General features: G+C 42.2%; 1 protein-coding gene across 1 annotated transcript; it reads left to right on the top strand.

Annotated features, from left to right (window-relative positions):
- The first annotated feature begins 24,557 nt into the window (after nt 1-24,557).
- LOC120065618 (synaptoporin-like) lies at nt 24,558-63,010 on the top strand. The gene is made up of 6 exons (XM_039016674.1): nt 24,558-24,575; nt 24,777-24,842; nt 60,363-60,490; nt 61,775-61,973; nt 62,180-62,371; nt 62,753-63,010. The coding sequence occupies exons 1-6, from the start codon at nt 24,558-24,560 to the stop codon at nt 63,008-63,010; spliced, it is 861 nt and encodes a 286-aa protein (XP_038872602.1).
- The last annotated feature ends 9,079 nt before the right edge of the window (nt 63,011-72,089 follow it).

Here is a 72,089-nt window from a genome sequence, read left to right as displayed (position 1 = left end):
CCTCAACCCTCATGTGAAGAAGCAAGACCTTGCCTGCGATCCAAACACTTAAGACACACCCTCGCCCACCTACCCTCGCCTTATGCCCTTGGGGGAATGCCCGTCGCCATCTTGGAGGGCGGTCCAAATGATTAGCCAAGCAAGGGAAGTTTGCAACTTAAGCCCCCCAGCCCTAATTTTGTCGGCTTTGGGAGTGTACAATTATGTTCATTTCGGGGCCTGAAACTCCCCATAATTCAATTCGCGACGACTGTACATCCACTAAGAAAAGTCAGCGAAAACTTAAACAACATCAATGGAGAAGTCAACATACAAGTGTAAGTAAAAACGAATGTAAATAAGTTAGAAATTGTGCTACTAATGCACATGACGGCACAAACATGCCTCGTAAAATGTAAATATGTTTTGTTTGGTTATCTTTTCGAAGTTGTAGAAATAAAACATTTTCCTTCTTCAGAAGTTCCAGCTAGGCAGGCTAACGTTAGTTAGCTAATTAATTTGCTAGCTATCATACAGTAGGCGTATATTAATAATTATATATTTAATATAAGTAGACATGCACTCATAATTGACTGTAGTGCATATAAAGCACCCACAAGCTACTGGTGGCTGAAATCATCGCGTGAGTGATGAATTTCCGGCCAAGGGTGGTCCATTTAAAAATCATTCCTTCCTCCCTCGCCCCTTGCCCTGCAAGTGTATACTCGCCAGACGAAGTGATACATCATCAGAAGTGTCCACTTAATTTGAGGACTGAGGGGATAGGGTGTGTCTTTTAAGTGTTTGGACCACAGCCCTTGTTATAGACTGCAGATTTTATTGACAGAAATTTGATTTTGAGGTCAGAAAGTATTTTTTTTAACCAAATTTGTTTTTGCGATGGCATCACCTACTTTGTCGTTAGATTCATCAAACTTATATCAGGTTTATAACCAATGTGTGTAGATATATTTGATTTAAATAGGGCAATGCTAAAGTTTGAACATGTAGCTAAAATTGAAGATAGCTAATGGCTGCAAAGGTCAGGGTTAGTTGTAACAAGCCTATGGAGGTCTGGGTGCTGGGAATAAAAATGATGGGCCCACTAAGCCTCTACCCCACGACTACCATACCACTGTCACAACTGTGTCTCTGATTGAGCGAACATGTCCAACATTCACTCACTCACACACACACACACACACATGCAAAAGAAACATGTGTGCAAAAACATGCAAAAGAAACTTCCTGTTGAATCTGCAGACGTGTTGCTGTGCGTTTTGCTGCCAACTTTACTTTACTTTGCTAGCTGACAACTTTACATTTTTTTGTTTTGTTTTGTTTTTTAATTACCGTTTATATTTTTAGTTTTTCCATCGCAACTTTTTTCCCTCATTCAACTTTTTCACTCCGGACGCTTTATCTGGACATGGTTCGTCAACACCTTCAACAGCCGAAGCTAAGTAGTAACATTAACATGATGTCTTCTAATTGCAGTCGCTGTACTCATAATATACAGGAGAACGATCGCCTTACGGCGAGAATAGCTGTGCTACAAGCCCAGCTTCAGACGCAATCGTTAGGCAAGGGTAATTTCAGTGTAGGAAAGGAAGAAACAGCGTCTGTGCCACCAGTAAGTACAGATAGTAACGTTAGTATAAACCCCCCCGCACAGTCCCCGCAGCCGGACAACTTTCTCATGGCTTCTGGAGGGAAATGCTGTTGGAATGCTCAACCGGTGTCGCTCATTCAGCCGACAGAAACTTTCAACCGGTTCTCCCCATTATGTAGCGAGTCGGAGTCTGAGTCTGAGTCTTCTCTTGTCTCTACTCCTCCCGTTACGGGGTCTGAGACGCCGAAGGCTCCCACCATTAGCTCTGACAAATTGAAAACCCTAGTCATTGGCGACTCCATTACCCGCAGTATTAGACTTAAAACGAATCACCCAGCGATCATACACTGTTTACCAGGGGGCAGGGCTACCGACGTTAAGGCTAATCTAAAGATGGTGCTGGCTAAAGCTAAATCTGGCGAGTGTAGAGAGTATAGAGATATTGTTATCCACGTCGGCACCAACGATGTTAGAATGAAACAGTCAGAGGTCACCAAGTGCAACATAGCTTCAGCGTGTAAATCAGCTAGAAAGATGTGTCGGCATCGAGTAATTGTCTCTGGCCCCCTCCCAGTTAGGGGGAGTGACGAGCTCTACAGCAGAGTCTCAGCACTCAATCGCTGGTTGAAAACTGTTTTCTGCCCCTCCCAAAAGATAGAATTTGTAGATAATTGGCCCTCTTTCTGGGACTCACCCACAAACAGGACCAAGCCTGACCTGCTGAGGAGTGACGGACTCCATCCTAGCTGGAGGGGTGCTCTCATCTTATCTACCAACATAGATAGGGCTCTAACTCCTCTAGCCCCACAATGAAATAGGGTGCAGGCCAGGCAGCAGGCTGTTAGCCAACCTGCCAGCTTAGTGGAGTCTGCCAATAGCACAGTCAGTGTAGTCAGCTCAGCCATACCCATTGAGACTGTGTCTGTGCCTCGACCTAGGTTGGGCAAAACTAAACATGGCGGTGTTCGCCTTAGCAATCTTATTAGGATAAAGACCTCCTCCATTCCTGCCATTATTGAAAGAGATCGTGATACCTCACATCTCAAAATAGGGTTACTTAATGTTAGATCCCTCACTTCAAAGGCAGTCATAGTCAATGAACTAATCACTGATCATAATCTTGATGTGATTGGCCTGACTGAAACATGGCTTAAGCCTGATGAATTTACTGTGTTAAATGAGGCCTCACCTCCTGGTTACACTAGTGACCATATCCCCCGTGCATCCCGCAAAGGCGGAGGTGTTGCTAACATTTACGATAGCAAATTTCAATTTACAAAAAAAAAAATGGCGTTTTCGTCTTTTGAGCTTCTAGTCATGAAATCTATGCAGCCTACTCAATCACTTTTTATAGCTACTGTTTACAGGCCTCCTGGGCCATATACAGCATTCCTCTCTGAGTTTCCTGAATTCCTATCAGACCTTGTAGTCATAGCAGATCATATTCTAATTTTTGGTGATTTTAATATTCACATGGAGAAGTCCACAGACCCACTCCAAAAGTCTTTCGGAGCCATCATCGACTCAGTGGGTTTTGTCCAACATGTCTCTGGACCTACTCACTGCCACAGTCATACTCTGGACCTAGTTTTGTCCCATGGAATAAATGTTGTAGATCTTAATGTTTTTCCACATAATCCTGGACTATCGGACCACCATTTTATTACGTTTGCAATCGCAACAAATAATCTGCTCAGACCGCAACCAAGAAGCATCAAAAGTCGTGCTATAAATTCTCAGACAACACAAAAATTCCTTGATGCCCTTCCAGACTCCTTCTGCCTACCCAAGGACGTCAGAGGACAAAAATCAGTTAACCACTTAACTGAGGAACTCAATTTAACCTTGCGCAATACCCTAGATGCAGTTGCACCCCTAAAAACGAAAAACATTTGTCATAAGAAACTAGCTCCCTGGTATACAGAAAATACCCGAGCTTTGAAGCAAGCTTCCAGGAAATTGGAACGGAAATGGCGCCACACCAAACTGGAAGTCTTCCGACTAGCTTGGAAAGACAGTACCGTGCAGTACCGAAGAGCCCTCACTGCTGCTCGATCATCCTACTTTTCCAACTTAATCGAGGAAAATAAGAACAATCCAAAATTTATTTTTGATACTGTTGCAAAGCTAACTAAAAAGCAGCATTCCCCAAGAGAGGATGGCTTTCACTTCAGCAGTAATAAATTCATGAACTTCTTTGAGGAAAAGATCATGACCATTAGAAAGCAAATTACGGACTCCTCTTTGAATCTGCGTATTCCTCCAGGGCTTAGCTGTCCTGGATCTGCACAGCTCTGCGAGGGCCTGGGATCGGGAGAGACACTTAAGTGTTTTAGTACTATATCTCTTGACACAATGATGAAAATAATCATGGCCTCTAAACCTTCAAGCTGCATACTGGATCCTATTCCTACTAAACTGCTGAAGGAGCTGCTTCCTGTGCTTGGCCCTCCTATGTTGAACATAATAAACAGCTCTCTATCCACTGGATGTGTACCAAACTCACTAAAAGTGGCAGTGATAAAGCCTCTCTTGAAAAAGCCAAACCTTGACCCGGAAAATATAAAAAACTATCGGCCTATATCGAATCTTCCATTCCTCTCAAAAATTTTAGAAAAAGCTGTTGCGCAGCAACTCACTGCCTTTCTGAAGACAAACAATGTGTACGAAATGCTTCAGTCTGGTTTTAGACCCCATCATAGCACTGAGACTGCACTTGTGAAGGTGGTAAATTACCTTTTAATGGCGTCAGACCGAGGCTCTGCATCTGTCCTCGTGCTACTAGACCTTAGTGCTGCCTTTGACACCATCGATCACCACATTCTTTTGGAGAGACTGGAAACCCAAATTGGTCTACACGGACAAGTTCTGGCCTGGTTTAGATCTTACCTGTCGGAAAGATATCAGTTTGTCTCTGTGAATGGTCTGTCCTCTGACAAATCAACTGTACATTTCGGTGTTCCTCAAGGTTCCGTTTTAGGACCACTATTGTTTTCACTATATATTTTACCTCTTGGGGATGTTATTCGAAAACATAATGTTAACTTTCACTGCTATGCGGATGACACACAGCTGTACATTTCAATGAAACATGGTGAAGCCCCAAAATTGCCCTCGCTAGAAGCCTGTGTTTCAGACATAAGGAAGTGGATGGCTGAAAACTTTCTACTTTTAAACTCGGACAAAACAGAGATGCTTGTTCTAGGTCCCAAGAAACAAAGAGATCTTCTGTTAAATCCTACAATTCATCTTGATGGTTGTAAAGTCGTCTCAAATAAAACTGTGAAGGACCTCGGCGTTACTCTTGACCCTGATCTCTCTTTTGACGAACATATCAAGACTATTTCAAGGACAGCTTTTTTCCATCTACGTAACATTGCAAAAATCAGACATTTTCTGTCCAAAAATGATGCAGAAAAATTAATCCATGCATTTGTTACTTCTAGGTTAGACTACTGCAATGCTCTACTTTCCGGCTACCCGGATAAAGCACTAAATAAACTTCAGTTAGTGCTAAATACGGCTGCTAGAATCCTGACTAGAACCAAGAAATTTGATCATATTACTCCAGTGCTAGCTTCCCTACACTGGCTTCCTGTTAAGGCAAGGGCTGATTTCAAGGTTTTACTGTTAACCTATAAAGCGTTACATGGGCTTGCTCCTACCTATCTTTCCGAGTTGGTCCTGCCGTACATACCAATACGTACGCTACGGTCACAAGACGCAGGCCTCCTAATTGTCCCTAGAATTTCTAAGCAAACAGCGGGAGGCAGGGCTTTCTCCTATAGATCTCCATTTTTATGGAACAGTCTGCCTACCCATGTGAGAGACGCAGACTCGGTCTCAACCTTTAAGTCTTTACTGAAGACTTATCTCTTCAGTAGGTCATATGATTGAGTGTAGTCTGGCCCAGGAGTGTGAAGGTGAACGGAAAGGCTCTGGAGCAACGAACCGCCCTTGCTGTCTCTGCCAGGCCGGTTCCCCTCTCTCCACTGGGATTCTCTGCCTCTAACCCTGTTACAGGGGCTGAGTCACTGGCTTGCTGGTGCTCTTTCATGCCGTCCCTAGGAGGGGTGCGTCACTTGAGTGGGTTGAGTTACTGACGTGATCTTCCTGTCTGGGTTGGCGCCCCCCCTTGGTTTGTGCTGTGGTGGAGATCTTTGTGGGCTATACTCGGCCTTGTCTCAGGATTGTAAGTTGGTGGTTGAGGATATCCCTCTAGTGGTGCGGGGGCTGTGCTTTGGCAAAGTGGGTGGGGTTATATCCTTCCTGTTTGGCCCTGTCCGGGGGTTTCTTCGGATGGGGCCACAGTGTCTCCTGACCGCTCCTGTCTCAGCCTCCAGTATTTATGCTGCAGTAGTTTATGTGTCGGGGGGCTAGGGTCAGTTGGTTATACCTGGAGTACTTCTCCTGTCTTATCCAGTGTCCTGTGTGAATTTAAGTATGCTCTCTCTAATTCTCTCGTTCTCTCTTTCTCTCTGAGAACCTGAGCCCTAGGACCATACGTCAGGACTACCGGGCATGATGACACCTTGCTGTCCCCAGTCCGCCTGGCCTTGCTGCTATTCCAGTTTCAACTGTTCTGCCTGCGGTTACGGAACCCCTACCTGTCCCAGACCTGCTGTTTTCAACTCTTAATGATCGGCTATGAAAAGCCAACTGAGATTTATTCCTGATTATTATTTGACCATGCTTGTCATTTATGAACATTTTGAAAATCTTGGCTCTCTCTAATTTTCTCCTTCTCTCTTTCTTTCTCTCGGAGGACCTGAGCCCTAGGACCATACGTCGGGACTACCGGCCGTGGTGACTCCTTGCTGTCCCCAGTCCGCCTGGCCTTGCTGCTATTCCAGTTTCAACTGTTCTGCCTGCGGTTATGGAACCCCTACCTGTCCCAGACCTGCTGTTTTCAACTCTTAATGATCGGCTATGAAAAGCCAACTGAGATTTATTCCTGATTATTATTTGACCATGCTTGTCATTTATGAACATTTTGAAAATCTTGGCTCTCTCTAATTTTCTCCTTCTCTCTTTCTTTCTCTCGGAGGACCTGGGCCCTAGGACCATGCGTCGGGACTGCCGCCCGTGGTGACTCCTTGCTGTCCCCAGTCCGCCTGGCCTTGCTGCTATTCCAGTTTCAGCTGTTCTGCCTGCGGTTATGGAACCGCCACCTGTCCCAGACCTGTTGTTTTTCAACTCTTAATGATCAGCTATGAAAAGCCAACTGAAAATTATTCATGATTATTATTTGACCATGCTTGTCACTTATGAACATTTTTGAACATCTTGGCATAGTTTTGTTATAATCTCCACCCGGCACAGCCAGAAGAGGACTGGCCACCCCTCATAGCCTGGTTCCTCTCTAGGTTTCTTCCTAGGTTTTGGCCTTTCTAGGGAGTTTTTCCTAGCCACCGTGCTTCTACACCTGCATTACTAGCTGTTTGGGGTTTTAGGCTGGGTTTCTGTACAGCACTTCGAGATATTAGCTGATGTACGAAGGGCTATATAAAATAAAATTGATTGATTGATTGATGTGTTTTTGGCAGGGGCGCAACTTTGGTTTTAGAAGTGGGGGGATATAATAATAACAAAATAACAAAAATCAGCTTTAATTCTTTAATTAGACAGATAGATTATGGCTTCCATCAATGTAATTGACTGCATAATTTCCAATCCCCCATATATATTTTTTGTAAATATATATATATTTTTCAAAATATATTTTCCTTTATTATTTTCCCCTAACCCTACCATCCCTCCCCTAATTGGAGTAAACTAATGGACAACAACATTTAGGCTTCTACTTCCAGCTTATACATACTATATACATTTTACGGACACAGTATATTTTACAATATTTCTATTTTGTTTGTTTTTCATCCCATCCTTCAGCTACCCTCAACCCCTCCCATCTATCTCTGAACACCATCCAGTTTTGATTTTCCATATATTTTTCAAATGTGCTGTGATGTATCACAAAAGTTCTGAACCTTTCTATACTCATAGATTTCTACATATGGTTAATTAAAAATACACATTTTTGCTAAGAGTATTATTTTTAAATCACCCAGCAGTGCTATTTGCAGAGGGGGACATACAGTAGCTTGGTAGGGGGTCTGGGGGCCCTCCCATGTTTGGGGGGCATCTAAAACCACATTTCCTGCATTTATACACAATCTAATATGACCCATGGCCCTTCTAGCCATCTCTATTTAGAACAACAAAAAGTAAGCAAAAATGCCCACAGTCATCAAGCTAGGTGAGAGATTATTAAATATGTTTCAGTGTTTGATAAGACTGAACTAGATCCATGATAATAGCACCTTTAACCAATAGCCTAACAAATGAACAACTCTTACAAATAAAGTACAAGACAACTTTTTATTTTCTTTAAGTAATCCTCTATATCAAATTTCAGCCAGACCGCCCAGCCAAGCCAAGCCGAGCCGCCTACACGCCCAACCCCCACCAGTCTAGTCAATAACTCAACTCTCTTCCCAACACAACATCCTTCCCATCTTTTTTATTATATCTCAAGGGAAAGGTTTGGAAAACAGAAGTTGAATGAAAACACACATACAGTGGCTTCGGAAAGTATTCAGACCCCCTTTACTTTTTCCACATTTTGTTGTGTTATGAGCCTTATTGTTAAAATAGATTTTTTTTAAACATATTCCTCAGCAATCTACACACAACACCCATCAATGACAAAGTGAAAGCAGGTTTTTAGAAATGTTATTATTTTATTAATACCTTATTCAGTAAGTATTCAGACCCTATGCTATGTGACACGAAATTGAGTCTAAGGTGCATCCTGTTTCCATTGAAACTTGATTGGAGTCCACCGATGGAAAATTAAATTGATTGGACATGAAAGGGAAAGGCACACACCTGTATACATAAGGTCGTATAGTTTACAGTGCATGTCAGAGCAAAAACCAAGTCATGAGGTCGAATGAATTGTCCATAGAGCTCCGAGACAGGATTGTGTCGAGGCAGAGATCTGGGGAAGGGTACCAAAACATTTCTGCAGCATTGAAGGTCCCAAAGAACACAGTGGTATCCATCATTCTTAAATGGAAGAAGTTTGGAAACACCAAGACTCTTCCTAGAGCTGGCTGCCCGGCCAAACTGAGCAGTCGAGGGAGAAGGGCCTTGGTCAGGGAGGTGACCAAGAACCCGATGGTCACTCTGACAGAGCTCTAGAGTTAATCTTTGGAGATGGGAGAACCTTCCAGAAGGACAACCATCTCTGCAGCACTCTACCAATCAGGCCTTTATGGTAGAGTTGCCAGACGGAAGCCACTCCTCAGTAATAGCCACATGACAGCCCGCTAGGAGTTTGCCAAAAGGCACCTAAAGACTCTCAGACAATGACAAACAAGATTCTCTGGTCTGATGAAACCAAAATGTAACTCTTTGGCCTGAATGCCAAGCGTCGCCTCTGGAGGAAACCTGGCACCATACCTACGGTGAAGCATCGTGGTTGCAGTATCATGCTGTGGGGATGTTTTTCAGCAGCAGGGACTGGGAGACTAATCAGGATTGAGGCAAGGATGAACAGATCAAAGTACAGAGAGAACTTTGATGAAAATCTGCTCCAAAGCGCTCAGGACCTCAGACTGGGGGCGAATGTTCACCTTCTAATAGGACAACGACCCTATGCACAAAGTCAAGCTAACATAGTAGTGGCTTCGGGACAAGTCTCTGAATGTCCTTGAGTGGCTCAGCCAAAGCCTGGACTTGAACCCGATCGAAGATCCCTGGAGAGACCTAAAAATAGCTGTGCAGCAACGCTCCCCATCCAACCTGACAGAGCTTGAGAGGATCTGCAGAGAAGAATGGGAGAAAGTCCCCAAATACATGTGTGCCAAGCTTGTAGCGTCATACCGTAGAAGACTCAAAGCTGTAATTGCTGCCAAAGGTGCTTCAAGAAAGTACTGATTAAATGGTCTGAATACTTAAGTAAATGTGATATTTTTCTAATACATTTGCTAAAATGTAAAAAAGAAAAAAAAAACTGTTTTTGCTTTGTCATTCTTGGGTACTAGATGCAGATTGGTGAGGAAAAAAATATTTAATCAATTTTAGAATAAGGCTGTAACGTAACAAAATTTGGAAAAAGTCAAGGGGTCTGAATACTTTCCGAATGCACTGTACACCTACACATTAACATACAGAAACAGTACACCCTCCATACAATTCATCTCATAGGCCTAATAGTACTGTAAAGCTATTTTTAATGCACACAATATAGTTGGGTCACCACGTCCTGCCCCTAGGGGTCCACGGCCCTGTAGCGCCCCAACCCAACACACCCCACTCAGCTTTAGAATCTTAGTGAAACATTAATTATTGGTTTCAGGTTTGTTAGGCCAAGGCCAGAGTGACAACAGTACAGCAGGGCCAGGACTGAGCAGCCCAGCAGCTAGGGATTGCCTAAATCTCCCCTGACGTGGCCATGTTTTCAATATAGACTCCTTTTGTCGTACAGTATTCCATATAAGGCATCCAGACCTTATAAAAGCTGCACAATATACCCTTAATCTTAAAACAAATCTAACCAACCTTCCAATTAATGGTAATGGATGTATTAGCCTCTAGCTAGGTTACATAGTTTCTTCTGATAACAGTCTCCAGTATCAACATTTCCAAGCAAATAAAAACAGGGAGAAGGGAGAATCTGTAGACATGCTGAGATAAAAGAACATACTGTTTGCCAGAATTCAGCCAGCCTTCACAAGACCACAACATCTGCAAATATGTCCCCTTTTCTGCTTTACACCTCCAGAAAAATAATACAATTTCTGAGTGCATGATATTCAGTTTCACTGGTAGATAGTACATTCTATGGTGATTTATGTCTGAAATTATATGAACATAGGTTAGGCTACTATGGTTAGCGAGCGTTGCGCCTTTTCATTTCCAATAAGTATGGATTACCCATTTATTTGTCTCTGCCTGCAAATCGTCTTCCTAAAACTTAGAAAGTGTTGCTGTCATCATTCTTGCTGCCTCCAGTTCAGTAGCCAGGCCTGCGAGATCAGGTGCGTGTGTGGTCTCAATTAAATAGAGTTGGCTAGAGCCTATGTATACATGGGCGGAGAAGCACTGAACAGTTATCTTTCCAAGGAAATGTACTTCCTAAATAGGCCTATTATTAGGCTATAGTCTACTACATTGCCTAGAAATAGGCTTAAATATTGATCACCCATATTTCTCAGTCTGAAAATCTTCCCACTCCTAAAATGTAGGCTATAAAAATAGCTCAAGAGAAAATGTAAGTCTCTCCAACTCTGCTCTCTTCAAACTAGCCCAGTAATACAATGTAAGGGCCATGTGAGAGTCTTTGGTAATTCAACCTATTTCTTTAAAAGAAAATGCGCGTTTGATATTACCTATAGGGCGCAAAGTTGCTGGGACCAGGGCTTGCAAGTGAGCTGTGTCACATATGCCTAAAATAATAGACATACTGACTAATACAACTCACATTGCACTGAAAAAAGTCAGAATATCAATCTTCAATCATTTGATTCAGGTCTAGTTTGATTGAGGAAAAAAGGCCAGCTTTCTCTCTAACGGTACATCAATTGGCGAAAGTTTGCCAAGTTAATTTACTTCTGAAACGTGACAAAACAAAGGCTACAAAACGTGTCCATACAAACAACTGCTGTTAGATAGCGATATGAGGTGGTTATTATTACCATCTGACAGATAACTAGAGGCTAGAGCTGAATTGGCTGTGGTAGCTACTCACTATCAAATCAAATCAAATTTATTTATATAGCCCTTCTTACATCAGCTGATATCTCAAAGTGCTGTACAGAAACCCAGCCTAAACCCAGCCTAAAACCCCAAACAGCAAGCAATGCAGGTGTAGAAGCACGCTGGCTAGGAAAAACTCCCTAGAAAGGCCAAAACCTAGGAAGAAGCCTAGAGAGGAACCAGGCTATGAGGGGTGGCCAGTCCTCTTCTGGCTGTGCCGGGTGGAGATTATAACAGAACATGGCCAAGATGTTCAAATGTTCAAATGTTCATAAATGACCAGCATGGTCAAATAATAATAATCACAGTAGTTGTCGAGGGTGCAGCAAGTCAGCAACTCACTAGCGTAGCTTATCCATTTACCTCAGTCAAGAAGGGATGAAACATTAGCTAAAGTTACATGTCAGTTAGAATAATAGCTCAGCACTGCGAATAAACACTAGTTTCGTTTTATTTCTGTTAAGTTAACAGCGGTTACCTTTCCAGCTACATCAGTCAACTAAAGAGTAGCCAGTTTCTGTTCCTATTACAACTCGGTGAAAGAGCGCAATGCTGAACACACTGAACTATGCTCAACTGTCCTGTGCTGGTCTAGCCAGCCTTCCAGAAGCTTTGCCTTCACACAGCCTGTCAGTCCGCTCTGTGGTGTCCGCATAGGATAAACACTCCAAACAGCCTACCTAACCGCTCGGAGGCGTCCGCATGGTCCTAAAGCACACTGTTTCCTTGTTTTGGATCACATTCCAACAGGGGGGACAAAAATTGAATTTCAGAATGTGGGGGGATATGTCGCCACCATCCCCAGTGAAAGTTGCGCCCTGGTTTTTGGAACATTTCACATGACATTTCAGACCGTGAAAACAAGTTCTTGGAACACTTGACATTTCACACGTGACATTTCACATTTGAATGTATGTGTTTTTAGATCACTTCACGTGGCATTTATGAAAAAAACAAGTGTGTCTATGATACACACACAGTGCTTTCATCTTACATATTTGACTACATTGTATGTTTATTTATAAGGTAATTATTATTCAATGTGTCTTTATCTGGGATTTGAACTCACAACCTCTTGGTTCACAGCATTATGATATTTCTGCTACGCTGCCACACTTGTATTCCTGCACTTTGGACGTCAAAGTAAATCTCAGCTTGGTTAAATTCATATTGATTCAGGAGTAACACTTAAACAGAATAATATGCCCCACAAACATTAGACAACTATACAAACCCCTTCAATTGTTCTTTACCGTTCGGCCATCAGATTTGCCACCAATGCTCCTTATAGGACACACCGCACTCTATACTCCTCTGTAAACTGGTCATCTCTGTATACCCTTCACAAGACCCACTGGTTGATGCTTATTTATAAAACCCTCTTAGGCCTCACTCCCACCTATCTGAGATATCTAGTGCAGCCCTCATCCTCCACATACAACACCCGTTCTGCCAGTCACATTCTGTTAAAGGTCCCCAAAGCACACACATCCCTGGGTCGCTCCTCTTTTCAGTTCGCTGCAGCTAGCGACTGGAACGAGCTGCAACAAACACTCAAACTGGACAGTTTTATCTCAATCTCTTCATTCAAAGACTCAATCATGGACACTCTTACTGACAGTTGTGGCTGCTTTGCGTGATATATTGTTGTCTCTACCTTCTTGCCCTTTGTGTTGTCGTCTGTGCCCAATAATGTTTGTACCATGTTTTGTGCTGCTACCATGTTGTGTTGCTACCATGTTGTTGTCATGTTGTGTTGCTACCATGCTGTGTTGTCATGTGTTGCTGCCTTGCTATGTTGTTGTTTGAGGTCTCTCTTTATGTAGTGTTGTCTCTCTTGTTGTGATGTGTATTTAATGTTTTTTATTTTTAATCCCAGGCCCCCGTCCCCGCAGGAGGCCTTTTGCCTGTTGGTAGGCCGTCTTTGTAAATAGGAATTTGTTCTTACCTGACTTGAGTTTGAGTTTGAGTTTATTTTTACAGGGACAGTGCACATTAATCAACGTTTCAGTAAAAGTGCCGGTTTTAGCCAGCCGGCTAATTTTCAACCGCAGTCCCTGGGCAGGTTATTAAAAACAATTACAATATAGACAATAGCAACATAGAACAAGACATAGCAACATAGGACAAGCAAGACGTAGCATACAGACAGAGCAACATAGAACAAAAAGCAGCAAGACAAAATTCATAAAAGCGACAAAGTGTTTCCACACCTCACCATACAGACAACAGACATGGAAAGCGGCAACACACAGCTAGGGACCATGTTCACAAATCTGATTGACCTTTAGCCATGTCTTCAAGCATTTTGTGAAAGTGTGATATGTGGTGCAGTTATGTGTGTCTGATGGCAGTGTATTCCAGACATGGGAAGCTCTCACAGAAAAAGCGGATTTACTAAAGGTGCTTTTCCTTAGGGGAACTACACAGTCACCTCTCATGGCAGACCTTGTGGATCTGCTGCCATATGTTTGGGTTTTCTGTTTAACAAAAATACTGAGTGGAGGGGGAGCCAAGCCATTTAGGATCTTGAATACAAGACATGCATCGGTGTATTGCACAAGATTTTCCCAACTCAGGAGCTCATGCTTTCTGAGGATGTGACAGTGATGATGGCTATTGGGCTTCCTATCAAGCACTTTGAGAGCCTGTTTGTAGACAGACTGAATATGTCTTACTGTTGTACAGCAAGCTTGGGCCCAACTAGTCAAGCAGTATGTTAAGTGGGGGAGTATCATAGATTTGAAGTACAGTTTTGCTACCTCTGTAGTCAAACAATTTCGTATAAATCGGAAATTAGCTAGGTTGAATTTGGTTATTTGAATTACCTTTTTCACATGCTTTTTAAAAGAGAGGTTGGAATCAAGTATGATGCCAAGGTACTTAAAATCAGATACCACCTGGAGCTTCTCCCCTGACACATAGACATCTGGCTCAGTAGCATCTGTTGCCCTCTTTGTGAAGAACATGCAAACAGTTTTTTTCACATTGAGATGCAAACACGAGTCACTGAGCCACTTTGTAACCTGGACCATTACAGTAGTGAGTTCTTGTGCAGCTTGTTGTTTGCTCTTTGCATGCACATATATCACTGTATCATCTGCATACATTTGAACTTCAGACCCAGTACAGACAGAAGGCAGATCATTAATGTACAGGCTGAACAGGAGGGGCCCCAGTATTGACCCTTGGGGCACGCCCACATCATAGCTAAGAGTGGGCGACAGCTCATTGCTCACTCTGACACACTGAGTTCTGCCTTCAAGGTATGATTTCATCCATCTCAAGGCATCGGGGGAAAAGTTGAACTTGGACAATTTTGTGATGAGAATCTCATGGTTAACAGTATCAAAAGCCTTCCTTAGGTCCAGAAACACAGCCCCAACAACGCCCCCTTTGTCCATCTTGGACTTCACATTTTCCAGAAGAAAGCAGTTGGCCGTTTCTGTGGAGTGTTTCGCTCTGAAGCCAAACTGCATGGAATGTAATGTGAAGGGGCTGTTGTTGAGGTGGGCAATCAGTTGTTCTGCTACACACTTTTCAACAACCTTTGACACCACAGGTAGTATACTAATGGGCCTGTAGTTACTCACGTCAGCAGGGTCGCCTGATTTAAAGATGGCCGTTATTATGGCCGACTTCCATACCCTTGGAAACACCCCGAGACCAATAGATGTGTTGGTGACCTTAGTAATGGGGCCAATGAGTGACTCTTTGTAGTTTTTAAGAAAGGTAGAGTCCATCCCAAACACATCTTTGGCTTTAGAGTTCTTTAGTGAGCTAATCACCTTTTCCACCTTTGACTCAGAAACCTCCCTTATGATGAAGACAGGTTGAGCATCATTTACTAGCACTGAGCCCAAGAAACCAGTGGAGGGGTTCTGTGTCAGTACCCTGACAGAGTCAATAAAGTAGGAATTGAAGGCTATTGCTATTTCGACTGCATCCTGTGTTAGATTGTTATTCACCATGATTTCTAGTCTTTTTGCAGTGTTACTATGGTCTTTCCCTGTTAACTTTTTTAGATTCTCCCAGATCAGTTTAGAATTTCCCTTTGCTTCACCAATTATGTTAATAAAAAAGTTTTCCTTGGCCTGTCTGATTTCTTTCATCACCTTATTTCTCAACATGGTAAACCTACGTCTGTCATGCTCTAATTTGGATCTTAGGGCTATTTTTAGATAATAATCTCGTTCTTTCATCAATTTCCAGATTTCTCCATTTAGCCAAGGAAGAGTGCTCTTTTGGCCAGGTTTGGATTTGATTTTCTTTAGGAAACCATTTAATGTAGTCTGGATTGTGGATAGAAAAACTTGACTATCAGCTTCCACGTCTGCATAGGACAAGAGATCATTCCAGTTAATTCCCTTAATTGCGTTTTCAAAATAGCTTAATTCACTCTTAGGTATTCTTAGTTGATCAGGCTCTCTAACAATAGAAAGGTTAAACCTGCTCTTAGACAGCTATCTGGCTATAAGTGTCAGATTATGATCAGATAGCCCAGTAACCATATTGAATGATTTAGTCACTCTCTCTGGTTTATTACTGAACACCAAATCAATCTGTGTTTTAGAGCAACAAGTCACCCTGGTTGGCCCTTTAACTAGCTGTGTAAGGTCAAAGGTATTAGTGATCCGTTTGAGGGTTTTCCTACAACACTTGTCTTCATAATTAATGTTAAAATCTCCCATTAAGATGACCTCTTTCCCAAAATCACATTCCCTAAGCATGTTATTAAACTGATCAAAAAACACACTTTTGGTGGAAGGTGGCCTATACATTCCAATGAGGGTAAAAGACATTTGGGGAGACAGTGTAATGTTCAGGCCAATACATTCTAGTTCATTATCACATGACCACTCAATTTGTTTACATCGGATATGTTCTTTAATGTAAATCATCACACCCCCTCCTCTTCCTTCAGTCCTGTCTCTCCTGAAAACATTGTAGCCAGGCACAATCAAAGCAGCAGATGGAGAGTTTTTATGGAGCCATGTCTCTGAGAGGCAGAGAAAGTCAAGGTTGGAGTCTGTGAGTAGATGTTGAATTTGATCACTTTTTGGAATGACACTACGAATGTTCAAGTGCCCCCCTAGTAGTCCCTTGGGCTTAGCTCGTGGGTCCCAGATGACTCGAGAGTGATTGACACATTGAAAAAAGTTACATTTTCTGTGTTTTCTGACGGCTGGGTTTAGGCCGTTTTGTTTCGTTTTGATTAGGGGCAGTTCGGTAGCGCAATTAACAATCCCTCCTGCCTGCACTGGATGCGGGGAACTAATTAAAACAGCTTGCGTACCAGAAGCAGAGTCAGGGATCGCATATAGCGACTTTGGTATGTTTGAAGAGTCAAAATCTATCCTGGAGCCGGGTGAGTCGAGAGAAACCATAGGACCATAGCACTCACCCACTTCCACAGCGGCGACGATCAGTGGACGAGGCCATCCACCGCTTTCCACTCCGGTGCGTATCGCTGGCTCGGTGATGTTGGGCCCAGGATTGAGTTGCACATCCCCGGAGAGCAGGAGGGTAGTGAACAGGTAGTTTAACAGTTTCCGATAAATGTTGGACTTGTGTTTGTTGCGCCTAAGCGGTTCAGTAGAATAAGGAGCGAGGTAGACTTGGCCATTATTCAGAACATTATGGTATGCTGTGTACTGTCCGCTCCCGTGGAACGGTGAACCAATGTGTTTGGTGTTAATATTCTCCGGTAGTAGACTGATTGTGTCATCCCAGCAAGGACGCACTGAGATTATCAGTAGAGCAGCTACATAACTGACAATCATGGCAGAGTACTGGAGATAAAACACATAATTGCGCTTTAACTCTTTGCATGAGTTACTTAGCTGGGGTCGGCGTACACCTGATGGTTTAGATAAAATTACAGCATTCGAATGAGAAGCGGCACCTGCCGCACCACCCTGTCTTCCTTCCGCCATTTTTCCGGTTGTATGAGACGCACTGAGTTGAGAGTGCTGTTGTGTTGCGGGAGACATCGGTGCCTAGTTAAATAAAGGTTAAATAAATAAAATATAATCAAACTTTGCTGAAGTGAGTAAATTAAATCAATGATGAGAGAATGGTCAGATGAACTAATAACTAATAATTAAAACAGCAGTGCAGATGGCATTATTTTTCTAAGTGCATAGATGTATTATAGACAATTAATGTGTAGGGCAAGATCAGAAAGATCAGCATACCTCAAATCCATAGGTTGTGAGTTCAAATCCCAGGTGGGGTTATATTTTAGATGAACAGCGTTCCACTTACTTTAAAACCACCATATCATTACTTTACTTATAATAGTTTGGGACCATCTGGGACCATTACGTAACGTCCTGACGACTGGTAAAACAAATGTCTTGAGAACATCCACATGCTTAATTTTGTTTTGAGCCAACTTCGCCATGGGCTTTGAATGGGGCAGCCAGGTTCCAAAACAAATCCAATCCCTTTTTACCCGGGGAAAACTTCTCCCGCTGGGGCAACCCTTGTCAGATAATCAAATCGCATCAGTATCTCATGTGAAGTGTTCCAAAAAAACATTTGCATATGATATCATATGTGAAATTTCACTTGCACATGATTTCAAGTGAAATTTCACAAATGCGATGTGTTCTAAAAACATGTGAAATGTCACGTTCAGTTTCATGGTATCACATGTTGAAATGTTGTTCTCACATGTGCTCACATATTGTAACGTGTAGTTTCCTTTAATCACGTTCCTTCACATTGACACATGTTATCACATTAACTTCACATAAAATTACATGTGATCACACAAGAGCACGTGTTCACATGTGGAATTCATTCACTTTTTCCATAAGGGACACCACAAACATTCAATTGTTTAGTCCAGATGTTGTTATTTAGTTGTCAGATGTTGTTTAGTTGAGAAGGGCCAGTTAATGGAACATAAAATAATAAACATTTTATGATTTGTATTATTATTTTATTATTTCTGCTGTGCAAAATGTTAAACATGGCAACAGTTGTTCTCAATAAAGGCTTTCAATATTCTGTTGCATGTCATGATTTATGCATTTTTTCAAACTGTTACATTGTACCCCAAGCCCTGTTACAACTGACCTGAGAGGTGAGGTAAATTGTAACATTTCACTCCTTGTATTTGAGACAGCCTACAGCTGTGTATATCCCCAGCTCACTGGCGTGGGAATCTCTGAGGGACCAGAATATTTTATACAATGTTGCAAGTTCCCTAGTGCAAGCTTAGGGCTGGACCCACAAGCTTAGGGCTGGACCCACAAGCTTAGGGCTGGACCCACAAGCTTAGGGCTGGACCCAAGTTATAGTTGACACAATGTTTCAAGTTCGTTTCAGACAGGCCAATGTGATTTATAGGATATTTATTTAAATCATGATATTTTCTACCTGCTGGCTGCAGTTTTATTTGTTGGCTTTATGTAGGCTATTTTTACATAGTTGGCAATGGTAATAGAAGTTGCTTTTTAATGTTGTATCATTTTCATTTAGATTTGGATAGAATTTGATTAACTGCATGACAATGATTTTGAGATATGAAGATGTTTGTAATTAATTGAAAATGTGCATATGAAAACCATAACTGGCATACAGATCGGTAGAAATGCAAGATAAATTGGCATTTTACGAGAGAAAGGTTGTCAACTCCTCGTGTAACCTGTTACCAGCTACTTCAGGAGAGTAATGGCAGAATCTGCGAAAGCCAGCAGGAGAGGGAGGAGAATGATTGGGTCAGGTTGTTTTTTTTCTTCTGGTTATCTAAATCTCTGGCTCCCTCTTGAGTCATTTGTGTCATATTTCATCAAACAGTAAGCTTAAAGCATCAGACAAGCTCAATGCATATAGTTGATTTGATTAAAACACATAAGGTGTGTCTATACAGTGATCCCTCGCCACTTCGCGGTTCACTTATCGCGGATTCGCTATTTCGCGGATTTTCATAATGCATTTTTTTTTTTTTTTTGGTGCATTGTGCTCTGCATTCTGATTCGCTAAAAACTCAAGAAGAGGACACGAGAGATGAGGAGGAAGGACTAACGCTTGGTCGCTTAGCAACCATGGTGCGAATGGCCACTGAACTTAAGCGAGTAGCTGAGGAATGGGACCCTTTGATGAGCCGTTCATTACAGTTCTCCAACGTAATCGATGGTGGCATGTCGGTGTACAAGGATCTTTTTGCAAAGAAGAAAAAAGAGCGACAACAGCTGCCTATCACTATGTTCTTCTCCCGAACAAACACACCTGCACCGCGGGCTTCAGAAGAAGAGAACACTGCAGAGCGCAGTCAGGATGCAGCGGCCCAGTCTGAAGAGCAGTGAAACGGCCTACACGTGAGTCACTGTATTTGTATACATGTAATAGTTGCTAATTGTAAAAAAAAAAAAAGTTTTCTATTTCGCGGATTTCACTTATCGCGGGTCATTTTCGGAACGTAACCCCCGCGATAAACGAGGGATTACTGTATATCGAAAAATACACATTTAAACATTTCGACCAATCCATTGGTCTGAAGAACAGACGCCTTTTGGTCAACCTAGATTTGTTTTAGTCGGGGACAGGACCAGAGGTTTTTCTCAAAATGCATACTACCCTGCTCCGAGCACACAAATTGGAGCACGGGAAGGTTGAAGTATTTGTCCAAATCAAGGTATGTGAAACGGAGCACAGAGGGCACTTCTTGAATGCGTACTCTGTTTGTACATATTTTAAAGCATGCATCGATGCAAGCTTGAACGGAAAGTATGCAAAGAAATATGACTCAACCACATAAAAAATGATGCAACATTTCTTGAAATCAATGGCAGCCATTATTCTAGTTGAAGTGAGAGAAAATACACTCTGACTTCGGAATGAAATGTTGCCTATTCACATCTCATATGTTGACTGACGACAATATTTTATCTTGATACGTTAATAAATACAGGCTGTGTTAATTTTGGCATGTTTACCTGCCTACGTACAGTAGATCACATGCTCATAATAAGTCAATAGGGCTAACTGTCTAGCTACTAGTACTGTTAGCTAGCCAGATAGCCACAAATAATTGTTAGCCAGCTACCGATGAAGAATCTATCTTGCATAATATTAATTTTAGGTAATTTTTGGCTGTTAAACTATCTGGTTAGCTACATTATTATGGTTCACATATAGCTAGCTGATAGCTGATAGTTATGAATTAAAACGGTTGCTTTTTTGCAATTGTCCTGGCTTGAAGAAGGTTCAGTGAATGGGGAGGTGAAGAGTGAGGTAATACAGTAGGGGGAGGAGAATGGTTGTATGCACATTGAGAAACACCACTAGTCTCATCTTAGAGCTTGTGGCTTTCTGTCCGCCGCCCTTCACCGCTATGGAAGAAGCGTGTCTCCACCGTTTGTGTCCAGTACGCACGTTGCACATTTACTTGGATAGAATGAGAGTTTTACACAAGGGCAACCAACTCTTCGCTGCTTGGGCACCTCCCTGCAAGGCGAGGCCCCTCTCTCGTCAACGACTTTCCAGCTGGATAGTGGAGAATACTAAATTACTAATACTGGCAAGGGTTTACAGGCTGCGGAAGGCCTGAGGGCTCACTCCACCAGAGGTATGACTGCCTCTTGGGCACTATTCACAGGCATCTCTTTACTAGAGATTTGTGATGCGACATGTCGGGCCGCCTCTCATAACTTCATGAGGTTTTACCGACTGGATGTCACTGCACCTTTGTTGGCACATACTGTCCTCAGTGTCTGAGCCACTGAGGGGTTACACTGTTGGGACTACCCTGGCTTCAGAGAACATGTCAGCGATACGGGCCATATCACCTTATGTGATACATCGAAATAAGTATTTGAAACAGAACTTAAGGTTACTCGCGTAACCCCGGTTCTCTGATAATATGAGTGAGATGTATCACCTAATTTCCCTGCTCGCAAGAGCTCAATCAAATAGGGGCATGGTCAAGAATGACCAGAGGACATGTGAGTGGCACCTCATAGGGAGAAAGGGCTCACCTCATTCGCAGAGTGAATCCCATATGTGATACATCTCACTCATATTATCAGAGAACCGGGGTTATGCAAGTAACCTTAAGTTTCATGTCTTTGATCAGGGTTGTCAAACTCATTCCACGAAGGGCCAAGTGTATGCACGTTTTTGTTTTTTCCTTTCAATTAAGACTTAGAAAACCAGGTGAGGGGAGTTCCTTACCAATTAGTGACATTAATTCATCAATCAAGTACAAGGGTGGTGCGAAAACCCTCAGTCATTCGGTCCTCCGTGGAATGAGTTTGACACATGTGCCCTAGACCCACTCCAATTTGCATATCGCCCCAACAGATCCATGGACGACTCAATGTCAGTTGCACTCCACACTGCCCTCATCCACCTAGATAAAATTAATAGATATGTGAGAAAGCTGTTTATTGACTACAGCTCAGCATTCAACACCATTTCCCCCTCCAAGCTCGTCACCAAGCTTAGGACCCTAGGACTGGATCCCTCTGCAACTGGATCCTGGACTTCCTGACGGTCCGACACTGGTAGTGAGGGTAGGCAACATCACCTCTGTCATGCTGACTCTCATCACGGGGGCGCCACATCGGAATGTGCTTAGTCCCCTCCTGTACTTCCTGTTCACCCACGACTGCTTGGTCATGCACCACTCCAACACCATCATCAAGTTTGCTGACAACACCGGTGGGAGGCCTGATCACCGGTGACGATGAGACAGCCTACAGGGAGGGGGTCAGTGACCTGGCAGTGTGGTGCCGGGACAACAACCTCTCCTTCAACGTCAGTAAAAACAAGGAACTGATCGTGGACTACAGGAAACTTCCACATCGACAGGTCCATTGGAGCGGGTCGAGAGCTTCAAGTTCCTCTGGGTCCAAATCACTAAGGACTGTGCCTCTTCGCCCTCAGGAGGTTGAAAAAGTGATCTTGGTGATCTTAGGCTTGTGTGCGGCTGCTGGGCCATGAAAACCCATTTCATGAAGCTCCCGACGAACAGTTCTTGTGCTGACGTTGCTTCCAGAGAGAGTTTGGAACTTGCAAACGAGGACAAATTATTAATATGCGTTTCAGCACTCCCTGTTCTGTGAGCTTGTGTGGCCTACCACTTTGCGGCTGAGCCGTTGTTGCTCCTAGACGATTTACTTCACAATAACAGCACTTACAGTTGACAGGGGCAGCTCTAGCCGGGCAGAAATTTGCCGAACTGACTTGCTGGAAAGGTGACATCCTATGACGGTGCCATGTTGAAAGTCACTGAGCTCTTCAGTCAGGCCATTCTACTGCCAGTGTTTCCCTATGGAGATAGCATGGCTGTGTGCTCGATTTTATAGACCTGTCAGCAACGGGTGTGGCTAAAATAGCCAAATCCACTAACATGAATGGGTGTCCACAAACGTTTGTATATACTGTATATAGTGTATGTTGAGATGGCACCTGTACTCCGTAGATAAGTGATTATTTAAATCATTATCAGTCAACATCATCGCACCATGCTCAATCATTGTATTGACCATTGTTTAATTGATCCTGGCAAGCCTGTAGAGTTTGTTGGCTCAACAAACTCTACAGGCAAACTCATGTCAGGCAGCCCTTTCAGAAACAGTCAGCTCATGAAAAAAATCACATCCTACTAAATGGATAAACTATGCATGAGATCTTCTATTCTTCCTGCTCACTTCTTTTTGATTTACTGTGATGGGAATATTAGGCCAATCGGATCTAACAGTTTTCTAATCGCTAGGACAAAGCAATTCAGGCAGACGGAGGGAGGGGGAGAAAAGGGAAAGGAGAAGAGAGGGATGTTTGTGAGCAAGAGTAAAACGGGAGGAGGAGGGGTGGAGTGAGAAGAGATTTTGTCAAATTAGCCACACTGTCAGCTTGGTTTTAACTTATCTCTACTGGAATTGTCATCTCTATAACAGACACAGGAAGCCTCGCTTGCTCACCATCATCTTGCCTACAGTTAGTTTACAGTCCAGCTCTCTTCTATCTGCCTCGGCTGGCTAATTAGATGAGAAATTGCTCAACCTCCAGTGGGGTGGCTAGGAATGGCTATCACACAGCAAGGGAACATCATATCAACAGAAAAATACAAGGAAAATCTGGTTCATGTTTTCATCATAATATTCACACAAAGATGTCCTTATCAAGAACAACAAAAATGTCAGGCAAATGATAATTCATCAGGGCATTTGAATCTGACTGTACACTGACTACACAGGAGTACAACTCAGTCTTGAAAACAGTCCCTGCTTCACATTACATAACATTACGTCTTCAGTGAGTTACCTATTTGCCCTTGGATTGTGTTTAGCCAGCAGCCATGTTGACTTTGAATCACACAGGGGATCCTTCAGAACGACATAACTCTAAGAACCATTCACGTAGAATTGGAATATAGTCCATTTATACATTTAGTCAATTTATATCTGCAATGCTCTCTGAATGTTTTGTTCTGAGCAATTTAGGCATATTCGCTCAAATTCTATAATAATCCACATAATTTATGTAGCCTACAAGTAATGGAAGTTACATCTGAATATAGCCCATATTTCCAGGATTCAGAGAAATGGTCTTATAAAAGAGGTCAATTTTGATGCTTTTGGAGCCATAGGCGAGTGATTTGGGGGTTATTATTCTGCACAAAGCACAACCATTACAGAGGGACAGATGACGGGTTCATCCTGAATGGGCTACAGATGGTGGAGTCACAAGAAAATACCCACAGGTCAAAGGCATTTCATAGGATTTCTCAGTCTATTGGTAGTGCATGCACTGCATGCACGCAGGCATGTAACCTACAAAATGATGCATGATTAATAAGATATATTTTTCTACTTATAGGACCAGACTAATGCGTGGCGCCTCGAGACAACATTCAGGCACTCCGTTACAATCACATCCTCTCATCCATCTCCGACGTGGGGAGGAGAGGCAGTTCAAAACAATAACACATCGTAGCCAAAATCGATAACAAGAAAATCTTATCCAATCGTAAAATCTTGAAGTCATCGTTCATTTCCGTGAAGCCAATCCCCGTCTGTCTCTATGGTGTTTTATTTTTCAACAAGCTGACGAAAGCTCGGGTTTTTCCGTGTAGTAGCAATAAGAGCTGAGAGTCTTACACGCGCGAGGCATAGACATCAAGCGGTTTGGGTAACTCTGTATAATTGTTTACATCTTACTGAACAAGGAGATAAGTATTTTGAAAATGTTATCGACTAATGAGGTATGTTTGTTGATTGTACATTTGTTTTGTCAGGTCTCAAAATAATATGCATTAATAAACAGCCATTATTCAATTTTTTTTTAACAATGTAGGCTAATTTACATGTCAAATAGGCTATACAAACATGACATATTTTGTGGATTTTTTAAATTAAAAATATCGTAATTTTTTTCTATGTTATTGTTGTTGTCATTCCATTAGCTCGTGTCTGTTGGGACATTTCAAGTGCTTAAATTACCTCTTGGATTTATCCGCGTTTTGGAATGGGTAAGTTTGAGTGTTTGCAGAAACACATATTTGTTTTGCATGAAATAACTAAATGATAGAAAACACGTTTACAGTTGCCAGTCAATTTATTCATCATATGTATTAACGTTAGTGCCTGCCGATATATAACATAGCAGTCATATTTAGGCTACATTTGCGCACTGAAATATAATTGCGCCTTTCATGTTTACCCAAGGGGTGTCGTTGTGTTTTTGCGAGTAAATCAGCGTTATAGCAGGCTATATTGTAGGTTTTTTGTTTACATTAATTTCCTTTACTCTCAGGTGAAACTTTTAATTATCGTAATTGCGTTCTGTGTCGCCTATCATGGTGTTACTATTTGTCGGACGAGTAACCGTCCCAGCGCGTGAACAAACTGCTTTACCGTGACCAACTGGTTCACGTTTATTTAAGGAATCGCTGCTCTATTAGGTCTTTACAGGGAGGCTGGAGAACATGGCAATCACCAACACCTAAAAACTAACATTTTGCATGAAACAGATCGCAGTGAAGCAGGACAGAAAATGGATCATCCTACAGACAGTGAATCATGTGGCCCTGGCTTGTTATATAAATCAGGCAGACAGGCATTGAGGCATTCAGTTATTGTTTGATTGAATGTTAGAATGGGAAAAACTAGTGACTTTGAGTGTGGTATGATTGATGGTGCCAGTCGCGCCAGATCCAGTATCTCAGAAACAGCCACCCTCCTGGGCTTTTCATGCACAACAGTGTCTATGGTTTACCAAGTGTGGTTTGACAAACAAACATTAAGTCAGTGGCAGTCCTGTGGGCAAAAAAAAGCTTGTTGATGAGAGAGGTCGAAGGAGAATGAATCGTGCAAGCTAACAGGCGGGCCACAAACAGACTATTAACGGTGCAGTACAGCAGTGGTGTGCAGAAAGACATCTCGGAATGCAACTCATCAGTCAGTCCGTGTCTCGGATGGGCTACTGAAGCAGACGACCACACCGGGTTCCACTCCTATTAGCTAAAAACAAGAAGAAGTGGCTCCAGTGGGAACGTGATCACCAACACTGAACAACTGAGGAGTGGAAAAACATCACCTGGTCCAACAAATCCCAGTTCCTGTTGTGTCATGCTGATGGCAGAGTCAGGATTTGGCGTAAGCAGCACGAGTCCATAGACCCATCCTGCCTGGTGTCAACGGTACAGGTTGGTGGCGGTGGTGTAATGGTGTGGGCAATGTTTACCTGGCACACGTTAGGTCCCTTGATACCAATTGCGCAACAATTGAAAGCCACAGTGTATCTGAACATTGTTGCTGACCAAACCCAATAGAGGATCTTTGAGATGAGATGGAACGGGCTGTTCGCAGCATGAATGTACCACCGTCCAATCTGCAGCAACTGCGTGATGCCATTGCGTAATCATGGACCAACATCCCTGTAGAACGTTTACGACACCTTGTAGAGTGCCCCAAATAATTCAGGCTGTTCTGGAGGCAAAGGGGAGTCTGAGCCAGTGTTTGTGTGTGTGCGAGCAGGCATATGCACAGCTATTTACCTGTGCACAACACATGCCCCTTTGCCCTTCCAATCTCCAAATTGCCCTTTTCAGTGGTGGTATAACTTCCCCCAAAATGTTTTTTTTTTGTCATTATTGTTCTGATCCCACTGCCCGCAAGTCATCGTTAAATTCTCGTCTATGCTTCAGAACCAAAAGGTTGTGCGTCTTGATTGCTGACCAATGACCAGTCATCAACATTTTCAGAAAAGGTGGGAACGCATATCCAGATTAGTGACCAGAAAGAACTTGTTTCATTTCCTCCAGTTTTGCCTGACAAAAACAGAGTAGGCCTATGTTTATCATCCATATAAAATACATTTTATCAATCTACTGACTCATCGTTGCCAGAACAATAGGCTAACTGGCGATTTGATTGATAATTTTCATATTTCAGATAGGCCTAGGACTGGCTACATGTCTAAAGATAGGCAGCTGTAACATTGCATATTATGGGATGAAGATTTAACATATTCTGGCAAATGTATTAAGATATTTGTGAGGAAGAACAGGTATACCCGGCTGGGAACGAGCACTCTGCAGGTAGGCTGCCCTCCAAAGTGATGGAGTGGTGCAGACAGAACATGCTTTCCAACCAATCCTGCAGACTCCACTACAAGTAGGCAGAATTATTTTGCTTGCTCTGGACTCCAGAGAAGTGACATAATATATCCCTAGTTGATATTGACTGCTAACATGAATGACTTTTCACTCCAAATGCAGGTGTTAAACACAGTTTATCTCAGTAGCCTAACTTGCGTTTTGAAAATGCATCACTGTTTATGGCTGTAATGACAGGCTACAATTGAGCAGAGATTGTTTGTAAATGTTTGCGTGTGCACACGTGCATGTGTGTACGCGCAGGAGGTCGCAAGTTTTGTAACACTCTTTTTTGGGGGTCGAGGGTCAAAAAGTTTGAAAATGAGGTTGAAGTTGGGTTGGACAAAAATATAAACATATAAACAAAAATATAAACATATAAACAAAAATATAAACATATAAACAGCATGCAACAATTTTATCAATTTTACTGAGTTACAGTTCATATAAGGAAATCAGTCAATTGAAATACATTCATTAGGCCCTAATTTATGGATTTCACATGACTGGGCAGGGGCGCAGCCATGGGTAGTCCTGGGACGGTATAGGCCCACCCACTGGGGAGCCAGGCCCAGCCAATCAGTATGAGTTTTTTCCCCACAAAAGGGCTTTATTACATGATGGATTATCTTGGCAAATGAGAAATTCTCACTATCAGGGATGCAAACAAATTTGTGTACAACATTTGAGAGAAATAAGCAGATTGTGCTGCTTTCCCTGCTTGTAATAATTGCTCAACGAGTCTGTGACCGCTGCTGCAGGAAAAACATTTTTGTGAGTGCCCGTTTTTTAGTTTGAGCATATTCCTCCCAACATGTCAGTGCACGGCCCTTAGTGTGTGTGATCTCATGGAACACTATCCACATCCTGTCAAATGTATTAATAAATTACAACAGTGACATGGCATTGGGGTCAACAGTTGTCAGTGATTGTTTAACATCTTGAATTTATGTATTTTCGGTATTTTAAAATGACTGTAGGAAACCATTGACTGTGATGTAGGCCTACTGATGTTTCAGTACACACGCACACACACACACATACACACACACACACACACACACAGGAGCAAGGGCTGTGACACAGAGTGACAGAGCTCTGAGCATGCAGTGGTGTCACAGTGTCATGGAGATGATCGTTTCTCTCTACGAGTGTATTGAAAATGCAGAGGGGTAGAGGAGGAATCAGTATCTTTCCCAACCACGAGCATAGTGACACACAGACAATCAACCCACTGCACACTGTGATTCTCAAGAGTGATTTGTTTGATTCAGCTTTGTTAGTAGGAGTGACCCGGGTCGGACAAAACAGAGATAACCTGGGTTTACTTACATCTCGGTCATCTTCAGTACCTTTACTATTGCAGATTCGTATTAGCAGCTCTGATGGCAGTTGTCTTTTTCATTCTGCACATCATGAAGAGTGTGTTATTTGTCTTTAGCTAACAGTGCTTACAAATGCATGATAGGCTTCAAATCATTACTCAAGTCATAGACCCAAATGTATTCAAGTTTTTTCAAATTGATTTTAAAAAATATATATTTGTTGTTTTTATCAATGTCAATCAAACAAGCGATAGCAGTCACATGATCTGCACAGCAACAAAACATGAACAAGAAGGGGGGTTTGGTACAGCAGCTCAAGATACAACAATTGAGAGATAATATTACAAGAGGGGTATCTAACAAAGGTCTTTGTTTTTGTAGCTGTGCCATGCAGCTTAGCTGTTGAAGATTTTAGCTGTCCTAGAAGATTTTAACCTTTTACTGCAGTGGGCTAAATCAGGGTCACGTAGTGTTTCTTGGTAGTCTTAAACAAATCTACTCTGAAACAAAAGTATACACCTAACACACATGGCTATTGTCTATATGTCAGATATAGAGTTGAAATGTATTAAACTTTAAGTTTGCATCCCAATATTACACTTTATATACATCACAGAACACTGAAATATTATAACAAACTGTTTAACATAGAAACACCGGGAATTCCGTCTGTTTAAAAAAAAAAGTTGATTAATTATACTTTCTGAGTGATTTAAATATTGACTGGCTTTCATCAGGCTGCACACTCAAGAGAAAACTTCAAACTGTAACTAGTGCCTGCAACCTGGTTCTGGTTGTCGATCAACCTACCAGGGTAGTTACTAACAGTACAGGAATGAAATCATCAAGATGTATTGATCATATCTTTACTAATGCTGATGAAATTTGTTTGAAAGCTGTATCCAAATCCATCGGATGTAATGATCACAATATAGTAGCCATATCTAGGAAATCCAAAGTTTCAAAGGCTGGGCCTAATATTGTGTATAAGAGGTCATACAATAAGTTTTGTAGTGATTCCTATGTTGTTGATGTGAAGATTATTTGTTGGTCAGTGTGTAATGACGAGCAACCATACAGACCCGAGTTTGATCCCAGGCTGTGTCACAGCTGGCCGTGACCTGGAGACGCATGAGGCGGCCCACAATTGGCCCAGCGTCGGGTTTGGCCGGCCGAGATTACCTTGTCCCATCGCACTCTAGCAACTCCTTGTGATGGGCCGGGCGTCTGCAAGCTGACCTCGGTCACCAGGTGGACAGTGTTACCTCCGACATATTGGTGCGTCTGGCTTCCGGGTTAAGAAGTGTGTCAAGAAGCAGTGCGGCTTGGCAGGGTCGCGTTTCGGAGGATGCATGGCTCTTGACCTTCGCCTCTCCCGAGTCCGTAGGGGAGTTGCAGCGATGGGACAAGACTGTAACTACCAATTGGATATCATGAAATTGGGAAGAAAAAACATTGAGTAACCAGACGCTGCACTTGACACATTTATGAAATTGATTATCCCAGTTACTAATAAGCATGCACCCATAAAGAAAATGACTGTAAAAGATGTTAAATCCCTGTGGATTGATGAGGAATTGAAACATTTTATTGTTGAGAGGGATGAGATTGTAAATAGGTCTGGCTATACAACTGATTGGCAAAAGTATTGCAAAATGATAAATAATGTGACTAAACTGAATAAAACGAAGAAGAAACTACACTATGAAACAGAGATAAATTGCATAAAGAATTATAGTGAAAACCTTTGGAGCACCATAAAATGAAATGTTGGGCAATTAAGGCACACTCTGCTCCATCATTCATTGAATCAGATGGCTCATTCATCACAAAACTCACTGATATTGCCAACTACTTTAATGATTTATTTATTTGGCAAGATTAGCAAACTTAGTCATGACATGCCAGCAACAACCTCTGACACTACATATCCAAGTATATCTAACCAAAATATGAAAGACAAGAATTGCAATTTTGAATTCCGTAAAGTAACTGTGGAAGAGGTGAAACAATTATTGTTGTCTATCAACAATGACAAGCCACCGGGATCTGACAACTTGGATGGAACATTACTGAGGATAATAGTGGACGATATTTCCACTCCTATTTGCCATATTTTCAATTTAAGCCTACTAGTCCCCTACCTAAAAATAGTAAAGCCCCCTTATCTGACTCAAATAGCCAACCAATCAGCCTGTTACCAACCCTTAGTAAACTTTGGAAAGCAAAATTAGGTATAATCAGGAATTCCCCAGAGTAGCTGTCTAGGCCCCTTACTTTTTTCAATCTTTACTGACGACATGCCACTGGCTTTGAGTGTCTATATATGCGGATGACTCAACACTATACACGTCGGCTACCACAGCGACTGAAATGTCAGCAACACTTAACAAAGAGCTGCAGTTAGTTTCAGAATGGGTGGCAAGGAATAAGTTGGTCCTAAATATTTAAAAAACTTAAAGCATTGTATTTGGGACAACTCATTCACTAAACCCTAAACCCCAACTAAATCTTGTAATGAATAATGTGGATATTTAGCAAGTTGAGAAGACTAAACTGCTTGGAGTAATCTTGGATTGTAAACTGTCATGGTCAAAACATATTGATAGAACAGTAGCTAGAATGGGGAGAAGTCTGTCTATAATTTTGTACCTGTATTTAACCCATTGAGACCTTGAGTCACTTTTTCAAGCGAGACCTGGCCAAGAAGGCACCAACAATCAATACATTACAGAATTAAAACATATAACAATACAACAACATGATCCAGCCTAAAAATATCTCCCATCAACAGTTGTATTATACAGCATCTGTAGACAGTATCAGGGTCATCAAATCATAAAAACACTTAAAACTGTGACCTCAAGAATCAGACATACAAACGGACAGACTGATTGGCTGAAATCTTGGATAATAAAGCGCTACTCTGCATTCTTAACAGCGCTATCAACAAGGCAGGTCCTACAGGCCCTAGTTTTGTCACACCTGGCGCTACTGATCAGTCGTGTGGTCAGGTGCCACAAAGAGGGACTTAGGAAAATTGCAATTGGCTCAGGACAGGGCAGCACGGCTGGTCCTTGGATGTATACAGAGAGCAAACATTAATAATATGCATGTCAATCTCTCCTGGCTCAAAGTGGAGGAGAGATAGACTTCATCACTACTTTTATTTATGAGAGGTATTGACATGTTGAATGTTTGAACTACTGGCACACAGCTCGGACACCCATGCATACCCCACAAGACATGCCACCAGAGGTGTCTTCACAGTCCCCAAGTCCAGAACAGACTATGGGAGGCGCACAGTACTACATAGAGCCATGACTACATGGAACTCTATTCCACATCAAGTAACTGATGCCAGCAGTAAAATTTGATTTTAAAAAAACAGATAAAAATACACCTTATGTTACAGCGGTTGACTGTGAAGCAACACAAACATAGACACATGCATACAAACACACAATAACACTATACACATATGTACACATAGATATTGTGTTATAGATATCTGGTAGTAGAGTAGAGGCCTGAAGGCACACACGTAATATATTGTGAAATCTGTTATGAATGTATTGTAATGTTTTTAACACGTATAACTGATTTAATTTTGATGGACCCCAGGAAGAGTATGAAATTATGAAATTATGAAAAATATTCATAACATGAGGCCACTAGGTCATTTGACTGCAGGAAAGGGCTACAGAAGTATTTGGATCAAACCAATGTTTTTTTGAATTGCCTTTCTGGCAGCGGTTAGGGCACATATGAACAATTTCAATATAATCAAATACAATACAATGTCACAATTATTTCCTAGTAGAAATAGACCAGGCAACATAGGTACATTTATGTCTATCAAGCTGTGAAAACGGTATTTAATGTGTACATAGGTCCCAACTGAACCAGGAGTGCAACCGCTGCAGAGATTAACATCAGAGAGTTTTATGTATCCAAGGCTCATCAAAATAGGAAGAAGTTGAATATGTCTAAAGTCCATTATTATGCCTCTGAAAGCTGTGTGTGTATGTTTGCCCCAGATTCTTCTTTTTTGCTGTGATTAGGCCTTCAGTCAGTCAGGCAGTTTCCCAGTCCCTGCCCTATTCCTTGCTCTGTACGGGCTCCAGGAGGCAGGATGGATGTAGATGTCTCTGTCTTCCCCCTAATCAAACTAGTTGACTGAGAGACAGAGGGCCTTTATTCTGTTCTGCTTTTCTATAGGGAAATGAAACACAAAAGGTAAATGGCTCAGAGAATAAGAGTCTATATAGAGTTGACATGGAGGCTTCTCAGGAGTCTACGCTCTTCGAGAAAGGGTTCCAAAAGGGTTCTTCGGGTGTCCTCATAGGAGATCCTTTTTTGGTTCCAGGTAGAACCACTTTGCGTTCCTTGTAGAACCCTCTGTTGAAAGGGTTCTACATGGAACCCAAAAGGGTTCTACCTTTTTCTAAGCATGTACAGTGTACTAGAGGAAACCTGTTCTGACTTCTTTTGAAATTGATGAAGAGTCATGGTTGTCAGTTCAGTTTGTTGATGAGCCGCTCACATTTAATCTGATGGGTTTAGGTCCGTGCTGACATTTACATTACCAATGACATTTTAAAATCCCAATTGTGTTGTCTCGCACACAACGGCACCAATCTTTATGTCTGTATGATCTATTTGTGGATGAGAGTTATATGTGGTCCATAACCTTTCCAGTAGACATGGATGTATGGGTCATCTCCCATACATTTCCGAATCTGCAGCTGTGGCTCTCTGGCACATGCGCCCGAGTGGTGCGGTGGTCTAAGACACTGCATCTCAGTGCAAGAGGTGTCACTGCAGTACCTGGTTTGAATCCAGGCTGCATCACATCCGGCCGTGATTGGGAGTCCCATAGGGCGGCGCACAATTGGTCAAGCGTTCTCCGGGTTTGGCCGGGGTAGGCTGTCATTGTAATTAAGAATTTGTTCTTAACTGACTTGCCTAGTTAAATAAAGGTAACTTTTTAAAAGTATTTTTATATTGTCAGTATCTGGCCACAATTCTCCAAACAGCTGTAAATTCCTCCCTCCCAAGTCATGCAGAAACTGTCCTTTGATATGTGCCTCAACTCCTGTGTGTGTGTGTGTGTGTGTGTGTGTGTGTGTGTGTGTGTGTGTGTGTGTGTGTGTGTGTGTGTGTGTGTGTGTGTGTGTGTGTGTGTGTGTGTGTGTGTGTGTGTGTGTGTGTGTGTGTGTGTTGTGTGTGCGTGTGCGTGTGTGTTGTGTGTGCATGTGTGTTGTGTGTGCATGTGTGGGCATCCTAATACCGAACTAGTTGTATTAGTGTATAGTCACTGTCTTGCCTGCAGCGTCGCGCTCTTGTGTCAGATGATAGGTTTCTTTCAGAATACTGACAGCTGACTAACAAATATGGATTTGTATCAGATGTCAGTATAGTATCTGTGACTTCGGTGTGACTGTGAAATACTTGATACAACTTTCTCAGGTGTCTCAACTAGACACCATTTTATTGTTTTCATAGGAAAGCGTATAGGTAATGCTCAAGAAAACAGAACCTTACACAAGGTGGGATTTCTCTATTTTTATTTCACAAATGGTGCTGAATAAGAGCAATTTCCATTTCAGATCATTATTGTTATTGAATGCCAGGGAAATGGGAGAAAAAATATGCACCTCCTCAAGGGAGTATTAATCTCCTCTCTGTCTCTCTCTCTCTCTCTCTCTGTCTCTGTCTGTCTTTCTGTCTCTCTGTCTCTCTGTCTCTGTCTATCTCTCTCTGTCTTTCTCTCTGTCGCTCTCTCTGTCTCTCTCTCTGTTTCTCTCTCTGTCTCTCTCTCTGTCTCTCTCTCTCTCTCTCTCTCTCTCTCTCTCTCTCTCTCTCTCTCTCTCTCTCTCTCTCTCTCTCTCTCTCATACCTCCCTGGACATTAGCAAATGTCAGATCATGTCAATTACCAAAGCTTCAAGAAACACTCTATCTGGCTTCAAACCTACAAGCTCAACAGAATGCAAAGCAATGAACTCTTCAGTTCCAATCCAATGTCATAAGGCCCATGTGGATGCAGCTTTAGGCTGGAATCTAGCCCTGCTAACCCTAACCCATCAGGTCAGAGAGGAGCTCACGTCCCTCCCTGAGACTATGGGCCTGGCCTGGGCTCGGCTCTATCTGTGAGTCAGACAGGAGAAGGGGAAGAAGATTAATCTTGCTGGGAGGGCCCAATGTCAGAGCCAGGGGCAGAAATCAAGCCCAACGCTACTCGCTCAGTGAGTGAAACTCTACAGGTGAAAGTTTGTAGCGTATAATGGTCTGGTGTTTCTTTTTCTCCAGAGACGGAGTACCAACTTATTCACAAGTTCGTAGTTCTGTAACATCATACACCATTGTGTGAAGAGCAAAAATCATTATTAACAGATTCATCAAGGTGAACACACTTTTGTGTCTCGTCTCTTTAGTAAAACAGAAAGAATTTCACTTGCACAGTAATATGGATGTAAAGTGGCGTTTTGCTAAAAGAGTCAACTCTTACATATAGTATAATTAACAATCATAGGTTTTTGCACAAACATTCACTGTCACATACGCTCACAGACCCATTGATTGTCCCAATACACACAAAGAATAACTGCTGTCCCACCATCCACACACACAAACACTTGTTCGGATTGTACCACTGCTGGGTGCGGAGGCTTACTAACACACACACACACACACACACACACACACACACACACACACACACACACACACACACACACACACACACACACACACACACACACACACACACACACACACACACACACACACACACACACACACACACACACACACACAGTCAAATCATATTACTGTTTGGTGGCTGAGGCTGACTAACTGCACTGCTGTGTAGCCATGGAAACCCCAAGGGGAGAAGAGGAGCATGAAGAAGCACTGTTATAAAAATACATTGAGATTTTCTGCCTGCTTATGGTCAGTCAAGCTTACAGGGAGATGGGGGGGTGGTTAGCAGGGGAGATAGGGAGAGAGATGGTCATAGGTTAGACAGGGCACAAACCATTCACCATGTAGGGAGATCAACTGCCATGAGAACTTGATTCTACCATAATGTCTTGATCAGGACTGTTATCACAGTGTGTGTTGGGTTAGTTATGTCACTAAGCCCCTTAAAAGTAAAACAACCTCTTTCAAGACTAGATAGGTAGAAAGAGAGGACTATATACAAAATAGGACATTATTGAAATTGTAGGCTCACCACGGCCCAGACCATTTAAAGAATACATATTTTTACCAAAATAGATCCATTTGTAGCTTCCTAACTAGTCAATGGTAACAATGTTCATTTGTCACCCCCCCCCCCCCCCCCCCCCCCCCCCCCCACACACACACACACACACACACACACACACACACACACATAGTGTCACTGGAGAGTGTTTATATTCTTAGAGGCTTTGCTTTATCATCACATACCGATATAGGCACTTACACAACAGCTTGAGCGCGTTAGCCTGAAGTGGGCTTTAACACAGTAGCAGAGAGAGGTACTGTAGCGATGATCATGTCCCTGTTTAGTTTTTCTAACCCTGTTGGTAATAGTGGTATATTAGCTGAGTTCCTGGCATTCAGGGTGGTTGTATAGACTATATGACCCAGAGTTTTTTTGATGGTGGATCAAAACATGTAATGGGCTGCAGACATGGTCCAGATTTCTGCAGTCGTAAAGAGAGAAGATTTCAGGCTTTTTGTTCCCAAAGTGGGCCTAACATCTTTAATAGAACAGGTGGATAGCAGCATCTATAGTGCCTGAGGGAACCTAAGTGTAGCTGATGAATGCTGTGCTTAGGCTCCTGTGACACTGACTGAATCAATACAGTGTCCTTATCATACACTCCACCTGTACTACACACTTAACGATCCCTCTAGTACCCCCTCACGAGTTCTCTTCTTCTCACTATTTGAATTTCACCTAATCCTCCGTTCTCACTCTTGCTTTCGTTCTCCATTCTCGTTGAGTCCATGAGCCCATCCCAGCCGTCTTTCTCATATATTTATCTCATGTATGTTGTCATGGGGGGTGAGGGATGTATCTTCTTGTGTGTACTGTATGTGTAACTGACTGTGGTAATCTGTGTGGATAGAATTTCATTTAGAAGGACAAAAGAACATAATCATTCCACAGCCCTCATTCTAGCCTCTTTCCCAGCGTTCTTCCAGTCTCCATCCGAGCCCACATCCAGGCTTCTCTCCCAGGCCTTATCCCTCCCCCAGGAGCCCAGCTGGGAGAGACTGATATACACACAGGCGCGGGGCTTAGCACACACTCCCCTTCACAATGACACACTCGCCTGTTCAAAGGCCTCCACTATAAACGCGAGTGGTAAATGACTGAAATCATAGGGAATGGAGGCAGCTGCAGGAAAGAGAGGGGGAGGGAGGGAAGGAGGGGGGAGAAAGCTGGGGAAGGGGGTGGGCCGGAGTTTTTTTTACCCTAATGTGAGTTTAGAATTGCTCTCTCTCGGTCTCTCTCACTCTCTCTCTTGTTGTGTTTATGGGTGTATGTGAAATGTGTCTAACTGTGTGTGTGTGTGTGTGTGTGCATGGTTGGGCAAGTTACTTGATAAATGTAATCCGTTGCTGATTACAGTTGCATGAAAAATAAAGTAATCGTTAACGTAATCCGATTACTTTTTGATTACTTAAAACGTTTAAAAACATATATTTTTTAAAAGACATATTTTAAAACGTTTAAAACATTTTGTTGTATTTCCAATTTGGGGTCTAGTGTGGGAGCATAGCCTAAAGATCCTTTAATTCATGTATGTGTAAGAGCATAGTCACAGGGTTCCATACTAACATTTACAGTTGGTCGCACTACAATTGCAATGGGGGTCACATAATAAATAAATAAATTGTAGCCTCATTATATTATAAAGTCATTCAAAGTGTTTCATTAAGAAGTGTATTAGACTACTAAAATTGTATTATTCAAAAAATGAATTGTTTATTGTAGCATCATGTTCAAGCACGAAAGCATGATTCCATATATTTTTATGTGCAACCTAAACCAGTGATTGTCATAAATTTGGGTTTTGACAACTAGGAAATTGTTGTTATTATTTTAGTATCAAAATAGGGGTCCAGAATTTTCAGATGTTTTTGTTCAATTGAGATTAATTTGTCTACATCTTTTTGGGGACTAATATCACATAGGCTAATTCATTTGGGGCTAGTTAATCACCTTATGGAGTGGTTAGCTAGATCGCTAACTCTAAATATAGCCTAATATCACTGATAGTTAGCTGTCTAATTGATATCGAACAGTAACTATCATGTATAGGCCTATGCACTGTCGTAGCATGACTATCATTAAATATGAAGACTGTTATATTATTAAATTGTCACGCCCTGATCATAGAGAGCCCTCAGTTCTCTATGGTGTTTTGGTCAGAGCGTGACTAGGGGGGTGTTCTAGTTAACCTATTTCTATGTTGGTGTGCTTGGTATGGTTCCCAATTAGAGGCAGCTGATTATCGTTGTCTCTAATTGGGGATAATATTTAAGTTCTCCATTGTTCCCACCTGCTTTGTGGGATATTGTTTTGAGTGAGTGCATGTAGCACTACGGTACTTCACTGTTGTTGTTTGTTTCTTGTTTTGTTTAAAGTTTCACTTAAATAAAGATGTGGAACTCGAATCACGCTGCGCCTTGGTCCGTCTCTCCTCACGATCGTGACAGAATATCCCACCACGAAAGGACCAAGCAGCGTGTGACGGAGGTAAAGGAGTTTTGGACCTGTGAAGAAATCATGGGAGGTTGTGAGAACAGCGACAACGCCGGGGACCGCGGCCACAGAAACCCCAAAAACGTTTTTTTTTGGGGGGCACATGGAGCAGGCGGTCGAGCAGCGGAGAGTGCCAGAGCCTGTTTGGGAGTCGGTGGAGAAATTCGATGAAAGATACCGGAGAGAGGTGGTAGCGATGAGAATGCTGCAGCGCAGGCGTGCTGAAGAGCGTGACACCAGTCCGGTGCCATCTGCACCGGCTTCACGCATCTGGCCTCCAGTGCGCCTCCCCAGTCTGGTACGTCCTGTGCCAGCTCCCCGCACCCGCCCTGAAGTGCGTGTCACCAGTCCGGTGCCACCTGTGCCGGCTCCACGCACCAGGCCTCCAGTGCGCCTCCCCAGTCCGGTACATCCTGTGCCAGCTCCCCGCACTCGCCCTGAAGTGCGTGTCACCAGTCCGGTACCACCTGTGCTGGCTCCACCCACCAGGCCTCCAGTGCACCTCCCCAGTCCGGTACGTCCTGTGCCAGCTCCCCGCACTCGCCCTGAAGTGCGTGTCACCAGTCCAGTACCACCTGTGCCGGCTCCACGCACCAGGCCTCCAGTGCGTCTCCCCAGTCCCTCTCCTAGGCCGGAGCCTTCCTCTGCGCCGGTGCCCAGTCCAGGCACGGTCCCGCTCCAAGGCCGGAGTCTTCCTCTGCGCCGGTGCCCAGTCCAGGCACGGCGACCAGTCCCGCTCCAAGGCCGGAGTCTTCCTCTGCGCCGGTGCTCAATCCAGGCACGGCGTCCAGTCCCGCTCCAAGGCCGGAGTCTTCCTCTGCGCCGGTGCCCAGTCCAGGCACGGCGTCCAGTCCCGCTCCAAGGCAGGAGTCTTCCTCTGCGCCGGTGCTCAGTCCAGGCACGGCGTCCAGTCCCGCTCCAAGGCCGGAGCCTTCCTCTGCGCCGATGCCCAGTCCAGGCATGGCATCCAGTCCCGCTCCAAGGCCGGAGCCTTCCTCTGCGCCGATGCCCAGTCCAGGCACGGCGTCCAGTCCCGCTCCAAGGCCGGAGCCTTCCTCTGCGCCGGTGCCCAGTCCAGGCACGGCGTCCAGTCCTGCTCCAAGGCCGGAGCTTTCCTCTGCGCCGGTGCCCAGTCCAGGCACGGTGTCCAGTCCCGCTCCATGGCAGGAGCCTTCCAAGGCCGGAGTCTTCCTCTGCGCCGGTGCCCAGTCCAGGCACGGCGTCCAGTCCCGCTCTAAGGCTGGAGTCTTCCTCTGCGCCGGTGCCCAGTCCAGGCACGGCGTCCAATCCAGCTCCAAGGCCGGAGCCTTCCTCTGCGCCGGTGCCCAGTCCAGGCGCGGCATCCAGCTCAGCGCCGGTGCCCAGTCCGGGTGCGGCATCCAACCCAGCTCCATGGCCGGAGCCTTCCTCGGAGCCGGTGCCCAGTCTGGGCGCGGCGTCCAACCCAGCTCCATGGCCGGAGCCTTCCTCGGAGCCGGTGCCCAGGCCGGGCGCGGCGTCCAACCCAGCTCCATGCTCGGAGCCTTTCTCGGCGCCGGTGCCCAGTCCGGGCGTGGCGTCCAACCCAGCTACATGGCTGGATCCGTGGTTGGGGCGGGGGCTACAACCCGCACCGGAGCCGCCACCGACACTAGTCACCCCCCCTACCCTCCCCATTTGGTTTCAGGTTTCAGGTTTTGCGGCCGGAGTCCGCACCTTTGGGGGGGTACTGTCACGCCCTGATCATATAGAGCCCTCGGTTCTCTATGGTGTTTAGGTCAGAGTGTGACTAGGGGGGTGTTCTAGTTAACCTATTTCTATGTTGGTGTGCTTGGTATGGTTCCCAATTAGAGGCAGATGATTATCGTTGTCTCTAATTGGGGATCATATTTACGTTCTCCATTGTTCCCACCTGGGTTGTGGGATATTGTTTTGAGTGAGTGCATGTAGCACTACGGTACTTCACGGTTGTTGTTTGTTTCTTGTTTTGTTTAAAATTTCACTAAAATAAAGATGTGGAACTCCAATCACGCTGCGCCTTGGTCCGTCTCTCCTCACGATCGTGACACAAATCAATTCTCTATGTGTAATTATTCCTCACGTGGTTAAACTAATCATGTAAACTTTAATTAACTAGGAAGTCGGGGCACCACGGGAAAATGTTTAAAGAGTCTATTTCCCGAAATAACTCTTCAGATATTTTCATAACTTATTGATTATAGTCACTTATTAATGTTATTATTACCTCATAAGTCTCATTCCTAAATGTCGCAAACCCTTGGATATCTGCACGCACCCTAACATAAATTATGAATCAGCGATATACAAATTGGCTTAATTATTTATTTACTAACTAACTAATCAATCACAGAATTACATAAACACACACACAATAGTTATGCATTGGTTACTGACATAATACACTGAAAAGTCCCTAGTGGGCTAAGCCGATATGACGGCTTGGTAGACAAAGGAAATGGGTGGGACCAGCTCAAGAGCGGGAAACTCAGAGTGGACCCACGTCCCTACAGTCAATATCTACACTCATGGAAATGCTAATACTTTGAACATGAACAACCGCTCATTCGAAAATAAATTGTGATTTACATATTTACGAGTGTATGCCTTTGTTGTCCCTCTCTGCGACCGCCGGTCTGTCTGCTGGATAGTCAGTCGACAGAAAGTCGATCAAAGTCTTTTGTAGTCGTACAGTGGTTCCTCCTTTAAAAGTTGTGAGCTTACACCACGGGACTTAGAGGTATCCAGCGTCACGGCTTTATTGCTCCAGACCACCACAAGGGGTAGAGAGCACTCATTATGCATTTGGATCCCAAGGTTTTTATATGACCAATCATATCGAGTGGTTCCAATGACAAATTTGACGCGAGTCACCCGTACCTGGGTGAAGATGGCTGACAAAACATTACGGTGGAAACAAATGTAAGTAATTATAAAGTCATAACGAGTCATGCAAAAAACTTGGAATTGAAAGGAATATGTTAGTTAATGTAGAGACAAACGTTTGTGCATATTTTTTGGTCATAAAGTAAATTTACGAAAATTGCTATTTAGCAAGTTATCTGACAAGCTAACATTAGCCAGCTAGCTAGCTAGTGTTATGACATGAGAATGAATTTGTAATTTGTGTTGTTTAATGTTTTAGGGACTCCTGAGAAAACCAGCAAACCAGGCTGTCATCTTGTGAAATAGTGGATGTAAAGAATCTAGCTAGCTAAAAAATGTATTGCAAAATGAATGTACAATTGTGCAAGCTTGCCTTGCAATGCAGCTGAAGTAACATAGCTAACTATTTACTTGCTTATTGTGTAGTGGAGGATAAAAATAACTGAATGCCTATGGATGTGTAGCTAGCTACAGTATGTAGCCGATCTGTGTATGGACCCTAAAACGTTAGGTTCTGAACTAATATTCATACCAATCTATGAACCTCAGCTATCATAGTTGTTGTATCAACTTCAAGTCTGAATGGCATTAGTGAAGCCTATGGATAGAGTAGAATATAATAACTTTATTGTGCCAAGGATGCAAGTCCTATATACATGCACTGTAGTTATTACCACACATAAGATCCCCACATTGTAGCCTGTACATTGAATAAATTCACTGATCATGTACTCTTCCTTGGCAAATAAATGTGCGGTTTAGGTATGAATCTCTGAGACATTATTTTTCAGTCATATCAAACTCCATTCTTTGAATGATGCTGTGTCTGCATGTATGTATTACAATTATACACTTCAACAGTGTTTACCACTCCTGCTACTGGGACATCAATGATTACACTTTGTAACTATGCAACAGACTAGAAACATTATTTAAGTAAAGGCTGATTTGTAATTCATATATACAGAAAAAAAACTATGCATATCTAACTCCCTTCATCTGCATTAATCTGAGGACACAGGATAGTATTTCAATGAGATACTTAATTTCAACCAGTGGAGAATGTGAAACGCTTTATTGAAAAAAAGTTCATTATCCAGGTGTTACAAATACATAATATTAGCATTTTAATTATGATAATAGTAAAATTATATTATAAATACAAGTTCAATCTCTACTTCAATGCACGTATGGTGTGCATTATAAAACGAGGAAGAAAGACGAGGTGGGAGAGGTGTAGAAGACAGAAAGTGAAAGAGGTAAGAACAGAGGCAGACAGCATGTGATTAATGAATTACAGTGCTACCCTAATATTCTCTCAGTTCATCACAATTGCAGTGTCTCTAGCGGTGTCTCATAACCAGTCTTGGGCCCTCAGTTGGCCCGAAGGTTGGCCCGAAGGTTATCTGAGGCGGCGATGACGGGACTGGCTTCCTCTCTCACATCAAAACATACCTGCGGTCGAGAGACAGATGGATAGAGAGAGAGCATGATTAAGCCTTGTTTTTTTTATTCTAACACGGTCTGTCATCATAACCATCAGGAGGTGAAATGCAAAACTGACCTTGGATCATTAACTCTGGGACTACTACATCTCTATCTGTATTTCAATGTAAAGCATCTCTATAATAATACTTCCTGTTGACCCGACCAAGTGACCTCTCACTTGTGATCATGCTGTGCCCTCTGTGCCAGCCAGTTCAGATGCGGGAGGGGTTCACCAACAGAGCTGATATAACCTAGATGATTTAGGGAGAAGGGGGAGAGGGATGAAGTGAAGGAGAGAGACTGTTATTGTGTGTGTGTGGTTTCACCTGGTGTCCACACTAAGTGGCTACAGAGTACTTTATGCTGAAAAACAGACACATGAGGACAAACAATAGAAGATAATGTCAATAGAAGATACTGTATGTGATGCAGACACCTATCGGGGTATACCTGAAACATTTAAATATAGAGGGCTATGTCTCACAACTTGGTTATTGCAAGGCTAACCCCCGGGAAATCATGACTTGGCAGCCACAGATAGCAACAGATAGTCCCGTGAAAATGGCTGTGTTTATGTGGTGTAAATCTGAAAATTAGCAGCTGACTTCTTAAGGGTTTTTTAATTAATGCATGTGAGACAGGTTCCATTTACAGTAAGACAGGCAGAGAGGATGAGAGAAAAAGAACACAGAACAGTTTAATTACCTCTGGTTATGGACACTTTTGCCAGCAATAAAGCTTCCACGGCCTGTTCCTCGGACAGTGAGCATCTGGCAATAGCTACATTTTCGACCCTTTGATCAGCTCACTCTTCGAAAGTAAAGAAAATAGCTTATTTTTTTGTAGATATGAAAACAATAACTGAGTTATGACCGTTCAATCTAAAGCAGCAGATGTCATTTTCAGGATACGTCAATACAGCACAGAAAGCTTAACACCAGACTGGTATTGTGGTTGTTCATTGGCCCATTGCTCTGAGACTTCTTTGACCGTTCTAACGCCCGCATGGGGCATCCTTGCCTTAAGGGTGCTGACTTTCTGGTGTAACTCTTCATCTGACTTATCAGAATAGCATTCCCTGACAAACATATTGTGTTCTGTCATCCTTCTGTAAAAAAAGCTAACCGTTACACTGTCATGAAATATGATTATATCGACTATGAAACAAATATGACATGGTCTGCTTATGAGTTGCCATGAAAGAAAGTTAGATTAATTCAACAGAAAATGGTGAGAACAGGCATTCGTAGCTAAATGCTTTTAGTTAGCTTGAGAATAATAATCGCATGATTTATAATTCTGTGGTATGTAGAGTGGCTTGTGAAAGTATTCACCCCCTTGGCATTTTTCCTATTTTATTGCCTTACAACCTGGAATTAAAATAGATTTTTTGGGGGGGGTTGTATCATTTGATTTACACAACATGCCTACCACTTTGAAAATATTTTCTATTGTGAAACAAACAAGAAATAAGACAAAAAAACAGAACTTGAGCATTATGCTCTCAGAATGTGCATTATTATTCACCCCCCCTCCCCAAAGTCAATACTTTGTAGAGCCACCTTTTGCAGCAATTACAGCTGCAAGTCTCTTGGGGTATGTCTCTATAAGCTTGGCACATCGAGCCACTGGGCAAACTGTTGGATGGGTTCCGCTGGTGTACAGCAATCTTTAAGTCATACCACAGATTCTCAATTGGATTGAGGTCTGGGGTTTGACTTGGCAATTCCAAGACATTTAAATGTTTCCCCTTCAACCACTCGAGTGTTGCTTTAGCAGTATGCTTAGGGTCATTGTCCTGCTGGAAGGTGAACCTCCGTCCCAGTCTCAAATCTCTGGAAGACTGAAACAGATTTCCCTCAATAATTTCCCTGTATTAGCGCCATCCATCATTCCTTCAATTCTGACCAGTTTCCCAGTCTTTGCAGATGAAAAACATCCCCACAGCATGATGCTGCCACCACCATGCTTCACTGTGGGGATGCTGTTCTCAGGGTGAAGGGAGTTGTTGGGTTTGAGCCAGACATTTTCCTTGTTGGCCGAAAAGCTACATTTTAGTCTCATCTGACCAAAGTACCTTCTTCCATATGTTTGGGGAGTCTCCCACATGCCTTTTGGTGAACACCAAACATGTTTGCTTATTTTTTTCTTTAAGCAATGCCTTTTTTCTGGCCACTCTTCCGTAAAGCCCAGCTCTGTGGAGTGTACAGCTTATAGTGGTCCTTTGGACAGATACTCCAATCTCTGCTGTGGAGCTTTGCAGCTCCTTCAGGGTTATCTTTGGTCTCTTTGTTGCCTCTCTGATTAATGCCTTCATTGCCTGGTCCGTGAGTTTTGGTGGGCGGCCCTCTCTTGGCAGGTTTGTTGTGGTGCCATATTCTTTCCATTTTTTAATAATGGATTTAATGGTGCTCCGTGGGATGTTCAAAGTTTCGGATATTTTTTTATAATCCAACCCTGATCTGTACTTCTCCACGACTTTGTCCCTGACCTGTTTGGAGAGCTCCTTGGTCTTCATGGTGCTGCTTGCTTAGTAGTGTTGCAGACTCTGGGGCCTTTCAGAACAGGTGTATATATAATGAGATCATGTGACAGGTCATGTGACACTTAAATAAAGTCCACCTGTGTGCAATCTAACTAATTATGTGACTTCTGAAGGTAATTGGTTGCACCAGATCTTATTTAGGGGCGTCATAGCAAAGGGGGTGAATACATATGCCAACACCACTTTTCCGTTTGTTATTTTTTTCATTTCACTTCACCAATTTGGACTATTTTGTGTATGTCCATTTCATGAAATCCAAATAAAAATCCAATTCAATTACAGGTTGTAATGCAACAAAATAGGAAACATGTCAAGGGGGATGAATACTTTTGCAAGGCACTGTATGTATGTAATATAGTAGAGTGTTGTGAACCGACACTGAATCGTAGGAGCTAACTACTAGATATGTAAAAGTTGGACGGAAGAACGCCCAGTGCTGCTTACCTGAGATGTCATCATCACACAGTCCTTCTTCGTAGGTGTCCGCTGTGACTGACTTGGTATCGGAAAAAGGTACTTTCAGAACAATTATTTTTGAATGAAAATAAAAAAAGTTTGCTCTCGACAAAAAGACACAAATGTACCTCCATAGCATATAACATTTTGCCTGTGAATAACCACACCTTCATACAAACTTGCTACTGTATGCAGAATTCTTGACGCACAACCGAAGATGCTGCCATATTCTGCCAGCACGCCCACAAGCGAGCCACTCAGGTGCAGAATGATGACACCTGGAAGAGGGAAAGGAACGAGATGGGAACAACAACAATTTGTTGCAAGTTGGAGAAAGGGGCTAATAGCTGAACAATAGACTATTCAACCTTTACTAAAGAATAGTCTAATAGCCGAGTTAGGTGTGAAAAACAAAACTCCTATCACAGACCAGATTTGCCCTAACGACCAAGGGGTAGCTTGCTACTCAATGTAATAAAGTAATGACTTTTCAAATAAGTTACCTTACACGTTATGTTGGCTGACAATTTGTTAGCTACGCTGTCCTTATGAACATATCATAGCATATCATTACAGCAGTATGTACCGGTATGTTAGCTAGCTATCTAACGTTAGTAGTTATATATCTAACTACCCAACGTTTATTGACTTGATTATTCCCGTCATTCTTAGCTTAGCTACATGGTATAGTGCGTTCTCAATGGACATTCGGGGGCTTTCGTAAATTCGGTCTGGCTCTCTACATCGATTTCAGAGCACTCTCGTCTGATTGTACCAGAGCGCAGAATAATTAATTTACGAGGGCTCAACACACGTTGAATATGGCCAGTGTCAGTAACCGTTGGCAAAAAAGCGTAATTAAATTGTTTCCAGCAGCACAGTTACAGTCACCAACCAACGCCCTGGTTAATACGAAAATTGCCTTACCAGCTCTGCTAGGGCGAGTAAAATGGTCAGTGGTCTCATTTGTGTCTGGAAGTAGCTAGAAAGCTAGCCAACGTTAGCTTAGGTGCTTGACTGACGTTGTAAAGCCAGAACGCTCAAATCAACCCTACTCTTTAGCCCGAACGTCCAGTGTGCGCCCCGAGAGCGAAACGGTTGAATTTACAAACGGACAATCTGACAATGCTCTGAATTTATGACCGTCACGTTGTACAGCACCATATTTTCTGTTCCATCCTAACAGAAACCCAGAGGGTTTTTCAAATTTTATGGAATAGAAACACCATAATATTAATCAAATTAATTAAGCAAGTACAAGTCAAAAGTTTGGACACACCTACTCATTCCAGGATTTTTCTTTATTTTTCTTATTTTCTACATTGTAGAATAATAGGTAAGACATCACAACTATGAAATAACACCGGTCTCCCTCGTGCCCTGCATTCTGTAGTACAGACATGGCCTGCTCTCCCTTTTGTAAGGAATTAGGCACTTTCCCATGTTTACTACAGTATGTATTGTAGACTGCACAGTAGCCTAATAAACAAATAAACACATTTTGTTAATAAAATAATGATAAAAAATACTCTTTCAAATGCAGATGTTGATTTCGTTATGGATCCATAACGAATTACTACGGGAATAAATTTCCCTGTTTTACATAAATATTGGAACAAAGTTGTCTAATGAAGGCAAACAATTTAGAATCCTCCAATCCTGTAGCCTACTCCCGACCGTCACATTGTACAGCACCATATTTTCCATTCCATCCTAACGGAAACCCTGAGGGTTTCGTTTTTCATTTTTCTCTGAATAGAAACACCATAATATTAATCAAATTAATTAAGCCAAATTTCATCAAATCAATCCCATATACTATGTTATAAGGTGTTTAATTCTCTGGTAATGCCAATACGGAATATTATCAAGTGCTTCTCAAAGATTCCCTCTGGTTGTCAAACTAGCAATAACTTGCAGTAACAGAAAAAATGGCTGACAGTTAAATGACGTGCCACAGAATGCTGCGGCAGCATGCAAGGTGTGCCGCAGTATGACGCAACTTTTAAAGGAGGAACCACTAGCTTTTTATAATGGATACGTCAGAGTACCATTCGGAAATGTTCTTGAGAATGGATCTTTCAGAGTGCCATTGTTCTTAGATTGGATGCGTTTACCAGACTAATTGGTCTTTAGTTTGTAGATTTCCTTAACCATTTCAACATGTAGCTACTGCTACATGCTCTCTGGTCTTGTCCTTTGGTAATGTAGTTGTTTAAAGCATTTTGCAACATCCGGATCACGCCTTAGTCTGCATGGTCTATAGAGTGGTAGCCATTTCAACGTGAGGACCCCATCCCTGCGTTGTCTTGACTAAATGTACATTTTGTCATGAGTCCTTTTATTAACTCTGGGGAAAGGGGCATTCCATGATGTTTGGCTATAATGTCTGTGCTCATGATGGCGTGGCCACTGACTGGATAATCTTTACATTAAAAAAAAACATTTTCTCATTTAGAAGCTTAAAGTCACATTTCATCTTCTCACAAATAGTTTCATATTTAATCATATATGTTATTTTACTAGGCAAGTCAGTTAAGAAGACATTCATATTTACAATGACAGCTTACCAGGGAACAGTGGGTTAACTGCCTTGTTCAGGAGCAAAATGACAGATTTTTACCTTGTCAGCTCGGGGATTTGATCCAGGAACCTAGATGTGACCATTAAAACTGATTAGAATACAGAAATATATATAACCTTTTGAGGTTACCGTACTGAAAAGTATTTCTCTGTGGTAACAAAGGGATTCTCAACTTTCATTTTGGCAGAGTGGGGAAAGGAGTTTCTGTATTTATGACTGTCATAAAACAGCCAACTTCCCGCTCTCCCGCTCTACGAGAGAGAGCGCTCTGTAGAGCATACCCACTGTAACCTGATCCTTCAGATCTTCACAGGAGAGTCATGACAGCACCCACCTTTAATGGCCGTGAGTGCCCTTTTTTCAATATGAAATACATATCAGACCAGAAAGCTGGGACCGTTTTCTCTTCAACAGTAACAACAGTTGTTGCTTTCAATACAGTGTTTTTCCCGCAATTAAATGTTGAAATATTGTACAATCAGAAAGCATTTCACAAAGGCGCGAGAGAGAGAGTGAAACTGCACTGCTTCAAAGCAGCAAGCAGGAACTCTGTAGTCCAGACTGCTGTCTGATTGACCATTGGGCAAGGTGTAAATATTTTGGAAGCCTCTATTCATTCAACCAGTTTGAATGCAAAAGAAGCCATCCACCCTTCAAGGGCAATCAGCAGAACAATATAATTTCTGAGAGCATGTGAGAAGTCTTAATGGTGCGCTGTCATTTATGACAGCAATAATGAAAAAGTTTTATCAAATTGTCCCAAATGTAATCGACTGTTTTTAAGAATGTAATCCGATTCATTTTTTAAAAAGTAATCTGGGTTGATTACAGTTATTTTTTTGTAATCAGATTACGTAATCCCCGTTACATGTAACCTGTTACTACCCAACACTCCCACTGGGCAAAAACTGAATTAAGATTGTTTCCTCATCATTTCGAAAAAATGGCATGTGATGATGTTGAATCAACATGGAAAACTGATTGGATTTTTTTCACCTAATTTTTCACCTAAATCCAATGACATGGTGACACTTTTTGTTGATTTCACGTTTAATAAAAAAACGTCAGTTGACAACTCAACCAAATGTAAATCAAAACTAGACGTTGAACTGACATCTGTGCACCGTGGGTTGTGTGCTTGTTTGCTTTTAATAAGCCCCTGATCCCTCAACCAAAACAGTGTGATGTTAGCGGTAAATGCCATATCGCAGTACTTAAAGCACTGAATGTATTTGTTTCTGCCATCCTGCTGTGCTTCTCTGTGCTTGAGATTAGACAATGAGAAGAGACTTACAGTATACCTTGGTAAATGGGGTGTTAAGAGAACGGAGAGACTGATACAGTACATTGTAGATGTGCTTTAGAATGTCCTCTCCTAGCCTAGCATCCTGCTCTGCTCACTGCTGGACACCGTATGTGCTCCTCTGTTGCAATGCCACCTTAGGGAGAATACAAAATGCTCCACAGCAGCTAGCACACATATGGAGCCACTGTACTGCCGTGGAGAGGACAGAGAGTAGGACTATGGGATGGTCAGATGGAGATTTCTTTACCTTTATCGATCTTTGATTTATGCAGGACAGGCGTGTGTCATGGAGAAAGAAATTAGGATTTTTTATTTTACATGATCATGAGAATTATGATTCGGTCTCTCTCTCGCTCTCTCTCACACACACTCACACACTGCACATATGAAGCTCAGTTAATTAAATAAGGAGATGACATAAGGCTGTCTCAGCCAGCAGCCTAACCAGGAACACATTACAGCACTATTACAGTTTTTCTCAATTGCTAAAACACAATTTCTGAAACCTTGCTCCATTTCCTGAAAACATTCAACACAAAACCTCATCTTCAAGCACTATTTACATAACCTCTGACTCCTCTCGCAAAATGAAACATTCGCCTCAAAACAGTTTTACCTGTGTTCAAAATCAAACACTGCTCTCAAATCATAAACAAAGTGATCAAAATGATATACACTCTCAAGCAGTCAGTAAACAATACACCGAAAAATAGAAAACACATTGTTCAAAACATACAATTCTCAGGGAGAAGTACATTTTTAATCTAAAAAAAGATTCATATTTTTCCGTCATTGTCTTTTGATGAACGAAAACATGTTCTATCATAGTAGCTCAAAATTGATCAGAAATTACTACTCTGCTTTTTGCAATTTTGTTTTTTGTTCTTCCTCCTCCTTGTACCCCTATTTTTACAGACTGTACCCTGCATCTCACAAACTTGTCCTTTGTCTCTGTGATACTGTAATTCTTGTTCTTTGTTGATATGAACCTGCAACCAGTCAAAATCTATTGAGCAGTCAGTACTGTTAATACATGGAAAGCACAATGTTCAGGGCCATACAATTTGTCCATTGTACAGTATACAGCCTACAATGCACTGTACTATAGTATACAATACTAAAAGGGACACAAATCAAAGGAGTAAACATGTGATCAATGTGCTTCTTCTTGTCTTTGGGCTGGGTCAGGCCAGAGCACTTCGTCGACATCACAAGCAATATTGTCCCTCCTGAGGCAACGGGGGAAGAAGCCTCTTGTGCCGTATCCAGCCCTGACATGATTCCTCACCTATATCACCACAGGCTAAATCCATGGCTTGCAGCAGATTTACTCTGGTGTAGGGTTGTCTATCATACACTTTCCATCTCCAAGAGGAGAAAAACTCCTCAATCGGATTCAGGAAAGGCGAGTATGGAGGGAGGTACAAGTTCATAAACTGCCCATTGATGTGAAACCATTCCCTTACCTGAGCAGCTCGGTGGAAACTGACATTGTCCCACACTATCACATAGGTGGGAATGGGATTCTCATTTAGCTCTTGACCCTGCTGCTCTTGAACCTGCTGCTCAAATAAAATATCTCTTAGATTGGCAATAAATCTTAGAAGGTGCTGGGTGTTATATGGCCCGAGTGTAACATGGTGATGTAGAACACCATGGTTGCTGATAGCAGCACAGATTGTGACATTGCCACCTCGTTGACCAGGGACATCAACAATGGCCCGCTGTCCAATCATGTTTTTCGGCCTCTCCTTCTCCTCTTTGTTAGATTGAAGCCTGCTTCATCGACAAAGATGAACTCATGGGGTCTGTCCAAGGATTCCAAGTCAAATATTGTCTGTGTAGAAATACAATATACTGTATGTAGGATTTTGTAAGTCGTACAGAGACAGTGCTATACTGTAGAGTACAATTAGGCTTCTGATTCACATACATTGTATGTACTGAAGAGTAATGTCATTCACATAGTATGTGTTAGTACTGTAGACAATCTGGATTACAGTAAATGTTTCTGAATGTACACTTACTTGCACATACTGAGCTCGCAGTTCTTTCACCCTTGGTGAGTTGTGCTCAAAAGGTACTCTGTATACTTGTTTCATTCGCATCCTGTTACGATGGAGGACACGGTCAATTGTGGAAATGCTCACACTGTCGATTCCCTGGAAGTGTGTGTTGTCTTGTATCACTCGTTCCTGAATTTCTCTGAGTCGTATTGCATTATCTTGAAGGACCATGCCAACTATAACGGCCTCTTGCTCCCGAGTGAATATAACTGTCCTTCCACCTGCATGTGGCAGCCTTGCAATTCTACAAAAAGTAGTTGTGCAGTTACAAAACATATTCATGCAGTACAATACATACAGTGATTAACTTTACAAATGTCTATTGAAACAGCTGCATATAGTGTAGTACAGTAAATTTGCAATTACAAAAATACAGTAGTATACTGTACCTGTTCTCTTCTCTGAATGTCCTTACTATGGTGGACACAGAAAATCGGCTCAAATTGGGTTGCACTCTAAGTCCTGCTTCCCTCATTGTCAGTCCATGGACAAGAACATGGTCTATAACTGTTGCTCGAATTTCATCAGATATTTCCACTCTTTGTCTTCCTCTTCCTCTTCGTCCTCCTCTTCCTCTTTCTTGCCCTCCTCCTCTTCCTCCTCATCGCCCACCTCGCATACGCACTCGTCCTCGTCCTCTCACATTGTTTCTTCTATCCATTCTCAGACTTTCTCCTTCCCACCTTCAACAACCTGTTTGCTCTCTGAACTGGCTTATATTGGTTGTGTCGCATCATTTGAAACAGGTTAAATCAATTTTGAGTGGCTGTGTTCAATCAATGACATGTGTTCTCTATTTGTATTTGATTGTTGCCACTTGTGTTTACCGGTATGGATGACATGTGCATTAGAGTGCAGAATGTGTTTTGAGAATGAGAATGTGTTTAGAGTTTTGCTGAAAAGTCTAAGTGAGATCTGCAGATTGTGTTTTACCATGTGAAATGGTTTAAGGTATTGACAACAGACTGCATAATTAGCTAAATGAGTCCAGGCAACTGAGAACTTTGTTCAGCCAATGGGTTTTAGTGTTTTAGCAATTGAGAAAAACTGTAATGAAACACTTCCCACACTGGACTGTACGGTCTACCTATTTACTACACTACCTACTTACTATACTACCTACTTACTACACTACCCTCTTACTGAACTACCTACTTACTACACTACCCTCTTACTAAACTACCTTCCCCTTAATATCCATTTACCACCACAAGGTGGCACAGATCACCTGATATTGGCTGTGTTAATATGTGGTGTACAGCATATGACGAATGTGATGTTCAGTTATTGTACATTAGTTCAAGCATACACTTTCACTCTCTTTTGTAACAGTTTTAAATGCCTCATTTAGGATTATTAAAAGTTAAATGTTTTCAATGAATTGTCCGTTAATGGAAGGGCTTCCATCTTCACTGTAGTTAGTGCTCAGTAGTACCCATTACCTCCAGTAGAGGGAAGCAAACTGAACTGTAAACTCTTAATGGCCCAGTGCAGTCTAAAACATGATTTCCCTGTGATTTATATATATATACTGAGTATACCAAACATTAGGAACACCTTCCTAATATTGAGTCCCCCCCCCCCCCCCATCAATAAGGGATCATAGCTTTCACTTCGATTTACCTGGTCAGTCTATGTCATGGAAAGAGCAGGTGTTCTTAATGTTTTGTATACTCAGTGCATTTCCGCGCTATGAGGTTGGAATAATACTGTGAAGTTGTGAAAATTATGAGCTGTTTGAAAAGACCTCTTAAAATTTCAGCCTGACCACCAGGCAGTAAATTGGTTAATAGACCAGTTAGTCAATATTGACGCTCGTACCCAGGTGAGTGTGTGAGGTCAAGCTGCATAATCTGAAAATGGCAGAAGACATTTAATCAGCCTTTCCAGGAATTGAAACCAAACTGCCATCTCCTCCTTTTGGCAAGCTGGCCATCCAGCTGCCTGTAATGGCGGAATGGAGCTGCATGCTAAGTAGGTGTCAGCTCTGATTATGGTGATCATGGTTTTGAGCAGCCTGTAGGAAAATAGCTTTATATGGAAAATGGGCTTGGAGAGACCAAGATAAAGAGGAGGAGATGGTGTGTCCTGCTGAGATGCATTGAGAGGGACTTGTAGTGGAAGTACTGCTGCTTCTCTCTTTACCGCTTGGGGGGACTCTACCCTGTGTCTTCGATGAAGAAACTAGCCTGTGTTTCAGATCAGTGGGTATGAAGGAGAGGAGACAAGGAAATAACTAGTGAGATTCATCTTTGGAGTGCATAACTGAAGTAGTTCAACATAATTTCTTCAAATCACAGAGGCAAAAACAAAGTATAATCCAACAAGTATTAGGCCCACTGCTCTTTGGGGAACATAGGCCACGGACCACTGCTATCCATCATACGCTAGTTCTCTCCAATTTCTTCCATCCTATGTCTGTTTTGTTGGTGCCTGATTCAATTAACATGTGTTCCATGGGTGCCCTCTTTTTCTGTTTCCCTTGGGGGTTCCAGGAGAAAGATGGTCTGGTGATGTTGGATGGGAGCTTTTGGAGAGTATGTCTGATCCATGACCCTGTTCTCCTCCAGACCTCCTTTAAGAGATAATACATTTTTTCAGTTAGAAGAGAGGCAGCAAGGGTGAATTCAATGAGAATGAAGGGATATTTGGGATGTAGTTCTCCCCATGTATACAAAACCTTTGTTGATAATATTGATCCACTAAACCAGGAAAACCTCCTAGTTCCCTATACATTGTGAAAAACTTTCTTTAACATCTTTGTAGGTGGAGAGCTTGACACACAGGCTATCCACATGACCTTTGACATCAGCCCTCGCCTCCCACACCAGACCTAAAGGCCCACAGCAGCTAAGGGTCATACTGTACTATTCAGTTCATTCATGGGAGGTAAATTGTAATGTGATGACAAAGAAATATATCCTGTTATTTCATCATTATACACTACATTACTAAATGTATGTGGACAACTGCTCGTTGAACATCTCATTCCAAAATCATGGGCATTATTATGAAGTTGGTCCCCTCTTTGCTGCTTTAATAGCCTTCACTCTTCTGGGAAGGCTTTCCACTAGATGTTGGAACTTTGCGGCGGGGACTTGCATCCATTCAGCCACAAGCATTAGTGAGGTCGGGCACTGATGTTGGGTGATTAGGCCTAGCTCGCTGTCGGCTTTCCAATTCATCCCAAAAGTATTTGATGGGGTGGAGGTCAGGGCTCTGTGCAGGCCAGTCAAGTTCTTCCACACCGATCTCAACAAACCATTTCTGCATGGACCTCGCTTTGTGAACGGGGGCATTGTCATGCTGAACCAGGAAAGGGCCTTCTCCAAACTGTTGCCACAAAGTTGGAAGCACAGAATCGTCTAGAATGTCATTATATGCTGTAGCGTTAAGATTTCCCTTCACTGGAACTAAGGGACCTAGCCCAAACCATTATTCCTCCTCCACCAAACTTTAGAGTTCGCACTATGCATTCGGGCAGGGAGCGTTCTTCTGGCATCTGCCAAACCCAGATTCATCACTCCAGAGAACGTTTCCACTGCTCCAGAGTCCAATGGCAGCCAGCTTTACACCTCTCCAGCCGACACTTGGCATTGCACGTGGTGATCTTAGGCTTGTGTGAGGCTGCTCGGCCATGGAAACCCATTTCATGAAGCTCCAGACGAACAGTTCTTGTGCTGACGTTGCTTCCAGATGGAGTGTTGTGTTGCTTCCGGTAGTGAGTGTTGCAACCGAGGACAGACGTACTTCAGTACTCGGTCCGTTTTGTGAGCTTGTGTGGCCTAGCACTTCGCGGCTGAGCCGTTGTTGATCCTAGACATTTCCACTTCACAATAACAGCACTTACAGTTGACTGGGGCAGCTCTAGCAGGTCCGAAATTTGACGAGTTGGAAAGGTGGCATCCTATGACGGTGCCTCGTTAAGTCACTGAGCTCTACAATAAGCCCAGTCTACTGCCAATGTTTTATCTATGGAGATTGCATGGCGGTGTGCTCGATTTTATACACCTGTCAGCAACAGGTGTGGCTGAAATAGCCAAATCCACTAATTTGAAGGTGTGTCCACATACACTCAGATACACTATACAAAAGTATCTGCGTACATATACCTGGTTTGAGACAGAGTTTGGAGCCGAGGTTCAATGCTCAGTGGTGTAGACTACTGTGATTAATATAACTACCTCCAAGCTGCCATGTCAGGCTTATAACACTAATCTGTGTCTTGAGGTAGAACTTCTATGTGCGTTTTCATAGGTATTAGAAACATCTCACTGGAGAACTATAGACAGGGAGGTGTTCCCTCAAAGGGATGTTGTATCTTTTGCTTTCTTTCATTTCGTTATCATTACGTCATGAATTTTACCAGATACAATGAATACATGGAATCACAGTTTTTTTCCTTATAGCCGTAGCATTTTCTTCTATCATTGCCACAGAGAATTATCTGTTTGTATTTTTACAATAGAAATGATAACCTATGCAATATTAAACTACAGATCTGCATTTGTCACAGCCTGTGATTCCTCCCGATAGTCCCAGATAGAATTGGTAACACCCCATTAGTCCTGGCCTCAGAGGAAGGACAATCCCCCAGGCTCTAGGATTAGGGAGCACACTCAAAACCACTGCATTGCTTTAAGGACAGGACGTGTATTAAATCATATTAAATGTTATTGTTCCTCATTCTTCCAACACCTCCCTTAAGGTACTCCAGTACTGACCCTCATATCTCCCTCAATGATCCAATCATAGACATTACAAGTGTATTGGAGTATTATAGCCCATCTGCATGTCGGCACAGCACAGCTACAGCCAACAGGTCTGGACCTTAATGGCGTAGGTAGTGTTCTTGCCCTGTTACTGTAGGGTTGCTGGGTCCAGCCCCGCTCTAGTTGGTTAGAGCGTTGGGCCAGTAATCGAAACGTTCTGTCATTCTGCCCCTGAGCAAGGCCGTTACCCCACTGCTCCCTGGGCGCCGGAGACGTGGATGTCGATTATGGCAGCCCCCCGCACCTCTCTGATTCAGAGGGGTTGGGTTAAATGTGGAAGACACATTTCAGTTGAATGCATTCAGTTGTACAACTGAGGAGGCATCCCCCTTTCCCTTTCCTACTCAACTGCTACAGAATGACCATGCTTGCCTAACTCTCCCTGTTGAGTCTATGATTATGACTATTGGTTTCTCTAATGACAGTATTTCCTCTGACTGTTTTACAGTTGAAGTCGGAAGTTTACATACACCTTAGCCAAATACATTTAACTCAGTTTTTCACAATTCCTGACATTTAATCCAAGTAAAATTTCCCTGTTTTAGGTCAGTTAGGATCACCACTTTATTTGAAGAATGTGAAATGTCAGAATAATAGTAGAGAGAATTATTTATTTCAGCTTTTATTTCTTTCATCACATTCCCAGTGGGTCAGAAGTTTACATACGCTCAATTAATATTTGGTAGCATTGCCTTTAAATTGTTTAACTTGGGTCAGACGTTTCGGGTAGCCTTCCACAAGCTTCCCACAATAAGTTGGGTGAATTTTGGCCCATTCCTCCTGACAGAGATGGTGTAACTGAATCAGATTTGTAGGCCTCCTTGCTCGCACACGCTTTTTCAGTTCTGCCCACAGATTTTCTATAGGATTGAGGTCAGGGCTTTGTGATGGCCACTCTAATACCTTGACTTTGTTGTCCTTAAGCCATTTTGCCACAACTTTGGAAATATGCTTGGGGTCATTGTCCATTTGGAAGACCCATTTGCGACCAAGCTTTAACTTCCTGACTGATGTCTTGAGATGTTGCTTCAATATATCCACATAATTGTCCATCCTCATGATGCCATCTATTTTGTGAAGTGCACCAGTCCCTCCTGCAGCAAAGCACTCCCACAACATGATGTTGCCACCCCCATGCTTCACGGTTGGGATGGTGTTCTTCGGCTTGCAAGCCTCCCTCTTTTTCCTCCAAACATAACAATGGTCATTATGGCCAAACAGTTCTATTTTTGTTTCATCAGACCAGAGGACATTTCTCCAAAAAGTATGATCTTTGTCCCAATGTGCAGTTGCAAACCGTAGTCTGTTTTTTTTAATGCCGGTTTTGGAGCAGTGACTTCTTCCTTGCTGAGCGGCCTTTCAGGTTATGTCGATATAGGACTCGTTTTACTGTGGATATAGATACTTGTGTACCTGTTTCCTCCAGCATCTTCACAAGATCCTTTGCTGTTGTTCTGGGATTGATCTGCACTTTTCGCACCAAAGTACGTTCATCTCTAGGAGACAGAACATGTCTCCTTCCTGAGCGGTATGACGGCTGCGTGGTCCCATGGTGTTTATACTTGCGTACTATTGTTTGTACAGATGAATGTGGTACCTTCAGGTGTTTGGAAATTGCTCCCAAGGATGAACCAGACATGTGGAGGTCTACAATTTATTTTCTGAGGTCTTGGCTGATTTCTTTTGATTTTTCCATGATGTCAAGCAACGAGGCACTGAGTGTGAAGGTAGGCCTTGAAATACATCCACAGGTACACCTCAAATTGACTCAAATGATGTAAATTAGCCTATCAGAAGCTTCTAAAGCCATGACATAATTTTCTGTAATTTTCTAAGTGGTTTAAAGGCATAGTTAACTTAGTGTATGTAAACTTCTGACCCACTGGAATTGTGATACAGTGAATTATAAGTGAAATAATCTGTCTGAAAACAATTGTTGGAAAAATTACTTGTGTCATGCAAAAAGTACATGTCCTAACCCGACTTGCCAAAACTATAGTTTGTGGAGTGGTTGAGAAACGAGTTTTAATGACTCCAACCTAAGTGTATGTAAACTTCCGTCTTCAACTGTACTTTGTCAGGCCTGTAATTTACACTATAAAGATCCTTCACGTTGAAAATATTTTCTTCTCTGTTTCATTCTCCGTCTGTGTGTCTCTGTCTTTCTCAACCTGTCTCACTCTTCCTTGGGTGGGTACTCCAGACATTGCTAGCCATAGCCGTATCGCTGCCTCTGTATAAGTCTGCAGGGTGAGTCCACCACAGAGAGAGTTGTTGAACGATTATTGGAATCTGTGTGGGGGGCTAGACAGACTGACAATAGTGAAGGTGAACAGGTGGTCATGGGTAAGTTGACAGAGGACTGGAGGAGACTGAGGCAGGAATTCCTTTAACCACAACGTGGTATATTTACTGGGTAGTCAGTCTGTGCTGCATAACAAAAGGAAAAAGAATAACATGTATCCAATCAAATTCATAATCACAAAAGTCTAATCATAACATTCATTATTAACATAATTAGGTAATTCAGTTCAATAGGAATTCAATATGAATCATGATTGAGTTATTTAGGATCCTAACCATAAATCATAATCATGAGAATAATAATGCAAATAAATCGATCAGTTATCAGTTATTCAGTCAATAATCTCAATCAGTTTGATATCAGGATTTATCAATTCACCAAATAATAATTACATTTCATATTTCATCCTTCCAGGTTTGTTTTCATATGTACATGTCATTTCGTTACATTTTAACCAGATATCAATGGCATAATTGACCTGTGATGATCTATAGGGCCGTGATCATTGCCCATTGACATAACACAATAGGTTTGAAGCGTGCGCTCCAAGCTGCGCTCCACAGTAATAACTATAAACAATAACTGATGACCCGCTCTCCCGATCGCTACAGATAGTTTTGATGAAAGATAACAGAATCGTGGACGCACAGAATGTCTGGATTAGACAGAGTTGGGGCGATTTCCTCCTTTTAATGAGATGAGATCTGTCGGACATTTCCGACTGACCTAATTAAAGCACTCTGGCCCAGCTGCGCAAATGGCAATTAATTAAACAACGATTCCACCAACTCTATGGGCCTTTTCTATAGTGGTTCTGGATATGAATTACCTGTGTCTGGGAGGAGGCCTAATTGAAATTGACCACTGCTTTGCCTGCCGGAATACAAAATAATTGTTTGGAGGGATTAGTGCTGCTAGCTTGGCCTTCATGTTTATCTTTGACATGACAGCTGATTTGGCATGGGTCCCCAGATCCTCAAAAAGTTATACAGCTGCACCATCGAGAGCATAGTGACCGGTTGCATCACCGCCTGGTATGGCAACTGCTCGGCATCTGACCGTAAGGCGCTACAGAGGGTAGTGCGTACGGCCCAGTACATCACTGGGACCAAGCTTCCTGCTATCCAGGACCTATATAATAGGCGGTGTCAGAAGAAAGCACATAAAATTGTCATGGACTCCAGTCACCCAAGTTATAGACTGTTTTCTCTGCTACCGCACGGCAAGCGGTACCTTAGCGCCAAGTCTAGGACCAAAAGGCTCCTTAACAGCTTCTACCCCCAAGCCATAAGACTACTGAACAATTAATCAAATGGCCACTGGACTATTCATTGACCCCCCCCCCCCCCCCCCCCCCCCCCCCCCCCCCCCCCCCCCCCCCCTTTGTTTTGTGCTCTGCTGCTATTATCTATGCATAGTCACTTCACCCCTACCTACATGTACAAATTACCTCAACTAACATGTACCCCCACACACTGACTCTGTACCAGTACCCACTGTATATAGCCTCGTTATTGTTACGTTATTGTGTAACCTTTTTTATTTTATTTTTTTACTTTAGTTTATTTGGTAAATATTTTATTAACTCTTCATGAACTGCACTGTTGGTTAATGGCTTATAAGTAAGCATTTCACGGTAAGGTCTACCTACAGTAGTTGTATTCGGCGCATGTGACAAATAAAGTTTGATTTGAATTGATGGATGCATAAATATTTTAGAGAAAATGACAGCAAGACATGTTAGCCCTGAGGTTCTTCTAGTTCTCAGTTTGTTGGGTCTTTAGTAATGTCCTCTCAGACTTTAAACAGATTAGTTATTAAATGGTTAGGCAATTTACTCCTGAACAGAGTTCCAAATCAATAATGTTGTGGTTTTTGTTTGTGTTTCTCAACAGCTTTTTTCAATTTTTGCATTTGCGACATGTGGAGGCTACAGTGGACAGCTGTGGGTCAGTGTGGACTGCCAGCTTGACAAGGCCAGCAGCAACCTCAGTATTGGCATCGATTTTGCCTATCCTTTTAGGTACGAAACTCTCTCTAGTAACATTTCAGACAGATAATAGTAATTAGTGATGTGCAGTTCGCGAACGATTCTTTCTTTTTAAAGGACTATTTTTACTGACTCGAGGGTCATGATACATTTTGCCGAGTGACTCATTCATTTTAGTTTGACCTGCTTGCCACAATGAATCCTACAGCTGGATTATTATGTGCTTCTCCGGCTCAGCGGTTCCAGAGACGTACTCCAACCACCAACGGTCTGTCATATGTACGCGCAGGAAAATAGATCATGCTGAATGCAGCAAGGGGAACAAAAATACATATTTACAACTAATAATTTATCGTATGGTGCAAGAGTGAATGTAATTAATTGATTATTGAATGTTATTGATGGACACAGCTTTGTCGAACCAAAACACAGCCTTCACAGCCTGCCTTTGCTCAACAAACTCGAACTCGTTCATTAATCGGGCTACTGTAGTTTGCAAACGTTATGTGCTTATCTCCCTCGCGGCAGTCAAGTAATTTCAAAAAGAGTTATCCACAATCTAGTCTGGTTGCGGCCACAATTTAACCTAATTTCAAAGGTATCAATAAATAATCGTATTTATATGCCTAGCCATCACAAATGTTTGAAGCACATTTTTGTAAATCCCAGTCACAAATGACAGCTCCGATAAGCCCCCTATGATGAACGAGAGGCTTGTAGAATCATTTGTTTTTAGGTAATCGTTCGCTGGTAGGGGGTCCTGCGCGGTCTGGGCATTACTGACTCAAATTAATGAAATTAGTCAATATTTGTTCTTCGGACTGAACGAGTCGATCAGATCAGCGTCAGTAAAAAGAGTGCAGTGCAGCCCCATTAACATTTTAAATAATCCAAAGAGAATAGGAGTCACCATCTCCAGAACTATTGCCCCTCATTAAAATGCCTTCTTTGTCAATGTGTTACTGTTTATTTGCGTACGAATGTGCGTGCGTGTAAAGTATACGTTTCAACACCAGCCTAGTGGGTTAATATTTGAGACAATGTCAGATGTATTTTCTAACACCATATGGAAGATTTAGTCAAGGCAATTAAGATCCATCTGTTTAGCACTGTAAACTGAGGCCAAACACATTTATTAGCACCAGACAAGATGTCTGAAATGCTGTCAGTGGTAGCTTTGCTAATATTTCACTCAGAGACACACGAGATAAGAGCCTCAGTGGTCTTTTGATTACTTTTAACAGACTTATTTTCTCCATTATTTAAAGAGTGACTACAGGTGTTTTAGACTCCTCTGTTCCCCCCTCTCTGTGGAAGGTTGCACCAGGTGTCCTTCGAGGCTCCGCTGTGTGAGGGGGGGAGGAGGGAGAGGCTCTTTCTCATCGGGGACTACACTTCCTCGGCTGAGTTCTTTGTCACCATCGCTGTGTTCGCCTTCCTCTACTCCTTCATGGCCACCATAGTCTACATCTTCTTCCAGAACAAGTACCGCGAGAACAACCGAGGCCCTCTGATCGTGAGCTGCTCACCTTTCACGCTTTTCCATGTTCAATTTTACATTTTGAATAAGATAGTATGCTATGTGTTTGTAGTGCTTCCATGCGGCAATATATATTTCAGACAATATATTTTGTATATTGTACTCCCTGCACCTTTGACATCTGCTGGTTGTGCAAACAGTAACTTGAACAATATTCAGTAACATGTCCCCCTCCCCCTCAGGACTTTATAGTGACCGTGGTGTTCTCCTTCATGTGGCTGGTCAGTTCTTCAGCCTGGGCTAAAGCCCTGTCGGACATCAAGGTGGCCACAGACCCAGATGAGGTGCAGGAGCTCATGTCTGCCTGTAAGGTCATGACCAACAAGTGTGGCTCAGTGCAAGGACCCCGCTGGTCAGGCCTCAATACCTCTGTGGTGCGTCAGACTGTGAACTGCACACTACCAAAACACACATTTTAAACCATAGTATGTTTGTTTTGCTGTGATACTCTGTCTCGGTCACACTTTATTTAGATAGTCCGGCTAGTCCATCTGTAGATACTCTACAGATGGTCATACTATCAACAAACTATCTGTTGATAAGCAACTGCTTGCTAAGGTTACAGTTAGGTTTAGAATAAGGGTTAAGGTTAGGGTAAGGATAAGGGTTAGGGTAAGGATAAGGGTTAAGGTTAGGGTAAGGATAAGGGTTAAGGTTAGGGTAGGTAGATAGTTGAAATCTTACTGATCTTACCAGTCTTTAGAGCATCTACAGATGGACTATCCAAATAAAGTGTTACCTCTGTCTCTCCCCAGGTTTTTGGCTTCCTAAACTTCGTCCTGTGGGCAGGAAACATCTGGTTTGTCTTCAAGGAGACTGGTTGGCATAAAGGAGGACCAGCCCGGTACGCTGGAGCGCCTCCCGAAAAACAGGCTGAGACATTCAACCAGCAGCAGCCCTACAACCAGGGCAGTTTTGACCAGTCAGGAGGCTACAGCGCCCAGGGAGACCAGGAGCAGGTATCAGAATACAGTCCTGTGGGCGGACCCACCTCCTTCTCCAATCAGATGTAGCCTTGCAGTCTGATTGTCACACTGATGGGGTTGCAGTTCTTAGGTAGAAATATTCCGGTGCCAGAAAAAGTAAGTTGTCGATTGGTACAGTTAAACATAAGAATTTTGGAGTATTGTACATAAAACTAGATTTTGGTTACGTTTTTAGATGTGTTGTCCTGAATGTTGTATTGCCTGTGGGTTGAGTCTGTTTATAGTTTCTCTTTTGCTGTGCTAGGTGCTATGCCACAGACCATTTTAACTGGACGTCTTTTTCATTGTGGAAGAAAAATGTGGTATACAATTGTATAATTCTTGAAGTTTCCTACATAGTGTTGACAAAGTGCATGAAGTTGTGCTATGTGTTAGTATGCCTGTTTGTGCACATTGTATTTACGAAACCGTCAGGATTTCATCTCAGAGTTACAGTAAGGTATCAGCAGTAGTTTTACCTCACAAACGCAACATTTAAAGTGTTGGTCTCATTTTTCATGAGCAGAAATAAAATATCCCAGTAATTTTCCATATGCACAAAAAGCTTATTTCTCTTCAACTTTTCTGCACACATTAGTTTACATCCCTGTTAGTGAGCATTTCTCCTTTGTCAAGGTAATCCTGCATGTAGGGTTTATGTTCAGTGTAGTTACCTTTTCATTACACAAGATGCCCTTGCTCTAAAGGGGTTTTATGTGTTGGTTTGTGGGAAGTTTTTGATGTTAGTGTTAACAATTGTAAATGGGAAAAGTGTTTCTACCCGCTCTGTTTACAAATGGTCGCTCATGATTCAAATGAAAGGACTAGTTTTTTAAGCTGCGGTCAGACTACTGTGAAATGACGAATCATTTCATACACCTCCTAGAGCGAGCTAGCTGAGTCCATTTAAGCACAAGGCCCCAGTGAAAAAGGCCCAGAAGAACCTAGTTGCAATTAGAACAGTCAGCTCGGCCAAGCTTTTCTGTATAACCATTACTGAACCCCCTCCATTTTATCTGTCATGTTTTCTCTGTCTTGAATTCTATAAACAAAGTAATTCAGGTTTGTATGACTTTCAAAAGTTTGTGCAATTAATAAAAATATGCCTAATTAGACTATGTCTGATAATATTGATGATGATGATGATAATTAATTAAACCTGTGTCTTGAGCTCCAGAGATTATAGCTTGCATTAACCAGGTAACAAATACATATGAAAAAAATACAATAATTAAACGTCCATGTATGTACTTCCCTTCTGTCCGTGTAACATTGTAATGTGAACAATTTGAAAACCACTTACCAGTATTATTATTCTGTTCATGATTACTGAGTGTGGATGATATACAAGCAATTTGAATTATCCTAATAAAGATGTTACAGAATTCATTTTTTTATAGTGTGTTCTTTTTCTCTGGCATTTGCACAAAGAGCTTATGGGAACAATGGGTAGTCAGGCAGTGTCCCTAATGGGTTAGGCGCTAACTCCAGCACAAACTGACTAAGTCCTTACCCTGCCCCGACCAATGTCCCAGGTACCACTCACTGCCCAGATAGAATGCCGCCTCAAACACACCTCAGCCTGGTTACCAAATTATTGGGCCATGGCCCATGAGCGTCTGTCAGATGGTTGAGCAGAAACAGCGTTTCCCCAGAGAGTCAGGCAGTTATGTCTGTTGACCTTTGTTTGCTCCCTCACCAAAGTGAAGGAATTCTGCTAACAAACAAACCTAAACCCAGACAATTAAAAAGTGGCTTTATGTCTCAAAAAACAAGCTGATCAGTGTCTAGGAATCCCTGGGTGTTGAGTCCAGCAATCATTTGTCCCCAAGCTTTGGAATGCAATGGAATCTGGCTCCAATTGGTTTAACTTGGGAATCTAACAATGAGCATCTGACCTGAGAACTGATTCCTCCTTCTCGAAGTAAGAAAAGCTATTCAAGAATTGACTACATTTTCTATCCAAAAATTCACTGGATTAAAAAATTCATGATTTACTGATATTGGATCATTCTCCAGTATCATGCTTAATAACACCAATAGAAAATACATTTAGGGACAGAATTTGGAGAGTGAACAGAGTGCATCTTCTGAGCCCAAATGTTATTAAATACTGTAAATGGAAAAATAGAAACCTTTACCATTACAAATGTAGACATAGAGGACAGAGAAAAGACGACCCCCGATATAATTTGAGATGCCTTTAATTAAGGTGTACATTAAGGGAATGATAATCTCCTACTTGTCAAAAGTTAAATCTGATGTAGAAATTAAAGAAAAAGAAATCACTATTTTAGAAAAAGCCCATAAAAGTTAAAGAAGAAAACAACATTTCTACATTTAAGCAGGAATATGATTTTTTTTTACTTCTGAAGAGAGTCAAGAACTACAGGTTAAACTCAAAGAAAAATTGTTTTAAAAAATTGCCTTGTTCAGTGGCAGAACGACAGATTTTTACCTTGTTAGTTCGGGGATTCGATCCAGCAACCTTTCGGTTACTGTCCCAATGCTCTAACCACTAGGCTTATCCACTATGCTACATACCACCCCAAAATGCACAGAATAGAATACTATTAGGCTATTTCTTTACATTATAAACACGGCAATGCACAGATGGCAGTAATGTTCCATTAGTGGGAAAACACCATTATCAAAAGTGACCACAAATGTGATTATGCATGGAATGCTTTATTCTAAAGGTGCATCTTCATGGTGAAAATGATCTTCCCCAAACTTAAAACTCACTCACTGCTTATGTTTGCCAGTGAGGCTCTACACCCCTTGTAAAGCAGATTCGTGTGCTTCATTTTAAGAAGTTATTTGGCCACTTTAGATGTGATACAAACCTTATCAAAACATATAGGCCTATGGGCTAGGCTACATCAGGTGTGTGACTATGATTCAAAAAGTTGCACAAAAAAAAGACATGGTTTCTTGCCTTATGCTGGGCATCATTCACAAGTGATATTATTGACACCCATCAGACTATTCTTGATTTAATCTTGTCTTTACATATACTAAATCATGTGTGAAATTTGTTTTGATTTAGAATGGACTATTATCATGCACCTGTCTCGAAACTGGGGCAGTGGGAGAAAATGCACGTCATCTATACACTTAAATGGCAAATGAGGGGCTCCCAGGTGGCGCAGTGGTCTAAGACTGCATCGCAGAGTTTCTGGGTTCGCGCCCAGGCTCTGTCGCAGCCGGCCGCGACCGGGAGGCCCATGGGCAGCGCACAATTGGCCCAGCGCCGTCCGGATTAGGGAGGGTTTGGTCTCATTGTGCACTAGCAACTCCTGTGGCGGGCTGGGTGCAGTGCACCCAGTGCACTCCGACACATTGGTGCGGCTGGCTTCCGGGTTGGATGTGCATTGTGTCAAGAAGCAGTGCAGCGGGCTCATGCACCTGTCTCGAAACTGGGTTGTGTTTCGGAGGATGCATGACCTTCGCCTCTCCCGAGTCTGTACAGGAGTTGCAGCGATGAGACTACTACCAATTGGATACCACGAAATTGGGGAGAAAAAGGGATTTAAAAAAATAGCAAATGAAGGACGCTTTCCCGTGGTTTATTTATTTTCATACCAGCTAGGTAAGGAATGTGCTTAATATTAGGAAAGTTGATGAATAAATATAGTAGAGTTTTTGCCACATGGCCTCAAACTGTTTGATTTTGTTTCTCTCCATCGCCCACGCTCTTTACATTTTTAGATAGGGCATTGTGTAAATGACGGACGATTGGCCAATTTCCAGTTTTCTTTTGTATACTTACAAAAAAAAATATCATTGATGAGAAAAGTAGGCCATCACTCAGTTGCGTAGCCAATAGAAATGTTGTGCAACATGAGCTCATGGGCTCTCATGAAGTGTTTGATTAGATTTATAAGTGATTAGAGGGACAATAGAGTGTTGAGTACCAGGCCGTTAGCAAGTTTGGTAGGCTACTAATGACCATCAGCAGCATCAGAGCTTGGAGAAGCCTAATTATCATAACTAAACGGTCAGTGCCTAAACGGTTACGTGGAATTTGACTCATGACCACCGATGTGTAATATGGTCACCGCAACAGCCCTAGGTTGCACAATACTTTTCTCATCAATGATCTTTTTTTTGTAAGTATACAAACAACGGGAAATTGGCCAATCGTCTGTCATTTACACAATGGAAAAAGTTAAATGCTTTATTACCCTATCTAAACATGTAAAGAGCGTGTGCGATGGAGAGAAACAAAATCAAACAGTTTGAGGCGATGTGGCAGAAACTGATAAGGGCGCTGGAGATAGGGGTGGGGGCTAGTGGGTCTAGGCAGGTGTGATGTAGTGATGTTTGTATGATGTAGTCGTGTGTATGTTTTGTATTGTTAATCAAATATAAAATAACATCTTATAAAACAGAGAGTGTGTGTAAGTTGGTGGTCTGTTGATATCCCTCTAGTGGTGTGGGGGATGTGCTTTGGCAAAGTGGGTGGGGTTATATCCTGCCTGGTTGGACCTGTCCAAGTGTATCGTCGGACAGGGCCTCAGTGTCCCCCGACCCCCCCTGTCTCAGCATCTAGTATCTATGCTGCAATAGTCTATGTGCCGGGTGGCTAGGGTCAGTCTGTTATATCTGGTGTAATTCTCCTGTCTTACCTGGGTGTCCTGTGTGAATTTAAATTTAAGTGTGCTCCCTCTAATTCTCTCTCCCTCCCCTCCCGGAGACCTGAGCCTTAGGACCATGCATCAGAACTACCTGGCCTGATGACTCCTGGCTGTCCCCAGTTCACCTGGTCGGGCTGCTTCTCTAGTTTCAACTGTTCTCCCTGTGGCTATGGAACCCTAACCTGTTCCCTGGATGTGCTACCTTGTCCCGGACCTGCTGTTTTCGTCTCTCTCTCTCTCTCTCTCTCTCTCTCTCTCTCTCTCTCTCACTCACTCACTCACTCACTCACTCTCTCACTCACTCACTCACTCACTCACTCACTCACTCACTCACTCACTCACTCACTCACACACACACACACACCTGCTGTCTCGACCTCTGAATGCCCGACTATGAAAAGCCAACTGACATTTACTCCTGAGGTACTGACCTGTTGCACCCTCTACAACCACTGTGATTATTATTTGACCCTGCTGGTCATCTATGAGCATTTGAACATCTTGAAGAACAATCTGGACGTGTATTCTTATAATCTCTACCCGGCACAGCCAGAAGAGGACTGGCCACCCCTCAGAGCCTGGTTCCTCTCTAGGTTTCTTCCTAGGTTCCTGCCTTTCTAGGGAGTTTTTCTAGCCACCATGCTTCTGCATTGCTTGCTGTTTGGGTTTTAGGCTGGGTTTCTGTGTATTACTTTGTGACATCTGCTAATGTAAGAAGGATTTTATTAATCGATTTGATTCGATGGGGCCGGGAACTGTCCCATAGGCCTATTTGTGTGGTGCTAAAATGTTATAATGTTCCCTCTCCCCACGTGAGAATGTCTCACTTGCAAGTTTACTCCCTGCATAGCTTAACTGACGCTAAAATGGCTAACGTAGGCCTAACCGGAGAAATAAAAAGAAAGGTTAAAGGAATAGGCTACAATAGCATCATGGAAACAGGTGCTGCGCAAGTGAAATCCCCAGTTTGGAAGGACATCAACATGGTAGATGGATTATGGATACACAGCCTGCACAAAGTACAAGCAGTTAGGCCTATTTCTTTTCAATAGTTCAGTTAAGTATCAGTTAGGATTATTACATTAATTCAGGCTTTTGTTCATTAGACCATACACAGACCAAATAAAGTGTAAACCTGTGCAGTTGGTAAAAGCTTGAGCAGTGGTGTAAAGTACTTAACTTAAAATACTTTAATGTACTACTTAAGCAGGTGTATCTGTACTTTACTATTTTATTTTTGACAACTTTTACTTTTACTTCACTACAGTCCGAAAGAGAATAATGTCCTTTTTACTCCATAAGTTTTCCCTGACACCTGACACTTGTTACATTTTGAATGCTTAGCAGGACAGGAAAATGGTCCAATACACGCACTTATCAAGTGGACATCCCTGGTCATCCTACTGTCTCTGATCTGGCGGACTCACTAAACACACATGCTTCGTTTGTAAATTATGTCTGAGTGTTGGAATGTGCAACTGGCTATCCATACATTAAAATAACAAGAAAATGGTGCCTCTGGTTTGCTAAATATAAGGAATAAAAAATGATTTATACTTTTACTTTTGATACTTAGGTATATTTAAAACCAAATACTTTTACTCAAGTAGTATTTTACTGGGTGACTTTCATTTTTACTTGAGTCATTCTCTATTAAGGTATCTTTACTTTTATTCAAGTTTGACAATGGGTACTTTTTCCACCACTGAGTTTGAGTTGCCAATAGCTTACTAATGTAGCCTATTTTTGCAGCCTATATTCGACTCTGGGAATGGTTTATTGACGTTTTAATTAGGCCTAAACTATATGATTATCTAAACAATATTGCATGTAAATGTATTGTTTTGTTATGTCAGCTATATGCTTTCATTAGGTAAGAAGGCTAATTAGAATGCTCTTTTTCTCAAAGTTATTTGAGTGATGAATCGGATTGTGAAAATAAAAATATATCGTTCTTAATTCATGGCATGGTTTCCTTTTATCCAATGTTGAATAGACATGCAGAGAAATTAATTAATGTGGGGAAGGGAATTAGTAATAATAGCCTACTAATAACAATAACAGTAAAGCCTACTACATAAAAACAATGACATAAATTGATGTTATATGATGGGTAACGGATCGGCTCTTGGAACAATTCTATGCGGCGTGGTGAGCGTGCGGCTCCAAAAAACTGACCCGTGCATTACTCAATTACATTCTAGTGTGGCTATCTCGTGACTACCCTCCGAACACCTGATCATCATCAAGACATCAGAGTGCCCTCCTGTGGATATGTAGGTGCACTGCATCTCTCTGGAAGGGTTTTGGATCAGGGCACACTGTGCTAGTAGCATGGCCTGCCTGACTGGCTGCAGTGTTGTGCTGTGTGGCTTCTGGATCTCTGCGTTTCTCTCTGCTCCAAAAGGCTGTGGTCATTAAGAGCAGGACCAATGCACACCAGCTAAGAGGCCTTAACTCCACTCTGCAGACACTTTTCTCTGTCACACGTGACCGATGTCTCTCTCTGGATATCACTCTTTTATCCCATAGACACACCCTGATATCCAAGATCATGTATAGAATATGTATATTTTCTCTGATGTCAGGGTGTCTGTGTTGGGGTAACATAATGATATCCAGTGACAATATACTGTACACTGTAATGACTGGACATGGAAAAGCATAACTAAATTGCATAAATCATATAGGCCTAATCTCCTGAATTCATTCAAGGATCATCAAGGATTTATTCACGACCAAGGGTGTTTCAGCATTTTAAATAATGTGAACATTTTGTAATTTCTTTCAGGGCCATGAGTTGAAGCCAAAGTACCAGGAGATCTTTAGCTGAACTGGAGGAAGATAATGAGAGGAGGATAGCGCTCTAATACTTTCTGCTCCTCCTCAACAGCCTGTCTGTCACTTCAGATCTGCTGACAGAGATCCAGACAGCAAATTCCCCTCCATCTCTTTACCTCGTTAACTTGGCAACGCTCCATCTTTAAAAGACACAGCATCTCGCCAAATCTCCAGGCAGCAGGGTGGTACACTGGACCCTACAGTGTGACTCAACAATGGAACTGTCTTATTAAGTGAAACAAAGAGCCATCCTCTCTCTCTCTTACTCATCAGAACCAAATGATTTTCAGACCTTATTCAGGGTAATAATGATATTCAGTGTCAAGGGTGACTGATACAGAAAAATTATTTATTTCAATGAAAGAGTGTGGATGAAACCATGAAAAGCAATGGACATAACCATTGATGAGATCACAAAATTACAAGTCTAAAACTAAATTGAGAAACAAAAATGTATATATATATATATATATATACAAAAAATATATAGATTTATATATATATAGATATACTGATCCAAAGTTTTATATTATTCCAGGGTTTTTCTTTATTTTTTACAATTTTCTACATTGTAGAATAATAGTGAAGACATCAAAACTATGAAACAACACATATGGAATAATTTAGTAACCAAAAAAGTGTAAAATAAATCAAAATATATTTTATATTTGAGATTCTTCAAATAGCCACCCTTTGCCTTGATGACAGCTTTGCACACTCTATTTTAGAATAAGGCTGTAACTTAACAAAAAATGTCAACGGGTCTGAATACTTTCCGAATGTACTGTATGTATCTGTTTCAATCCAGTCCAGGCCACACCACCGGTCCATTGGGAAAAAAACAGACTTATCACTTATCTGGTGGGATAGGGACATCTAGTGGTGTAAAAAGAGGACAGCCCATAGAGGACATCCTACCAAACCTGTCTGTCATTGGGGATGTTGTAATCTCAGTTAACCCAGAGCTGAAGTCTCGTGTAATAGAACCCCACAGTGGAGGTGTCATAATAGCCATAAAACCTAGGGGTCAAACAGGGAAATGGTTCTAATAGTTTTTTAACCATTCCATTTTCTCATAGGAGATTTTAGAAACACTTAAAATAAGGGCTGTGTTTCACGTAGGTTTACCCTGGCGTGATGTTTTGATAATTGATTTGAAAATGGGAAAAATTAATGGTAGAAAAACAATTGGAACCATTTCCATCTTTGACCGCTAGGTTTTATGGGTATTATAACTCAAACTGTTGTACTCTATTGGTCAGATGCTCAATGTTTATTTAGTCTGTTCAAGTGTGGAAAGCCATTAGAACATATATTCCTTACATTTGTCATATCAATAATTGTATTTCTTTATATCAATAATTACATTTTTTAAATAAAAAAATTATTTATCAAATCTAAATATTATTATGTTTTTATCAATAATTCACATTTTCAATCATTTTTCTTTCAATTTCGAAATGTGGAGTAGGTTGTATACATTAGTAGGAAAAACATCTAATTTAATATTTTTTTTAATTTAATTCTAAGGAAACAAAACATGAAGACTGTCTCTCGGTGCTCTCTCCACCCTCCTGTTAATTGACATTCAAGGCACCAGAAACTGATTGGTTTAAATTTTAATAAATATATGCTAATATATTCCG

This window comes from Salvelinus namaycush, chromosome 20 (genome assembly GCF_016432855.1).
Source record: "Salvelinus namaycush isolate Seneca chromosome 20, SaNama_1.0, whole genome shotgun sequence".
Taxonomy (NCBI): Eukaryota; Metazoa; Chordata; class Actinopteri; order Salmoniformes; family Salmonidae; genus Salvelinus; species Salvelinus namaycush.
This window is presented reverse-complemented; position numbering and strand designations above follow the sequence as displayed.

What these genes read in the sequence shown, in the direction of transcription:
- LOC120065618 (XM_039016674.1), top strand. An exon ending in TTATCCGCGTTTTGGAATGG is followed by an intron (nt 24,843 to 60,362) that starts GTAAGTTTGAGT and finishes GTTTCTCAACAG; the next exon opens with CTTTTTTCAATTTTTGCATT. An exon ending in GATTTTGCCTATCCTTTTAG is followed by an intron (nt 60,491 to 61,774) that starts GTACGAAACTCT and finishes TCTCTGTGGAAG; the next exon opens with GTTGCACCAGGTGTCCTTCG.